At 39.1% G+C, this 66,105-nt stretch overlaps 2 protein-coding genes across 2 annotated transcripts; both read right to left on the bottom strand.

Moving 5' to 3' along the window:
- Window positions 1-25,798: 25,798 nt before the first annotated feature.
- btbd3b (BTB (POZ) domain containing 3b) lies at window positions 25,799-36,844 on the bottom strand. The gene is made up of 4 exons (XM_047352376.1): window positions 35,877-36,844; window positions 34,345-34,435; window positions 30,523-30,641; window positions 25,799-29,616 (listed from the first exon to the last, which is right to left on the bottom strand). Exons 1-4 carry the CDS (start codon window positions 36,188-36,190, stop codon window positions 28,584-28,586), a joined length of 1,557 nt encoding a protein of 518 aa, XP_047208332.1. The 5' UTR covers window positions 36,191-36,844; the 3' UTR covers window positions 25,799-28,583.
- Window positions 36,845-42,747: 5,903 nt separating this feature from the next.
- LOC124858947 (phosphoglycerate kinase 1-like) lies at window positions 42,748-50,918 on the bottom strand. The gene is made up of 3 exons (XM_047351289.1): window positions 50,376-50,918; window positions 45,464-45,587; window positions 42,748-43,118 (listed from the first exon to the last, which is right to left on the bottom strand). Exons 1-3 carry the CDS (start codon window positions 50,901-50,903, stop codon window positions 42,748-42,750), a joined length of 1,023 nt encoding a protein of 340 aa, XP_047207245.1. The 5' UTR covers window positions 50,904-50,918.
- Window positions 50,919-66,105: the final 15,187 nt, after the last annotated feature.

Genomic DNA, 66,105 nt, shown 5'->3' on the forward strand with positions numbered 1-66,105 from the left:
TGTAATTTATAAATACACAAATGACAATTAAAATTATGGCCATGTGATTATCTTTAAGCCTTTGTGTTCAATGTCTGTGATCCTCCTGTTTCACACAAGAGTGATTAAGGATTGTTTATAACAAGACCTGTCAGTGCTCATTCTGTGCACATACGTGCAGTGGATCAGCAGTGATCCACCAGCAGGAAGCCTGGCCTTGTCGTGTGGCGAAGGGCTGTGCAGGAAAGGAGCGGGTAGATTAAAGCAGCTTTGTCCATGTATAAGTGGATTATCAGCAGGTAGAGTGCTCCCCGTGTTTTTGCAGCAATTGTATTAGTGTGTTTCCTGCCTGGCCACAGAGAGGACCATCTGCCATTTAGCTCTGATGGATGATCCCAAGCAAACGTCAGCCCTCTCTACACAGCACCTGCTGAATCCTGATCAGACAGTTGGCTTGTATTAGCGCAGCCCATCACGTAGTCATGAAACCATTCATGTCTTGCAGCAGAGGTTCAACAATACGCAGAGCTGTGAAACCAAGTAACATATTTGGCTGCTTCATCATCTTCATCAAGATGGGACTGTTTCTCTGGATACAACATAATGAGAATTTAAGTTTTATTTCAGTGGAACATTGTATGACATGTAATCTTGTCTTATCCTGTTTTGAAAAATGCGAATTGTACAAGAATGCCATATTTTAAAAAATGAGGAGAAAAATAACAGCATAATTTACCTATAAAATCCTAATAAGTGCATCTTATTTAGCTAAGCATACATCTAGGTGCAAATTCACAAAGCTGTAGGAGGTGCTAAATGTGTGCAAACCTGAGTTTGCCAGTCCTAATTCTGGAACTAGATGCAAAGGCAGATCCGGTCCTGAGCAAACAGCCTCTATATGCAGGAATGTAGTTTGCCAACATTTAAATAAGGCATTAACCTTGCATTTAGGGGAAAGGGTCCCTATATTTATGTAAATAACAGCCAGACAAAAATGTCTCACAATTTCAAAGTTTAGAGCTGTTAACAGACCAAAATAACACTGTCTGCTGAAACCTTGTGGTAATTTTGACATAGGGGAAGAAAAAGAGAAAAAAGGGCTATGCTGCACTTTCTCTTTTTGTTGGAAATAATTTTTTTGATCAAATAATTTAAAATCGTTATGTCTAAATTCAGACATTACACATAGTTTCCTCTATAAAACAATATGTTACAGTATTTGTTTTTTGTCTCTTTTTTTATAAATCCTCACTTAACTCAATGAAAACACCCTTATTCAAACCAGCTTCTGCATTTAATGCAGAAAATTTGGACATGTCATAGAAGTAGGGGTGTAACTCTACACGATTAACAGAAAATGTTTGGTCAAGCCCTTTTGGTTCAGCGCATACAACGGAACAAATACACTGCTGTTTTCAACCTCAACACATACAGATTAATTCGGTGGGGAACTAAGTGAGCAGTGCAATGTTCTGTAGTGCAACCTAAAAAAGTGACAGCAAAACAAAAACAAAAATTCCAGTTTGCTGTTGTTCTTACCATCTGTTTAAAACTTTGCCTTTTTTGAAATTCTGCAAAAACAAATGTAATTTTTTTATTCCGCTTTGTTTTTATTACACAGCTTTGTTTGGTTCTTACAAATGAAGTTCTGAGTATTCGCTTTAATATGTTAAAAGCATAAATGAAAGTGAAGAAATAATACAGTCTTGCTACTGCAAATAAAACTGCAATAAAATACACTTTTCACAGTGCACAATTTAGCTTTTACTCTTTTCTTGTTAATGAGCAGACAGGAAACAGTTTTAACTGGCATCAGTTGTATGTAGCCGGTCGGGACTGTGTGTTTTAAAGCAGAAGCTCACACACTGATGGGGTAGACTTTGTCTTCTTAAATTGGAAACACTAAAAAAGGAAAAGCAGGGTGAGGAGTACAGGAAAATTAATATGCTGCCTTGTATGGAGAGACACATCCCTGTAAGGCTGAAATGTTGGATTTACAGAGTTTCAAAGACGCACCGTTATCCCTTAGATCAGACCAGCGGATCATTCAAACAGCAGAAAACTGTCTTTAATGTGACAATCAGCAAGAGTTAAATCCACATGGAAAGAAATATATGTACAAGAGAAGAGAGAATAAAACGAACTGAGGATCAAAAACAAACCTTTGGCTGTCAAGTGACCAACAACATAAGAGGAACTGAGAAATTTGCATATAACTATAAATTTCATCAACAGTAAAGCAGACTTTTATAATGTATAAAAGCCAGGTGGTTATCTCTGTATCTATCATGTTATTCACAACACTTTTAAAGTGAAAAAATTCCTTATCTTTTTTTTATTTTGATATGTCTACACTTGACAGAAGCTTTATGCTGAGCGGGTGTCAGTCACAGAACAAAGACAGTTTTGTATCAGCTTGAGGGTTATTGACCCTCTGTGCAGCAGGCACACTTTCAGCCAGATCTCAGGCCCTGATAGCCATGAAAAGGCAGCAAGAAGAAAGACCCTGTCTTCTTCTGACAACCATCTCTTGGCATTTGTCACTTTATCTCATCAGGCCTGACAAGAAATAAATTAGAAACACAGCCAACCTGGGGAAAAGCTGAGGATGCGTGCGTCCTTAGTGGGACACATGACATTAGGCTGACAGTCTCGTTTACCACAAATAAGCGTGTAATTTTATTCACATGCATTTTAGGATAAATTACAGTTTAATGCACATCTTGGGAATAATAATAAAATGCCGGAGGCTTCAAACTTGTCGTAAGTAAAATTCTGTTGTGTTGATGTGACACACATATAATTTCCAATGAAAGCTTAATGTGGCAAGACTATTAGATGTAATAAAAGTTTGATTTTGCAACACTGTTATGTCTTTTTTAGGCAGGCTTCCTGTATTTGAAAACGCTTGAATAAGTGACAGCAAACTAAGATTTTAACCGTTTTTTTGAACCTTTGCTTTGGCCTGTTCAGGGTTGTAGGAGTAATGAAGCATAAACCAGCTCTCATGGATGAAAGGCCTGGTCTTCCTGGGCCCCCCCTTTAGTTCGTTGCAGGGCACTTTCAGTCTAAAAGTAAAGGCATTTTTAACCAACTGGTCAGGTATCTTTAAGATGAGGTCTTCAACTTTTTCTGTACTGCTTTCCAGGTTTGCAGACTCACAACAAATAACTGATGTTTCTCTCTTTATTTTTTACATTGTCTGAATGTCTAAATCTATTACACTGAGTAAGTTCATGTGAAAGATTTTAACAAGAAAAATCAACCCTTTGACGATAAGGATAGGAACAGCCAGTTATTGATTTCCATGGTGGTTTCCTTAGCAGCTTATTTAGTGCATGTAAAAGGAACAAAACTGCCCCATGGATCTGTTGCTCAGACTCTATATGATGCAGTAGCTTATACAGGTCCTTCTCAAAATATTAGCATATTGTGATAAAGTTAATTATTTTTCCTAATGTCATGATGAAAATTTAACATTCATATATTTTAGATTCATTGCACACTAACTGAAATATTTCAGGTCTTTTATTGTGTTAATACGGATGATTTTGGCATACAGCTCATGAAAACCCAAAATTCTTATCTCACAAAATTAGCATATCATTAAAAGGGTCTCTAAACGAGCTATGAACCTAATCATCTGAATCAGCGAGTTAACTCTAAACACCTGCAAAAGATTCCTGAGGCCTTTAAAACTCCCAGCCTGGTTCATCACTCAAAACCCCAATCATGGGTAAGACTGCTGACCTGACTGCTGTCCAGAAGGCCACTATTGACACCCTCAAGCAAGAGGGTAAGACACAGAAATACATTTCTGAACCAATAAGCTGTTCCCAGAGTGCTGTATCAAGGCACCTCAGTGGGAAGTCTGTGGGAAGGAAAAAGTGTGGCAGAAAACGCTGCACAACGAGAAGAGGTGACCGGACCCTGAGGAAGATTGTGGAGAAGGGCCGATTCCAGACCTTGGGGGACCTGCGGAAGCAGTGGACTGAGTCTGGAGTAGAAACATCCAGAGCCACCGTGCACAGGCGTGTGCAGGAAATGGGCTACAGGTGCCGCATTCCCCAGGTCAAGCCACTTTTGAACCAGAAACAGCGGCAGAAGCGCCTGACCTGGGCTACAGAGAAGCAGCACTGGACTGTTGCTCAGTGTCCAAAGTACTTGTTTTGGATGAAAGCAAATTCTGCATGTCATTCGGAAATCAAGGTGCCGGAGTCTGGAGGAAGACTGGGGAGAAGGAAATGCCAAAATGCCAGAAGTCCAGTGTCAAGTACCCCCAGTCAGTGATGGTCTGGGGTGCCGTGTCAGCTGCTGGTGTTGGTCCACTGTGTTTTATCAAGGGCAGGGTCAATGCAGCTAGCTATCAGGAGATTTTGGAGCACTTCATGCTTCCATCTGCTGAAAAGCTTTATGGAGATGAAGATTTCATTTTTCAGCACGACCTGGCACCTGCTCACAGTGCCAAAACCACTGGTAAATGGTTTACTGACCATGGTATCACTGTGCTCAATTGGCCTGCCAACTCTCCTGACCTGAACCCCATAGAGAATCTGTGGGATATTGTGAAGAGAACGTTGAGAGACTCAAGACCCAACACTCTGGATGAGCTAAAGGCCGCTATCGAAGCATCCTGGGCCTCCATAAGACCTCAGCAGTGCCACAGGCTGATTGCCTCCATGCCACGCCGCATTGAAGCAGTCATTTCTGCCAAAGGATTCCCGACCAAGTATTGAGTGTATAACTGTACATGATTTTTTGAAGGTTGGCGTTTTTTGTGTTAAAAACACTTTTCTTTTATTGGTCGGATGAAATATGCTAATTTTGTGAGATAGGAATTTTGGGTTTTCATGAGCTGTATGCCAAAATCATCCGTATTAAGACAATAAAAGACCTGAAATATTTCAGTTAGTGTGCAATGAATCTAAAATATATGAATGTTAAATTTTCATCATGACATTATGGAAAATAATGAACTTTATCACAAAATGCTAATATTTTGAGAAGGACCTGTAGTTGTCAGGGATCTGGATGGTGTTGTTTTAATGGGGTGTTTTTCTCCTGCTGAGCTGCAGGTTTCCCTGGTGGGTGAGGCTGAGCGGTGTGCTTCTACACACCTGCTTCTCATCAAGTTCATCAGCTGGAGCTCAAGAGCAGCTGGCTGCCGATCATCTTATAATGCCTGAGTGTCAACCTACACTTTATTGCCAAAACTATTTGTCTTTCTACTTTTACATGTACATGAACTTTGATGACATCCCATTCTCAGTCTATAAGGTTAAATTTGTTGATGGACCCACCTTTGCCAACAATAGCAACTTTAACTATTCTTTAAACCTCCACAAGGTTTCGGAGTGTGTTCATAGTTAGATCAGAACCAGAACTGCAGCCTCCCCAAAGGTGTTCAAGAAGGTTGAGGTCAGGACTCTATGCAGGTCAGTCAAGTTTCTCTACACCAGACTTTCTACACCTGCAGCCATGGAAAGTGATTGTAATGCCAGAATTCATCGCTTTGGTGATGTGACCCAATATTTTTGACAATATAGTGTATGTGGTTACCTCCTGTGTTCTCCCCTGGATCCTCTTCTCAGTAAAGCTTTCCTGAACTTGCAGTTCAACCTCCTTGAGCCATAACCTCAAGGAAACTTCAGTCCACGACCAGCAACATTAAGCTCCTCTCTATCGGTATCTACAAGCCTAACATGTCGACCCTCCAACGCTCCACCATGTACTCCATACCAAAACCCAGCTCACCACTTGAACCAACGGACTTTGCTCACTTACAGACCAGTAAGAACATCTCTCTGAATCACTCACCTCCACATTCACCTGTTTATCCACTTAGCTCTTCTGCTGACCTTCTTCTCGCAGTGATCCACGAGACATCTCCATTCCCTTGTGCTTAAATAAACCATTTTATCTTTGATCGTTGTCTCCTCAGCGTTTTCTCAAAACATGACAATAGTTTTATGTTGTACCATACAGCGGAGAGAACACAAATCACATACACTAATGATTATGAATTTACATGCATTCTTCCTTTAGAAAACAAACAATAATTTGTATTTCACCATCATTTTAAAAAGATAGAAGTAAGTTTTTGTGTAATCTGTCCAGGAAGAAGTAGCTCAAATTTCACCAATTCAATGTACATATTAATCCTACATTATTTGCATTAGTATTCATGTCCCTTGAACTTTTCCACCTTTTGTCATGTTACAACCACAAACTTTAATGTATTTTATTGGTGTCAAGTGGTTTGGCTCTGGTGACCTCACCTTTTGGATGGAGTGCCATGTCTTGGTTGGTTTGCAGTTGTGTAATTTCCTTTCCTTTTCCAGATGATGGATTTAACAGTGACGCTCAAAGCTCAGAATAGCTTTACCTGCTTTAAAGTTCTCCCTGACTTATTTGCTGTGTTCCTTGGTCTTCATGATGCTGTTTGTTCACAGTAGCTATATTTAAACTGAGATAAAACTCATAAATAAATTACTTTATTTACTCATTTGGTTGCATCTGAAGTCATTTGGTTGTGCTGGACTTTATTTCAGGTTATCCTAGTTAAGGGGTTTAATACTACTGGAAGCCACAGTTGTTTGATTTTTTTAGTTGGAACAATATTTTGTATAATTTTCCGTTCACTTTACAACCATGCACTGCTTTGTGTTAGCCTATCAAATAAAATCCCAGTAAAATAAATTAAAGTTTGTGGCTGTGTTGTGAAAAAGTTAGAGTATGAATACCTTTGAAATGAACTGTAAATCCCCAGGCATCTAAAAGTGTAGCACTATGCCTGCCTCTCAATAACAACCTTAAGTCTTCACAATAACACCACGTTCAATGCTTACAGCCTCAGGCACCTTATGTTCTCTAACTCAACACAGAACAATCAGAGTGACTGCATCCATCTTAACCCACCTACAGTGGCTTTTAATGCCCTTTCCCTAAGCTCTGGTGTGCTGATGTGGCTCAAACACACACCCACTCATTTAATTCTTGATAAGTTTCCCCCTTCAGCAACGTTTAACTTTGGTGCTCCAAAATCTTGATGTTATGTTGCAACTTGCATTGTTAGCCTCAAGAGCTGGGTTGTAGTCATCACCCATTTCAATCATCTGGATTGAAAGATGTACAATAGCCTGTCTGTCAAATAAACCCCACCCTTTCCTCATCTGTCCATCCCTGTTTGACCCAGAGCTGCTTTCATCTCCTCCTCCTCCTGAATACACAGTAAATGCTGTGCTGCTGCTGGGACTCAGCGAGCAGAGGAAGGAGTCTAGCGCTCAGACATTGAGTATAAGCTATAAAATCCTTCACCATGCTTTAAATCTTTCTCTTCTAGTTTCTTTCTCTCTCTCGGCGTCCCCAAACTCATAAATGCCCAGGCTTCAGTTTTATAGAAAAATACATTTTTGTTGTTACTGCTGCGCTGTTCATTTTTTGGGATGCAGGATTACAGGTTATCCCAGTCTTCAGATATACACTAACAGACCAGCATCCCACTGACCCTCCAAAGCCTTCAATTTAGCACAGTTATTTATGGAGCAAGAACACATCCCCCCTCCTGCTCCTCTCTGCTCATGGTGCTGGACAGCCACTTCAGATTTCTTTGCCTAAGCTCTTCGCTGCTTGGCGAGCATGGCGCTTTCTCTGTGATGCACAATCCTATTACCCCTCCATGGCCCCATAGTTTGGTGATAAGAGCGGTCTGGTGGAATATATGCAAGAGCCTCCTTTAGCTGCGGTAGGTAGCTTAACCATGGGAGAAAGGCTCCACAGAGCTTTCACTACATCATTTCAGTGGGTCTTAATCTTGCTAAAGATGTTTGTTCAGGATGTGTGTTGAAGATGAAATTGCACAGATTAAAATAAACCCTAATATGTATGTCAAACATAGAGCTATATAGGAATCAATGAAATAAACATTGAGGTCACCTTTTTTGGTGTAAAATGAGGTCAGTGCATCTAGCTTGTAGAAAATGGGCACTCATCCTGAAATATAATGCTTCAGAAAGTTTGGTGAAAGCATTTTACTTCTGCTGTCAGAATGCTTTGCTTTTCTGAAAAGTTCAGGAAAATCAGTACTTAGTCATCTATGATCATCACAAGGCACTTGCAAAACTTCTTTAGGTTTGAAGTGTTTATGTGTATTTATTTATCTGCATTCCTTTACAAACTGTACGTTCATGATGCCCAATCTCGTTGTGAAATGAGTTGTTCATCTATTATCACCACTACTAGGGCATCTTTTAAAATAATCTTTATCAATAAACAGACACTGCCATATTTGTAACAAGTACAATGTCGTTTTAGACCAATTTATTTTGCCTGTGAACGTTTTCCCCAAATGTTCTGTGACATTAATTGATGTGTTTTCTTAGTCAAGTTTTCTTCTTTAATAAAACTAAAATTTGTGTCCATTAGTTAAAGATAAAATGTATATTAACCATAAGGTGCAGCTTTTCAAATAGCTCATACATTTAATATTTTTAAACAAAACATGCAAACATTAAATTTTTTTCTCTCTGTGGAAGGCGTTTTAATCCAATAAGAATTTAGGAAATATTCAAAGGAGCAACATTTAATTGGTCAAAAAAAAAACTCCTGTGTGCACTACTGTACATTTGATTGGCCCATTCAAGGTCAAAGCATTTTTTTGTAGAAAAGAGTGTGGGAATGTTGGTTTATCATGAAACTCATGGTGTTGCGTGAATTGATCAATTTACAGATTTTACCCAAAGCTTCAATTAGGGATTGCCTGATTTCAAGCTAGATATCAGCTTGGGGTTCAGATCAAGGCATGCTTAAATAATCAATACTGGACTCCTGATACCTGATTTTATTAGTTGTGATTTTATGTTAGCTGTGTTTTGCATGCCCATTTGTTTAATTGTGGCCTATTTTCCAGTACATAGCTTGCAAAACTGTATAATAAATTATGCATATTATTATTCTTTTTTTTCATTTAAGGATTTCTGATAATCCCTAACAATCAGAGCATATGTTTACCTTTTACAATGGGTTTGATAATGAAAGAGCAAAGGAACTTTTTCTAAAAGTTGTTTAGTACATGAATAACAAGATCACATCATTTGTTATTAAATAGCAACTAGTCATTTGAATGGAAATGTCCAGCTGTCACACTGCTTAGATAAGGAAGCCTACAAATCTGACTCAGTTACGCCAGTTCTGTCAGGAGGAATGAAAAGCTTGTAGGGGGAGAAACCCAAACTGTTTTCAAGTCATTTTTACAGTGTTTCAAATCAGTCAGTTTTAATTTGAGTCCTACCAACAAATAGATGAACTGTATGTAAAAACTCTCAATTTGAAGCAAGAACCAAAAAATATCCAGCATTAGCAAATAGAAATATTTTTGGTAGCCCTAACGGACCTAAAATCAGAAAAATGCCATACAGCCAGTAAAAAAGTTGTCTTTCTTTATGGTATATGTAAATATCTGGTTTCAGCTGTAACTAAAATATGTATTTAGTACTTCAGAGTATATTAAATTTGTGGATGTACAAATACACATGTGAGGTTTTTACCTTTGGTCTTGCATCTAAGATTCTTATAAGACAGCTTGGGTGTCAGGTGACAGGGTGATTCACTGAGAGAGTGCTGACAGTACTCTTAACCCACTCATCAAAGCTCCAGCTTTCCTCTGAACACCCTCCTCTGTGGCCCTTGCATGATATTCAGTCCCTTTTCAACCATGTACACGGTGCCTAATTATGCACTGGCCAGCATGAGAAATAGAAAGAACCCCCCGCTGTATGACTGCAGCTCGAACAAAGCTTGAAAAAAGGGAATGGGAAAGATGGATAATTAGGAATATGGTCCGTTTTTCTTTTCACTTTCACTCTTTTCCTTTTCACACTGCTTCATCTGCATGTTTTAGAAGGTCTGTCCAATTACCGAGGCAGTATCCGCAGCCACTTCTCCATCCACCACCGGGGGGTAAAGTATTGTGATGTGCGAGGAGAGGAGTAAATGAAGGGGATTCTCAGAACAGTGTGAGTTTAAATTAATTGCTTGAATTAGCAGCTGCACAGGATGAAGTGAAATTGAAGAAGTATCCTTTTTTATTTAGCTTTGTTCTTGCTGCTGGCCTTGTGCATCTAAACATGCAATATTGCTCCCAAACAACATTAAAATCAGGATATAGTTTGAATCCAGCCTCCATTGGGTTGCATCCAGCTGTTTTCTATCAGTGCTATGTGTCCAGCTCCATCTATCTCTGGATGAGTCAGGGACTACCACAGAGGTTATTAGTTATCAAAACCGCAGTAGTATTTAGATAGTAAAACAGAGGTTGAGTCAGTTTGAGGTATATTCTCGGTAAAAATATCTAAACCTTGTTTTTATATCCACAAAAATATCATCATATTTTACATTACTGCCTCAAACACACACATAAATGTCCTACGGTGCTTTTTTATTTCTTGATGGTGCAGAATGAAATGTGTTGGTGGGGCTGTTCTAGGGTACATAAAGTTATACTAGCTTCTTATTTTATAACAAATATTTCATTTCTTTTCAAGATTTGTTCTTAACACCATAGTATTTGTCTTTTTGTTTTTTAGCTGTAAAAATCTTTTGTTTAGACTATATTTTTTATATTTCCTGTCTTCCAGGGCAGCAGGAATAGCTCAGTTCAGCCTCTGGAAAAGATTGAGGCTTTCACATTTTCATGCACCTAAACAAACTAGTTTGTTACTGTGAAATAAGATATTTTCACCATTAAAAGTGGTGACAGAGAACAATATGCCTTGGAAATAAAACACATTCTAGTCAACATTGTAGTTAAAATGTGAAACTGAGATAAAAGTAGTTTTTTCAATGTTTTTGGATGGGATGCGAACATTAGTCTGCTCAAATATCGGACTGATTGATTGATTTATTTTATAGGTACTTGAAAGCATTATATAACAAACTATTTGGTCAATTCAAAACATTTGTGTCATCTTCAGGTAAATCAAATGTAATTTTCTTTTTTCTTTGATCGAAAAGAATTGATAAAGGATTATTTTCATGTAATTCTTTCTTTACATTGTCAATGAGAATGGCAAACGTCACTAGCAAATAAAAAGCTGTGTAATCACATTCGATTACACATACTATAATCACCAATATTGTGATTGGACCAGATTGCTTCTAGATGCAGCGGCTCTTCAGACATTAAATTAACGTTCTTCCACTTACAAAAGGTCACAAAGTTACATTCTTACATTTATCTGCTCTGCAGCTGAGAAGAATTGAAACTATAAGGTCATTTTGATGCAAATTACATTTGATAAGTCTCTTACATAGTAATGCAACTGAAAATATTGGCAGAAGGTGCAGTTGTATTGCTGTAAGAATTTTGATTATTGATTAATTAATATTTATCAAGAATTATAATTTGAAATCATAATTTGAAAAAAATTTATTTCTTAACCAAAAATCATTACTTACGAATACAAATCAGAGATGTCCTCTGGTGTTGTGGTTATGGGCTCAAAGCTCTTTAATAATTACAATTAGCTATTCAACATTAATAATTGATAAATTATTAACCAAAACACAAATTGTCACTGTTTATTTAAACGCTCCACCAAGGGTGGGGGAACTTCGATCTTGTTTTGACAGATAAATCACTCTTGCACAAAATAAATACAAACGCTTCTCTTACTTAAATATATGATGATTTATTGAAGCTGAATAGTTCTGATATACTCTTATTCTGGTCCAAAAACCTTTACCTAACTAACAAGCACTATTCTACACAAAGGGGATAAAAATGACTACCTAACAATAATAATAAAAGAAAAATATATGCGCATTTAGTGTCTATGAAGATCAAAGCAGCAGTTTTATGGACAAAATGTGTAATTTAGGTTAAATGGAAAGAGAAGTCCTCCTGGTGTGCTGATGTCTCGATTGCAGCAATCAGCTGGTAAAACGGTGGGGCCACGCCCCTTTAGCCACAACCAGTTGATCACTCCAAATCTCGAACAAAGAGTCATAAAACTCTGAGGCGGGAACTTAGTGGAAAATCTCCAGCAATAAAACTGCAACAAAGAGTGGTCAGACCACGAGGCCCAGACCACAGTTGCTTTGAATGAAAAACTTTTGAATGTCCCACTTCTAACTCGGGCTGATTTGGGATCAGCCAAGCAAAACATTAACCACACACAATTCAGCAGTGCTTGCACAGCAAATCAAAACACCACTCAGCATAAAACACTTCAATCAGTATTGCATGCAACAAGTTAATACCTTAGATTAACTACTGGTGATTCTAAATCACCTTCACTACGCCTCATCCTGCCCAGACCTCTAAATGCACCTATCTGGTTTAATATAAAAAGAACGAACTTACTTTGACGTTGATTCCTTCTCTTCTCTAGTTGAGGATGGGTGAGGTCTTAAGAAAAACGAGGGAAGGGGGATCACGCGTCTATGATCGACTCAAGAAAAAAAAAGGTAAACTTCTCATCCGTCTAGGAGGGGAAAATATGAAGAACCATTAGTCGACTGAATCAACAAGGAGAAAACTCATCTCCTTGGAAATAAAACCTCTGTGGGTTTTAATCTGCGCCGGGTGTCGGCGTATGAATCTTCTGACCTTCTTGTATCAGACAGATTTCCAGCTTTCAAACTCTTCCGGAAATGGCCTTGTGCAGCAAAAGTTCACCTGCGAGCTTTTGTCTCTCCAGATATGCGCCTCCGATGCGTCGTCTTGTGAGACAAGCGGGAAATGGCCCCGAAACTCTATTTTTTGGCGGATTTATAATCTCGGTGAGGTCAGAGCTGCGATGTCTGTTGAGCTGTGCATGTCAAAATGTGCGACCAAAATGGATGACTCCAACATTGCAAAGTCTGTGGTTTATAAGCTTAAACAACCAAGACTGACATTAGGAGCGTCCTGTTTTGGAAAACATCGTTATCAGCAGATTTTCACATGAGGTCACTGGAACCTAAAAAAAACTGAATTGGAGATTCTCTATAAAAACATGATCATTGCTGATTAATTAGATCATATGATTTTTTGTAAAAAAAAAAAAAAAAGCTTTAATGCTGAAGTTAGAAGTTGAACTAATGGTAATAATGTGTCTCTGTTAATTTAACTATGGACCATATTGTTATCTTACATTTTCTCATGAAAATATCTTTACCTTTAATTTGCCTTAGACACTTTTTTCTCTACATGTGGAATTAATGCCTATTTTTTCCAGGTGCTCTTAGTTTGGGCCTAAAATCGCAGACAGCAGTTAAACCCCCTGTAGCTAATCTCCTCCCCCTTGATGGCCAGGATCCCCACCAGCCTTGCTCTGCTGCTTACTTTCAGCAAAGATTTGGATGTATGAATTCCTTCTATAGCTGCAGTAGTTTTAAATCAGATACATTCAAGCCCTGTGTCAAGCTGTGCTTGCTATTCCTCGGCAGATGCACCATCACTTTATTTTTCTGTTGACCACATAATTTTCTCTTGTCTATCATTTATCAATGGGAATTGCTTTGAAATCCCCAAAACCACTGTGTATCCATGTACAGAAACCACTGAGACCCATACCGTGGGTTCTTATAAATAAGAATTGATAATATTATGAAGGTTTCATTTCAAGCATGCAGTGTTGCTGTCTTTTCTACTTCTCCGGCCCCGATGCACGTACACCACAGACAAATCTCCTAAATCTCATGTAAGAAATTTCATTCACGCACAGCCATAAGTCATGAAACGTCTTCAGAATATAAAATCAGCCAGTGGATATGGAAACAAAATTGCCTATGTGTGGCTATACAAAGCTGTTAAAGGCATATTGTGGTCATAGGAGGAGTTAGTGGTTATAGGGTCATGCAGGGGCCAAACTAATTCACTTTGGCCTTAAATATTGCCTTGAAATCCTCTACTTGGTTAGAATTATAATATGTACTAAACTAGCAGCATTGTGGGATAAATAATTTCCTCCAGTATATTTAATATCATTGCATTGCTAATTTATTATTAATATTTATGTTTGCAAAGTGGATGAATGAGTTTTGTGCCTTTTATCTAAACAGTATACCTGAACAGAAAGTTATTATTAGGGCAAGTGAGCAGATTAACGAAGCACCATATTAACCTTCAGGTACATCTAATTGTTGGGAAATTTAATGCAGCTCTCAGTGAGGGCAGATCAATATATCGAGCTGGCCTGGCTTACAACGTCTAATCCTGCAAATCTTCTTGAGAACCTGTGCTGCTGCATTGAATATTTCAGCAACCAAATTACTTAGAGAGCGTTGCATAAGCATAATAATTTGTTTAATGCATCTTCTTGTGTCCACATTTATTTCCATTCGTGCCTTTAATTTTTCAGGATCAATCAACCTATTTTCAGTCTAGACTATCGGGCTGCACGAATGTGATACCCATACATGTTTATATGCTGAGTGGCTGTTTTCAGAACTACTTTGATGTGTATAGACTTTTTTAATTGATTATCTGGATCTGAAAAGTAATTATACCCAGCAATAGATCAAATTTGTTAGATATTGATAACAGCTGAATCAGCCACAGAGAAATCTGATACAGCCCAAAGAAGGTGAAATTGGTGTGCAAAAATGATTACAACCATTTTTATTTTTTTTATTTTGTGAATCTTACAACCACAAACTTCAGTGTATTTATTGAGAATTTATGTGATACAACAACACAAAGTAGTGCACAATTATTACGTAGGCGGAAGGTTTTTAACCTTATCCACAAATTAAAATCTGGAAAGTGGGGCATGCATTTGCATTAAGCCTCTGAATCAATACTGCAATTCTTTTGGGGTATGTCTCTACCACCTTTGCACATCTAAAAACTTAATTATTTGTCAATTCTTTGCAAAATAGTATAAGCTCAGTCAAGTTGAATTGGAGATCCTCTATGAACATTAAAACATTTAGGTCTGGACTTTGGCTGGGCCACTCCAGCATATGAACACCTTTGTATCTAAACCCTTCCATTGCAGCTCTGTTTAGTGTAGCTATCTGGCTTAGCTCCATCCATCTTCCCATCAATTTTGATTAGCCTCCCTTTCCCTGCTATGAAAAGGCATCTCCACACCGTGATGCAGCCACCACTATTTTTCACTGTAAAGACCGCATCTTCAGCCTTAGTTTTCTGCTTCACATAGCTTTTTGGAAAATTTCAGGTTTGCTCTTATCTGACCATGTGGATGACCAGAGTCTTCCATATGTTGTTTGCTTATATATCTTGTGGCAAACTCTAAATTTAACTTCTTGTAGCTTTTCTAGAAATGGCTTTTCTTCTTGCCAGCCACATTTGTGAAGGACATGATTATTAATTTTCCTGTTGACAAATTCTCCCACCTGAACTGTGGATCTCTGTAGCTCCTCCACACTTACCGTGGATCACTTGGTTGCTTCTCTGATTAACGCTGTGATTGGGCTGTCAGTTTTAAGTGAATGCCTTGACCCAATGCTTTTTTTTCACTAATGTTCACTAACTGAGGCCTTCACAGATCAGCTGGATTTATACTGACATTAAATTACACACAGGTGGAATTTTTGTGTAATTAGGGGTAGCAGGGCTGAATGCAAATACATGACACACTTTTTTTTAGATTTTTAGTTGTAAAAAATGTAAAGCATGCATCATTTCCTTTCTCTTTCATATGTGCTACTTTGTGTTGGTCCATCCCAAAAATCCTTAGCAAATACATAAATGTTTGTGGGTGTAACATGACAAAATGGGCATAAGTTCAGGGGACATATATCCTTTTGTATTTACTTTATGAAAACCTTAGTGAAGTCTTTACATGCACGTTCTCTACCTCTCACAATGTTAATATCTAATATAAAGATAAACAAAAAACAACCTCTTTCCTTCTTTCACCTGTAACGTGTCTTTTTAGTGCAAATCTGTAAATCCATTTCTCTAAATTACATCATTTTCTCTCTACTCATCCACTTATCCCTTCAAAAACACCATTTGAATCTCTGAGCTTCTAACTCCACTCATTATTTGTAGACAGGAATGCTGCCCTGAAGCCTGTCTGTCCTTTCAATCACAGTGGCTACTGTGCCACTTGTCATCTGCAGTCAGGCCTATTATTGAAAGCCAACCCTCGGGCCAACTCTTTGTCTTTACTGGCTCCATTAAATTAGAGTGACACCTGGCATGGATCCTCAACTGTAATGGGCATTCTTTTTTATCCAATCCCTTTTATAAGCCTAATAGAGCACTGATGAAATATTACTAAACCAAAGCTTCCTCTGTGCACCGATGAACTCTGTGTGGCGCTGAAAGAAATAAGTCATCGGTGCGTGGGAGTTTATTGATACAGCAAATTAAAAAGATGTGTTCACGCAGAAAAAAAGATCATAGTCCTTACATATTGCAGTTACTAGAAAAATTACATAAGCTCTTTAATGACAATAAATTTTGTCAGTGACTCGTACATGCAGCGAAGTGGTGAGTGGTGATATTTCTAACCTTTACAAGGCAAAATGCATAATGTTTGCTTCTATTCCTGCAAACAGAGAGCTGCTTTCAGACTAATCTTTTGTCAGTGGATTATAGTTTAACTTTGACATACATTATACATTTTATGCAGCTTTGTTATGCAAAAGAAGCATGATGAAAAGTTTTTCTTCTCTGAGTAATGGGATTCCAGCTGCTCCACTTCCTGTTTGTTGCTGGAGGTGCAGATCTGCACACTGGAAGACAATCCCTTCCTCTCCGACGTCTTGAGCGCTGACATATTTCACCTCGTGTCGACGAAAGAGAGACATAAGGGACGCTGGCAGAAGATGCTGGCAGAAGAGGATTGAAAGTAGTTAGGTTTATGTGAAAATAACTATAGAAACTACAAAATATGTCTTTGTCAATGAAACGCATTGTTAAATATGCTAAAATTTATTAGTTATTCATATACTCTACTGTACTAAAGCACATTTCCTGATCCTGCATTTTTCCCTGCATTAAACTTCTCCATTGTTCCGTCTTTATTCACAAATGGTACACCAACAGCTGCACCTCCAGTCACCAGTCTGTCAAGCTTCTGAAGTTTGCGGACGACACCACCCTGATCAGACTCATCTCTGATGGTGACGAGTCCGCGTACAGATGGGAGGTGGACAATCTGTTGGACTGGTGCAGCCAGAACAACCTTGACCTCAACGCTCTAAAGACAGTGGAGATGGTTGTGGACTTCAGGCAGAACCCAGCCCCACCTGCCCCCATCACCCTCTGTGACTCCACAATTGACACTGTGGAATCTTTCCGCTTCCTGGGAACCATCATCTCCCAGGATCTCAAGTGGGAGCCAAACATCAGCTCCCTCATCAAGAAAGCCCAGCAGAGGATGTTCTTCCTGCGGCAACTGAAGAAATTCAACCTGCCAAAGACTATGATGGTGCACTTCTACACAGCCATCATTGAGTCCATCCTCACCTCCTCCATCACCATCTGGTACGCTGCTGCTACAGCCAAGGATAAGGGCAGGCTGCAGCGTGTCATTCGGTCTGCTGAGAAGGTGATTGGCTGCAGTCTACTGTCGCTCCAGGAACTGTACACCTCCAGGACCCTGAAGCGGGCAGGGAAGATTCTGGCTGATCCCTCCCACCCCGGTCACAGACTCTTTGAGACTCTCCCCTCTGGCAGGAGGCTGCGGTCCATCCGGACCAAAACCTCACGCCACAAGAACAGTTTTTTCCCGTCTGCCACCAGCCTTGTTAACAAAGCCTGGAAACCACCCTGACACTCTCCCTTTCACCCACACCCCCCCCTTTTTTGCTGACAGGACACCTGTAACCTGTAACTCTATGCGTTACATTAACGCTCAGCTTGGACTCCTGCTTTACTTACACTGCCATACTTGCACAATGATCACCTGCACTGTTGTATTGCTCTTGCATCTTATACTGCTCTATACTTACTCTCACTCACTTAAAACTGTGCACATATATTTATATTATACTGTAGATATGTTTATACTGTTTAATTTGTACTGTATTGCACCGACTACGCCAAAGCAAATTCCTTGTATGTCCAAAAACGTACTTGGCAATAAAGCTTTTCTGATTCTGATTCTGATTCTGATTCTGATTCTGATTCTGCAAAACTGCAAGCCATTCTTTTTAAGCAGATGATGCCTGGAAAATGCTCTGTTCTTGCTCTGCTTGCTTTAGTACTGCCTTAGGTGACAACATAATAATTGATAGTCCAAGATGTTATGTTAGAATGAGATGCATTACTCATTGGGTTAAAATGATGTCTCTCTTCTGACTTTTGTTGCCTTAGGGAGGATGACATCTTCTGTTACATGAATGACAATATCTACATAGCATCATTCATCCTCCTTTGCTGCTCTCAAGTCAACTAAATACAACTCACAAGGAATAAATTCACTTTTTTTTTTACATAAAAAGGCGAACAGTAAATGTGACAATATTGGCAAAAGAAATCAAAGCATTCTATGCCAACTCTTAAGTAAAGTGGTATTTCTGTAATGCTGTTAGTATGCAAATAACTCCTTAAATACCAGGAGATTTTAAATGAAAACCTGGTCTACTAGTAAAGTGAAAATATTTTTTTACTGGGTCTTTCAGCAGGATATTGATGTAATATCAATGTAATATTCAATGAAAACATGTAGAGTGACTCACTGAAAAAATTAACTTGGATTAAAATCTGAATTTTTTTATAAATAAAATATAAATTTATTTTAAGGGTTTTTACACATCTTTACTAAATTTGTATGTGTGTGTAATTGAATGCTTACTTAATGAATTGCCTTTCATCCAATATTCATCAGATAAATTTGACCGAATCAGAGATACAGAGAAAATGTCCCCTTATTGGTAGATATTGGTAGAGACTGACACCTTTATCTAGAAAACATTTTCTGAAAAAACACACAAAGCATATGTTCCACTTTTATAAATATATAAAATATATAAAGCTAGTCCCAGATCTGCGTGGTACCATTACTGCCTGCCAGAATAGACACATAAACTCAGTTAAAAAGACAATGGATCTGTTTGGACTGACTGCTTTATGTGAAAGTCCGATGCTCTCTTTATCTCTCTTTGAACCATAGTTACACATTTTATAGGTCTGACACTGTTAGGGGTTGAATTTATTAAAGCTGTCCAATGGACTTTTCCTGCTCAACACAGACTGCATATAGTGAAGTCTGTACTGAAGAATAAAAACACTCATAATAAACAGGGAAACCTTTACAAATGGATACATTTATTCATATCATTTCCTAGGATTATTTCCAGCAGCTCAGAATAAAGACAAAATATTTTCTATCTCAAAGGGAAGAGGAAATAAGCTTAAATTGAGGCCATTATTGAGGGCAGGTGGGGAATAGTTTAGGGATTGACTAAAGAAAGCTTAGGCATAGAAGATTCTTAGTGTTATGATTTGGGGTTGTTTGGTTTTTGGCTTTGGGTTTTTTCTTTATATGTTTTTCACAGTTAAGGTTTTGAATTGTTCTTCTGTTTATTATTATTATTATTATTATTATTATTATTATTAGATTTTGAATCATGCTTCTGTTTATCATTTTCCAAATCATGCTTTAGTTTTTGTTTTGTTCATGTCTTATCAAGTTAGGTTTTTTGTATCTGGTTATGCTTTAATTTCATAGTGCACTAGTTTGTATTCAAGGGTCTCTGTTTTGCTCCAGCCACGTTTTGTTTTCTCCTGTCAATTAACTTTATTCAGTTCACCTGCTCCAAACTAATCTGGCTCCTTTCTTCACCTGGTTCACGTTCCATATATACACCTCCGTTCTGTTTATTCCTGGCGGGAAACATTTTCAGGTCTTGTTTTTCGGGTCATGCCATGTCTGTCTTGCCAGCCCATTTATAGTTTTGTTCCTGCCTCTTCTGAGAGTGAGCTTTTGTTTTTTAGTCATTAAATCCTTATCACTTACCATCATGCTGCCTGCTAGTCTGCATTTTGGGTTCCTTCGCTGCACACAGCCTAACACTTAGTTGGGTCATAAGCACACTGTTGGCACAAATGATGCAAGACCATTGAATCATCTGTACTTTCAGTTACAGTAGATACATGGCTTTTTATTTTGTATCAATGGAGTAAAATCATTGAATGTTTTGGCCTTAGTTTTTATGATTCAATACTTAAGAATTCAGTTTGGTTATATAATGCCAATTAAAATACAATTCTGCTTAAGACCCACCATAAGACAGGTTCAATTCATATGCAGCTTAACTGAATCCAACTTGGCCCAGATTTCTGTATATCTAGTTTAAATAAATTTTTTCCAGTACCGCTTGGAGTTTAGGGGAAAGGAACGAGATACAGAAAATTAAAAATACACAGGAGCACAGGGTACTTTCTATAGAAAAGAAAAACCAAACGTTTACAAAGTTGATTGCAGCATAACTCTGTCTATAACTCTGTATGAAGGAGACACAACTGAAATCAGAACCACTCAGCCAGGTGTACCTTTATTGAACAGAAAATCAAAGAGTGTACTTAATTGCTGCAGTAATTTTTTCAGTAGCTTTGTCTAGGAACGTAAAACACAGCCAAAGACACACGCTCTGGGCTAGTACATTCTGTGAGAAAGACAGACAAAGGGTTTATACTGTGTTAATGGCACTAATAGCTCTTTTGGCAGTCTATTTGAGTAAAGAGACACAGCTGAAAACATAACCGATGGGTAAGAAGTACTTTGTAACTTTGTAACAGATAATCAATTCAGGAACATAGTTTATGGCAGCAGTAGCTCGGTCAATAGTTTCGTCCAGAAGAGAAACATAGCAAAACACACAAGCAGTGGGTCAAGGGTAGTTTCAATGAGAATGAAAAACAAATAGAATACACACAGTTTATGGCAACAATTCCTCTGACAATGGCTACCTGCAGAAAAGAGACAGTTTAAAACTGAAGCACTGAGCCAGGAACTATTTCTGTCAAAGGCTATGGAGACGAAAAGCGAAAGAAACAAAGATTACAAAAAGTTCATGGCAACAACCTGTAATGGTAGCAGTAGCTCTGACATTAGCTTGATGCAGGAAAGATACAGAGTTTAACACAGGTGCACTAACCCAGGATTACTTTCTGTGGGAAAGAAAAACCCAAAGTGAATGGCAACAATTGCTCTTTCAGTAGCTTGTTCAGCAAGCAGGCACAGCTAAACACGCATGCGTTGGGTGTGGAGTCTTTTTTGTGGAAAAAAACAAACAAATTGAAGACAGTCAATGGCAGCAATATCTTTGACAAAGGAACAAGACAGAGCCAAAAACATGGCCACTGAGTCAGTAGTACCTTCCATGGAAGACAAGGGATAAGAAAACAGAGCACCATGTTAATGGCAGCTGTAGCTCATTAGCTTTGAAAGTTTTTTCTCACAGTTGAGACATTTGCAATTAGCTATTTGACTTAATTGGAAGAAAAGAGTCTCGGCTGACATCAAACCTATTGCTAGACTGACAATTAAACTTGCAATTAACTACTGAACTATGGGCCGATTGCTTGAATGTGGTGATGGTTTAAATGGAGGTACTTTACTCCAAAACCTTCTTTGTTTGAGTGCTGAATTTTTGCTTCAGTCACAATGGATTGTGTGGCAGTAGCTCCAGTGGTTAGCTTTAGGCCACAGTTGCCTAGGTAATGCTGTTTTGAACAGTGTTAATTGCACAGAGAGACACAGAGAGTGTTTTTTTCCCTGTGGTAAGCAGGACATTTAAAAGGGCAGAAGAACAGGAGATAACGCTCTACTTCTTAAATTAGGCCACAAAAGCAGGCTGTCTGAGCGCAGTCGCATTTTAAGGAAGTCTGGGTATTATCACTTGACTACATCTGTTTTTGTTCTCCCTACTATAATTTCTACAGAAATTGGCAGTGTTGGAAAGTGTTAAGTCACATGAAGGTTAAACTGAGGGAAAATAGGGAAAATTCAGTCTTTTACTTGTGTATTTATAAGCAGGAAATGCTGTGCTGGCTCCCAAAGTAGCTGATAAATTTTTATTTGGTTGACAAAAGAAATACCTTTTTGGCAGAATAAAGCATCTATTGATTACCAGCCGTGCAGCTGCAACATGATAAGATCTAGCAGATAATGACTGAATTTGAAACCTATTATTTTTCACAATAACTACTCAACACATTTTTTATGCATATGTATACAAATGCAAACTTAATCTAATCGTTAAAAATCTGTCAATCTGCATTTTCTTTGTGCCAACAGGAAATAATTAAACCGAAAAGGAGAATATCCTGAATGGATGCACATAAAGTGAGAATCCTACGGGTTTGCTCCATCTCCATCCCTGTATTACACCCTACTGCATGTTAAAACACATTATCGCCCCTCAACCACCCCAAAGCTGCACAAGGAGAGATGGAGCGAGAGCATGTGTACAAATGAATCAGTGCTGTTTGTTGTAGTGTTTCAGTCTTGAGCTGTTTCAAGCGGCTTATTTGAGAGAGCCGTGGATCATGTTTAGAAAGCTTGCTCTCATTATATCAGACCCTGGGGAAAGAAGGGGGCCTCTTTCTCCATACTATCAAAGCCACAGAGCTGCTTTAGAGGACATGCTTCAGTATGAATAGAGGCTCTGGAGTACATAGAAAAAGTAGCATGCTCAGCCCTCATCAACCCATGCTGTGGGAAGCTGCCAGCATTCAAGGTTTGATCAGGCCGAACAGTAATGGCTGTAGGTGACAGGTATAACATCTATTGTTGTAGGACTAAATAGCTAATTAGCATAATGCAGGGACAACATATTTAGCTTCCTTTTCATATGAAACTACTATTGTTTTTTTACTTTCCTGCCTGACTGCAGGATTTTAGATCCCATTTCATTTGATAAATCTCTAATATAATTAATTTCAATTGTGTTGTCTGTATTTTCCCCAGCTTTGAATAAATTGCAGATCTGTTTACCAGTGTTTTTTTTTTTCTCTTCAGTAATCAGAATTTACCTGATACCCACAGCACTTACTTTAGGAGGCCTGTGTCTTTCTTTGCCCATTGAAATTATTTAATGGTTTCTCATATATAGTTGCAACCAGATATTCACATCCACTGACATTTCTTCTCCCTGTCTGACATTAAATTAGACTTATCATTTCCTATTTTAGGTCAGTTTGCTTCACCAATGTAATTTCTATTTGCTGCTGGTGGTGTAATGGTGTAGGGGTATATTTTCTTGGCCCACTTTGGGACACATAGGGGTTAGGGTTAGGTACTGTGTACTGACTGAATGCTCTTTAGGAATACTATAAGGCCCAAAGTGTTACAATCTACCTGAGTCTTGTTGCTGACCATGTCCATCCCTTCATGACCACAGTGTACTCATCTGATGGTTCAAATAATCTGAAACTAGTTTATACAACATGAGGTCAACTTAATGGACCAGGTTTGGTATGTGGTGGAACCATAATGAAAAACAAATGATAGTGCTACCATGTGCTATATATAATAGCTATATATAATAGAAGTAGGATGTGGAGCAACTCCGAAAACCTTCCTCTTTAGTCCACGTAGAAAGGAACATTTGAAGTGTTTCTGGTCATCATAACTAATAGAGAATTAAGGCTGTTTAGAAGTCAACAAAATTCCTCTACACATAAACTACTATAACATTTTTGCTTTTTAGAAACACATTAATCCAGATTAGATGCTCCAAGAGGCTAAAGCTAATGACTAATCCAAGAGGGGGCAGGATCAAAACCGACTGCTCCTGTCTTGAAACATCTCCAATCTTAAAACATCCCAGCCGTTTGTGCAAATGCTGTTTTAAGAGTCATTATACTATGATCATCTTCACATTAGATAGTTTTTTTTTTTTTTTACAAAGAATACAATTATTATTTACACAAGAAATGTGTGTTGGTGGCATTGTGTCCCATTGATCTTTTAGTATGAAACGCACTGAAAACGAAATCATAAATGCTTTACATGTTCCATTACCAGTAGGTGTTTCACACAGGAAAACCATTGTTGGTGCACCACCTCTTGCCTACTTTTTCTGTGTAAATAATCACCGGCTTCTGTGGAAATAACCACCCAACGCAAAACTGACGACAATCCTTAATGGTTCAAAAAATAGCTTCACAGAAAAAGGATTGATTTTTTTCAGACTAAAGTTGTTTTAGGACTGTAGAAATCTTAACTTGTGTTGGCCCTCTCAAACTAGCCATTAGCTTTAGCCCATGGGACTAACTAATCTGATATATACTTACAGAAGATACCAAAGCGGCCATCTAGTGCAGATAAATTAATTCAATTCAGTTTTCAATTCAGTTTATGTAGGCCCAATTCACAACACATATTGTGAAAACATTAGTTACAGCTTAGAATTTTTCAACAGAAAATTACTTGAAACATATTGAACCATCCCTTTAAATGCTCAGATTGTGCACTTAAATGGACCCTGTACTTCTAACATTGTTTTGTAGACACAAGCTGAACATGAGGCCTAAGGGTCACAGCTTCCTTAAGGTGGGAAGAAGGTTTAATTAAAAATCCTATACAGAAATATTTTTCTTTGATGAATTCTTTACACCCATAGCTCAGTTTCGCTTCTCTCTCTAGCTATTATTAATTCATTTACATTTTGCTGCAAAGGAAATTATTAGAATGTTGAGCAGCAGATTGCCTGCAGCAAACAAGACAAGGAGTGAAGCCCTTGCAGAATAAAAGCTGGTGACGTTTATGGTTTCTTTCTTCATGCACAGCCTTTAACATCACCATTGTATTGAAGCCTTGTATAGGTTCTTGTTGATCATCAGGAGCAGAGTCCCTTCTGCCACACCTCCTCCAGCCACCCTGTCTACTGAACTGACTGTGACAAATGCCAGAGAATTATTAAATTATAGGGTTGAATAAAACAATGTTCAATGTGAACAAAAGGAGGAAATTTCTCACCAGAGGCCCAGGGCTTTGTTTATGCATCAAAAGGTTTGGTCTCTGCATGGGGTTGTTCTTTTCAGCATTAAATATAAACTGTACTTGGATCGAGGTATATATATATTTTTTTCTTTACTGCGGAACTGCTGAAAACTTGTTGACTTAGAAAGAACCTCTGGCCACTTTATTAGGTACACGTTCATATGTATTTTGTATTTATTACTTTGTAGATTTTATTCTCAAGCCTTTTTTTTATAGCAATTGATAATCTGGATTAAGGCATTGAAGCTGCATTCAGGAATAACCCCATAAAACTGGTCAAAGTGACCTTTTCCCTTGTCCAACACATTGTCAACTTAGCAAAGACTATATAATCATTGGTAGCTAACAGCTCATGCAGAATCTCCTCAATTAGGGTTCTTACATAGTCTTGATTAAAATGCTAAAACCAAATTAAGGACAGAAATTTGACTCGTGTTTTCTAAATACCACATAGAAGAGAAAAATGTGCTACAGGTTCTTTGTTAGGTAGACGTTTTTAAATGTATTTATCCCCATTTAATAATCATGTTCCCTAATCTTTTTCTCATTATTATTGAACTTGAACCTCCTTTCTATTGATGTTTTTATTCCCCAAAAATTGTGGTGGTTCTGAATTTTGATGCATTTAGTGAATTGGAAAACTTTCAGTATGTCACCTGCTGATCAAGGAAAAATTTACTACTTTCAATCCATTTTTAATTGCGTGAGATCAGTTTTTTTCTCTTATCTGTTTTCACTTTGAAACATTAGGTGTCCTTTTTAAACCATTTTTCTTGTCTGAAGTAAAAACAAATCCCTTCAAGTTCTGTGTCTTCTCTTCCACCTTTACAGAGCAAAGCAATAAGAGGTATATATATTTGACATGCAGTTGTATACAACCTTCTAGAGACAAAATACACAATCAGTATATACAACTTTTGTTTATTTGCATCATACACAACCATACACATTCGTCGGTCTTCCAGCACTGTAGCACATAAAACACAGGACTTGTGCACCAGTTTACCCATCCATCACCACCAGCAAACAAGCCTGAGGACATTTATCCCACATCAGAAAGATTATTCAGTAGCATAGTAAATCCCCCCCAAAATTACCTCTGTTAAAAATGAGCAAATAAAGCAAAACAAACTTATTCACAAGCCAACATCAGTGCAACTGTGTAGTAAAATGCTCTGCAAATACTGAAATTATTTGTTCACATTAGGAGGGAGGATTTTTACCAAAGTCCAGCAGATAAGAAGCAGTTTTCTAATGCTTAACCAGTCACTGATCATTTTACTGTAAACAAAAGCTAGGTGCCACAGTAATTAGCAATACATACATATAAGATGTAACAGATCCTGTCTGTTGTGAGAGCTACAGCAAGGATCGGTATAGAAAAATGACTGAACAAACTTTTAACAGGAAGTGGTGAATGGTAAGGATCTATGTTCTACAGTTTGGCTATAAACATATCCTCATTACTCAGGTTCCTCTTTTACAAGCAAAAATAATGTAAAGCAAAACATAAGCTGTTTAGACACCTTGCTTCCCTGGATTAAGGCAAATAATGCAGCTACATAGCGTCACTGAATGATGGCAATAAAGGTTACACTGTTCAAAGTTTGTCAGAAGAAGAAAAGAAACAAAACTAAAAGTAATTTTAATCAGACATGTTGTTGATCATCATCTTATATAGGAATCAAGTCTTATAGACAACAGATGAAAACTACCTGAATGAGGGCTGTAACGTTGCTCAGGCATCAATAAGACATTGTGTTGGTTTTATCATTTCCATTCACCTTTTCCTGTTTCTGTTGTGTAAATGTGAAACAAAGCAGCATTGGAAATGAGGCTATTGTTTTGCAAGGGAGGATGATGGTTTACTGTGGGTGTAAATGCAGATAAATGTGTTACAGAGTTACTGAAAGGAGGTATTGGAGTAATTTTATTTAATGCTTCGAGAACAATATTCAAAGGGCGTCATTTTAAACCACCTAAATGCAAATAACCAATACTTTTTACTCATACTCATGTTTTTGATCTTTATCATGGGTTGGTTTTAAATGTTGTGCAGCGTTTTTCACGTCCATGATGAAGGTCCAGAGACACAGTTCTGTCATGAAATGATCCTCATACAATCTAGAATATAAAGTATTGCTTATATGTATGTGCACTCTGTGCAAGTATAGAAATAATAAACATACTGTAGCATTGTTTAATAATATAAGATAACTTTACAGCCAACATAGGCCACAACTGAGGCATTGTATACATTTTTCAAAATTTACATATGTTCAAATGTACATGCACTTCTAGTGCAAGGTATTTTTTGTTTGTTTGTTCTAGAGCAGGACATCAGGGTAGTTTATCTATTTATTTGGATAACTCATCAACTTAATGTTTTAAATGTTCCTACACCCAGGTTCAGGTTATTTTGCCCCTTCGCCATTCCATATGTTAATGTTTTCCTGGTATGAAGTAGAACCATCAACCACAGGGTGTTTCATACTGACCATGCGTCAATTTCTACCTACCAGGGGAATATTTTTGACCAGCTTCAGCAACCAATGATTCAAAGTAATTCTTATATATCCCACAGTCCCACTAGACACATAACACCTTTTTCTTACTGTCCAACATGAATCATATTAGTAATCCTATTTGCTAAATTACTAAATGAGTATGATATAGATCACTTTTTTGAGATAATTTTTTCTTCAGTTTTTAAAAATTACATATTTGTCCCTGAGAGCATTTACAAACTACAAACTAGCATATTGTTGTTACTTTTGGAGAAATGACTTCTTCCTCACCGAGTGCCTTTTCAGCCCACGTGAGTACAGTACTCGTTTTACTGTGGATAATGATGCTGTCTTATCAGCTTCAGCCAGCATCTTCGCAAAATCTTTTTCTTTTGTGCACATTTTGGATGAAAGCATGTTCATCTCTGGGACATAGGACCTGTCTCCTTCCTTCCTCGACAGAATGATGGCCGGACAATTCTCTTCCTGATTTGAATTGACCTGAACTAACCTATCAGAGGCTTACAAAAACCATGACATAATAATCTGGGTTTTCCCAAATTGTTTAAAGACATGGTAACCTTACCATATGGAAACTTCATACTATCAAGATGGTAATAAAACATTTTCTCTCATAATTGTGTCATTTAACCAGAAATAATTTTAGTCTTTCTTACTGACCTAAATGGGGAGACTTGATTTCATGTCAGACAGTGAGGAAAGATATTGTTTATCTTTATAAAGTGTATGTAAATAGCTAGTTTCTGCTGTAGAGTATGAAAAGAAATACTTTGATGGACAAAGTACAAAATGTACCCTTTTAATATTTCAGAAAATATTTTGCAATAAAATTAAATTATAAATTAGATTTAAGAAATTCTATCATTATTAGTCCTGAAAATATGTAACCACAAAAATAAAACATTTCATTGGTGCACATTGCTTTAGTACAGCCCACAAAGTGCAAGTATGAAGGGATGAAATGACACAACTATGAAATGGTGAAGGGGCAAATCGATCCAGAGCTGGACCATTCACTCAAGTCAAAACAAGTAAAGAAAACATCTCATAGGTCTAACATCAAGCTGCGACAAAAATTAATAACACCTTCCTCTATGTACAAAGTGATAAATGTCTGCTTCAGTAAGTGCACTAAAAATGAGAGGAGTAGTTACACGTGTTGTCAAGCATAGAAGATAAGTTCAGGGATCTGTCCTCCTTGCACCCCTGTGCCGTTGGTGCTGTCTGAGGAGCACTGGAACTGGAATGTCACTTTACCACACTGTACCTCTGTCATCCCTTCCTGTCCGAAGTAGCTCAACTCATTTCCATCCAGAACAACACTGGCAGTGTAGAAGGTATCAGGCTCAATTTGGACTGGATACTCGAACCATACTGGAAAGGTGTTGCTGGATCCGTCTGAGAAGTATTTGCTGAGGTTTTGCCCCAGCAGCACACCTTGACGCTTCAGCTCTATCTTGGCGCTGTACTCTGCGGAGCCACAGCTAGATCCGTACAAACCAAACCCAGCGATAAAAACCCTTTTATCCACGGCAAACTGTATACTGTCACAGCGACCCCGGTAGCGCCACTGATTGCTTCGGTAGGCACAGGATTGGAATCTGTGGCAGCGTTGCGGCGCAAGGCCCTTCCTAGGCTGACTCGCAAACTTCAGCTCAGGCTTGTTAGCTGCCGTGTACCACAAGAAGATGTCATTGGTCTCATTAAGCGTCAACACGCCAGACTGGGCTGCTCCGTTGGCAAAATCATCCAGAGCCATTGTAGGGATACGTAAGAGGTACATGGCCTTGCCCAGGACCTTACGCTTGTTGTCAGTAGAAGATGTGAGCTCCTGTCTCTGGCACTCGGCCTCAGCCCAGTTAAGTGCGGCCTCAAATACCACTATCTCTTTAGCATTGAGTGTCTCTCGTTGTAGGATACTCTCCAGGGTCTGGGAGTCAATGTCACAGAATCCCTCTGAACGTAATGCCAGCTCAGCCTGGGCATCAATCACCTCCCAGCAGCGCTGTGTCAACTCCGGCTCCTCGAACAGGCAGCTCTGGGAGAGCAACACACAGGCATTCTTGGCACTCAGGCTCGTCTCGAGGAAGTTGACGCAGGCACGTGCCAGGTGAGGGACGATGTACTTTTTGGCAGCATAGAGAGTGGCCAGCACAGTGTCTGCAGTCAAATCAATTTCATCACAGTATATATACCTGTTGAAGTAGAAATATGAAATTTTTAACTTTGACACACCAATGAACTATAAATTATTGTAAAAACAGGTGAGACAGGACAATAAAAAAAGGATTGAAAGTAAGTAGGTAATATCGAGTGATGTTGAGGTATTGACAGAGAGTATCCAATTCTACAGTCATTTGAAAACCTGCGTTTTCTAAAATATGACAGACATTTTAAGCAATGCAAATAATAAAATAACTAAAGAAAAGACTGTTGAATTTTTTCTTAAAGATATAATTACCAAAATGCAGTTTCTGTTGAAGAATAAAATAGGTGACCATCACATTGGTTCTCTTTTAAAATTGCTGAAATTCCATATAAATGCATAGCATCAGGTGCACATCATTACTCAGCATTTCGAAGGAGGTTTACCGTGTTTAAACATCGAACATATGGCTTTTTGCGCTCCTGACTGTTAAAGTGAACACCATAGTGATAATAGAGCTGTCTGAGATCTTCAGAAAGAAGATTGTAGCAGCTCTTTACTCTGGTAAAGCGTTTAAAGAGGTCTCAAAAGAATCTGAAAACAGCAGATCCACCATACAGACAATAGTCTCCTAGTGGAGAACATTAAAACTACTGCAAACAAGCCTGGCCATGGGGTTGTTGAAAAAGACAGCATAAGCCTAATGTTTCATGAGACCAGCTAGCCTGATTAGGAAAAAAAAAAAAACTGATACCAAATATAAAACATGGAGGTGGGAGTGTCATGGTTTGGGGATGCTGTGCTGCAGCAGGACCTGACCCGTTCACCATCACAGAATCCACAATTAATTCTACAGTGTATTAGGTGGTTCTTAAAAAATGTGAGGCCTTCTGTAAAAATGTGAAGCTGGTCAGTGATGTGGGGGTAAAAACAGCAACGGTCTGAACCTCCTTACTTTAGCATTGCCAGAAATGCTGCTGGTTCCACATCTGGTATATGGATTTCATCCTTGTTCTCTGCAAGTTCGCCATAAAACATGGCATGAAATACTGAACTGCCCACAGCTAATACATACTGTGGAAAGAAGAGAAAACACAGTGACACAGGAGAATAGGAAACATCATGTTAAATATTTTCTTTTAGTGGAAATGGACACAAAATGCAGAATCTCTGTATTTTTGTAGGTACAGGAATGAAGGTTTGGTATTTGGAAAATGATGCATGCTTCGGTCTTTTTCTCTATGATACTTTTTCCTGTTAGCCATCTAAATTTTGTATTTATAGTTATAGCTATAGTTTAGTGTCTGACCAAACAGACCACACAGTCAAAAAGCTTAATGTGAAACCCTTGAAATATAGATAGATAGATAGATAGATAGATAGATAGATAGATAGATAGATAGATAGATAGATAGATAGATAGATAGATAGATAGATAGATAGATAGATAGATAGATAGATAGATAGATAGATAGATAGATAGATAGATAGATAGATAGATAGATAGATAGATAGATAGATAGATAGATAGATAGATAGATAGATAGATAGATAGATAGATAGATAGATAGATAGATAGATAGATAGATAGATAGATAGATAGATAGATAGATAGATAGATAGATAGATAGATAGATAGATAGATTTGTGCAGAGAAATGAAATCAGGTGCTTAGAGGTGGTTTGTAATTAGAAGGACTGCCTGATGCCTGTGATGGCAGATAAAAGCGTTCGCAATAATTACAGAGAAAGGGTCTTGATCATTTTGTACAGGTCATTTTGTAAAAACACTCAAATAAACAAATTATCTTTTAAATTTTTTGTGAGTACCCTGATGAATCAGGACTTGTCACTAGAATATGACTGAGAAACCTAATATTTTGTTTAGAATAAACAAATTGGTTATACATTTGGTCTTAGTTGTTTGTATATACACTTGGAAAAAAATCCAAATATCTCAGTTTGCACTGAATAAAGCTTAATTCAGGGAAATATTTTATCCGTTTATTTTCTCGGCAGAACTTAGCCAGCTTCCTTCTTCCCTGCGGACACGGAGGCAGATTTCTAGATACTGAACAGAGTGCACTAAAGGTTCAGTTTGCTGGAACTAATGATTTATACGAATTCCTGATGAAATTAGATGCAACACAATCACCCTTTTCATTAATAGCCACGCTTCCATTAAACACTGTAGGGCCACAAATTATGTTCATAAAGTCAGATTTTAGATGTTCGTGTGGAAATGTTTGTCTAAGTATGTGTAGGTGAACATGTGGGTGGCATACATTTCCTTCAAATAAATATCTCCTAATTGCAGCCAGTCAGGGGGAAATGCTTGAAAAGATGTCAGTATTGTTGTAGATGCTGTTAAATGCTGGAATACAATTTTCTAAAACATATTTGTTCACCTTCATCATGAAGACACACATGCTCTTGTATATGGCTTTGAGGGCCAATATAATACAACTTATTAAATTAGTCTCAAGACATGTTTTAATATAATTCACAGAAATATGCAAATACAATGATTCTAGCTGTTTGCTTGACTTGATAAGGAACTAACTGTAAAGATAATGCTTGTGTAATTTCCTGCCAACCAGACACAATAAAGATTGCTGAGCTGAGCATGTTTAAATCCTATTGGTACAGTATAATGTTTCAGCATAAAGGGCCATCAAATCATCCTTCCATAACTGCTCTCTTAATGCACATATAGCACTGCAGCACAGAATCATATGTAATTCATTTGGTCCCATATAATAGACCTAACCGAAGAAAATAAAGCTATGGAAAGCTAATATGGGTTATACAGGCAAATTTAATGAGGTAAAATAACATCAGATTAATATTTAGTAATTGTGCTTAAAGAAAGCAAACATGAAAGTGCATTCACAGGAAGCGTAAGGTCTAAGCAAAAGTAGAGCTTAATTATTTATCTGAACATCTTGAAAAAGCAATGAGTTTAGTAGGCGGTGGAAACAAAGAAGTGGGGATGAGCACCATCAGATTACAACGTAAATAAAAACTAACGACAAACCTAAGCTTTAACACTGAAATACTAGAAAACAATTAATTTGCTGTGACAATGCAGTTTGAATGTTATGGGGAACAGATGAAATTAGCTGAAAATCCTTTAGCCAACCAGAACTTTTACAGGCTTTAATTGTCAAAATTAGCACAGGCATTAAAACTATTAGAATTTCCATTAAATCTGCTGAAGTAGTTAGAATCTAAGTGGTAGTTCAAACCTGTTCTGATCTTCATTATGGTCTAAGGAGAGCCGAGTGGGATTTTCCTGTTTCTGAGACAGGCATTCCTAATTGCACTCTGATTTAGCCATTAATATGAAAGAGGATATATTTTTTGAGGTTTTGATCTAAAATTGTTTATTTATTGTTTGGTAGCGCAACAATTGTGTTTGCAATTGTTAAAATTGTCTTGTGACCTCGTTAGAGTTTAAATGTTTTTATGTGGAAATGTTTTCTGAATGAAAGTCAGGGCCTGTAGTTAGCATTGAAAAAACACAAGGCATTGATTCCAAAGCTTGCTAGCTTTATTTTTTCTGGGAAAAATATTTTGCTTTTAAAAAAACATAATACATGTTGAAACAAATTAAAAATCAGAAGTCATAGAGTTATCAGCAGAATAAGCTGAATGCTATAAAGGTTCAATGACTGAAGTAACTTAAAGAAAGCTAAAGGAGTCACATGTGAATGCATTATAGCATGCGCACAATATGTAAGTGCAGCCGTTTTACCCAGAGCATTTTCACATCTATAGTTTGTTTACTTCGGTCCAAATCAGTTGTTGAGTTTGTTGTGGTTTAGGGGAAGCTCCAAACGAACCAAAATCTGTCACTACAAGCCAGGCAAGAACATTTAGTCTACGCCAGATATGTCCAATGCAGGAGAACCAAATGTAAATACAGGAAGCAGATGAATAAATTAGAATTTCATTATCTGAATGTGTTTCTAGTTACTAATCCAGGCAAAATTATCTGAAAAGTATACCAAATAATTTTTAGTATATGCTTTAAAAAATGTTTTATGCTTTACAAAAAAGATTTGCTGCTGTTGTTTGTTAGTTTGTGTACTTTATTGCCTCCCAGGATGCAACACACGCCTGGGTACGGGTAGGCGTTTGGCTCAATCTTGCAGCGAACACCTGGTAGCTGTGTCGGATGGAGTTTAGATCTAATTCACAGCACAAACGAACCACTATAGAGTTTGTTTGGAACCGTACTAAGACCGTTAGGAAGATATGGTCTCGGTACCGGGCCATAGTGTGGTTGCTGGGTTCACACCTACACAAATGAGCTGCACCAAGAGGGGAAATGAACCAGAGTTGTTTCTAAATGACGAAACACCTCAGGGTGTCACCTAAAGGTGTGACAACACCCTAAGATTTGTAATTGCCAATCTTTCCCATCTTTCCTTTGTTGGATTAAAAGTTAGAGCAGTTTCAGACAAGCATAGTTCGGGTTCAGACAAAGGCTTTTCTGTGAGAGATGACTGCTTTGGAGGAGGACACCCCTTCCTCCTTTTGCTCACTCCCTTTCAGCCTCATTTGCATAAATAATTGAAGGCTGTCTCGAAAAAGACACATGGAGCGAAAGTGAGAACAGAGCACAAAAGATTTCACTTTCACGGAGGCGCAGAATGGAGGAAGATTATTTTCATGTTTCTAAAATATGAGCTTCTATGAAACCCAGCCCGCCTGATTCATTGTTTGTTGATTTCCCTTTTTGTTACCAACATTTTCCCTGCATAAATTCTTACTCTGTGACCCGGCAGCCGCTGGGTCCTTCCAGGCTGACCCACGACAAAATGAACATCTGCCATCAGCTCATTGTTGAACATCACTGAATTTCTGGAGGGTAAGAGAAACAGGAGAACAAAATCAGTACATCTGTATATCTGTTTCGACTGTAAAGTAACATTCATACTCAGCAGTATCCTTCATCTTGCTTCATATTAACTAAAACAGTCTCATACAGCAACTATTAGTTCTCATCTCACTTCTTTTGTATTCTTTCTTCATAAATACAGGGGAACAAGACAATAAACTTAATGGAAAATCCCTACTGTGAAAGAATGGGACCAACAATAAAGCTGTGCTCATACATTATTGAGGATATGTCACAGGGGAGGGTAAAGAGCTCCGTGATGTTCTGGAGAGACAACAAAGCCAGGTCAGAAAAAAGCGAACGTTTTGCTCTGAACAGCTGGGGCCTTTTACAGATAGGCCAAAGTAAATATTTGGCTTTTAGCACAGATCAGCCTCTGCCTGTTGTGCATATCAAACACACTTGCTGCCTGTCTGCTCTCCGCTGTGTCAGAGCAGTGAAGTCTGCATGAGTGGGAGAGGCGGTAAACAGAGGTTTCCCCAACAGAATGAGGACATTGCTGAGAGAACATCCAGAGTAAGTCATGGGCCGGTTACTGCTGTCAAGAGTTGTTAAGGTATTCAACATTTACTGTCTCAAAACCGGCAGCATTTATGGTTTAAAGCCGTTTTAACGAGATGCCAAAGAAAATGGCATCTCGAGGGACTGGAATTTTCTTTGGCTTTGCGGAGTGGTAGAGAGCTGCCCCTCCCCAACTGATTGCTGGGCACTGCTGACCAGATGTGGAAAAGAAGTCTCCTACACTAAAAGCTCACAAAAACAACTAATTTGTCTGTTCAAAAATATTTCCAGTTGTGAAAACATAAACAGTTTGTGCACTAAAGTATCGCCACCAATCACTCTTGTGAAAGTTATGCTGTGTTAAATCTACAGTCTGCAAATCAAAAGCAGCAGACTGAATGTTAGGTAAGCAGATAGTCCACCGGCCTTACCAGCTAATATCAGCATGTTACACCCCCAATGTTACTCAGTATAGAGCAGAATGGGAAAACAGTGACATACAGAACAGGAATGTTTAGTTGAAAACTAATATATTTTGCTGAATTTATTCCAACTTTTTGTTTATGTCTATAAAATAACATGTATGGTATGAATAAAAATGTTCTACCTGTAATAATATATTATTTTACCACTGTTAGAAATATTTGCTAATTTTCTGGTTCATAAAAGCAATTAGATCATGTTATATATTTTGTTTATATTTTTACCCTGATACTGTGATATTTTTACTCAAGACCATCATACCCTGACAGTCACATAAACCTAACCACAATTTATTTTTTTGAATTATTTAAAAGTTAGAATGGCTAAACAATTGGACTACATAAGGTGATTTCCAAACACTTTCAGTCATGAGTATTATTTATGTTGCAGTGCAAAGCTTTCTTGTTTGGCATACTGTACCTTTCTCTTATAGTTGAGTAGAGTCCCTGCCAGTTGCAGTTCTGTATCGTGTTGTTGTTGTTCAGGTTCTGCTGCTGGTACTCCTGCACCATGGTGGGGGTGGATGCCGGCTTCTTGGTGGGAAAAATTTCCGAGGACATCTTCTTCTTCTTCTTGCTCCTCAGGGTAATTATCTCATAACAGACTGGGGGCAGTTTGGAGCTGCCGCTGGCATTCCCTTTCTTGGAGCTTTTGCTTGACTTGCTTTTTACTGAGTCAGGAAGCATTAAGAAGAAAGTCAGACATTTCATGTTCCTTCCCTTGGCATCGACCATGAGTGTGTTCAACTGCTGAGCAGTGGGAGAGCATGCAGAGAAGACATCTAGCAAGAGCAGCCAGGTGTGATGGAGGGCTGAGGGGGGTTAGGACAGGAGAGATTTGAGCAGCGCTGAGCAGTTCAGCAGTAAGTGTCCTGTGTGAGGTTCGTTCCACCAGCTTGTGGAACTACTAGGAGATATCTCTTCTCTGTTTTCTCAATTCCCTGAAGAAGGAGCTTCAAGACAACAACCTGATGGCTTTTCCCTGATGTGAAGTTTGATCTGGTGATGGAGAGGCTCTCAAGGTTCCCATCTTAGCTTGTCCAGAGTGATAAGATCAGCTCTTCAAATCCACTTCTTCTCTCCTCCTTCTATCCTCGCCTTTCTAACTCGCTGGCTCACTGAGGGTTGTCCTGACAGCTCCAGATTTAGTATCGCTGCAGTTGTCCTTAGGCAGCACCTTTTACTCAGGTCCTGTCATTTTGCCCTCTTTCTCCCTCTGTGCTTTTCATCCCCTTTCTGCCTTTCTTCATCTGTGACTGTTTTTCTCTGCCAGGCAGGATCTTTTTATCCCTCTCTTCCTCGGAGCAGACTCATCTGCAGGATGCAGGAGCTGTGGATGCTGCACTGCTCTGCTCAGCCACTCATTCTGCTGACTACAGAGGTTGAATGGGAGAGTGCAGAAGAGATTGAGAGCCCCCGCATCCCCACCCCCCTCTCAGCACAGTTTAGAGCTCTCTCAGGAGCTCAGCCAATGGCAGCAGACAGCATTTATGATTGGCTAATTTAGCCTACAATGCTGCACATGCTTGAATATGTAATTGGCTACGTCTCAATTAAAGTGGCAGTCATGCCTCATAAGAAAAGTAAATTAATCCACAGTTTTGCTCCATGTTTTTCATTTACTTGAAGCCAGAACATGATTTTTCAACTCCCATAAATACAATTTCAACTCCATATTATTATTCAAAGTTGTGTAAACCAATTACTTTTTTGGGTAGAATTTCATGAATTTATTCATTAGAAAAAAATTATTCAAATTGTATTAGTTTATGTAACAGTACTCATTTTATTCAAAGTGTGTTTCTTTGGAAAAACAAAAGAGGTCTTCAAATATGTTATATGGATTTTTTTTTCTCATCACATATGGAGCTAAGAATAGAATGTACTCTCTACACAATGTACTCTAAATGCATATGGATTATTTGTCCTTCTTGTTTAACTTGGCATGTATACAGTAGGTTTAACTTTTCCTTTGAGCCTTTAATTGTTTATTTACACCCCCGCCACGCTATTGAGTATCTGTCTGGCATTTTAGCCACACAAAGATACAAGACTTTAAGTAAACAATGCTCCCTCTCCTAACAGCAGAGGGTGTGTTTTTTATATAGTATTGTGCAAAGGTTTTAGGCAGGTGTGAAATGCTGGAAACAAAGAATGCTTTAAAAAATGATGTTAATTATTCATTTTCATCAATCAACAAAATGCAGTGAATAAATAAAAGAGAAATGTAAATCAAATCAATATTTGTTGTGACCACTCTTTGCCTTCAAAACAGCATCAATTCTTCTAGGTACATTTGCACACAGTTTTTGAAGGAACTCAGCTGGTAGGTTGTTCCAAACATCTTGGAGAACTAACCACAGATCTTCTGTGGATGTAGGCTTTCTCACATCCTTCTGTCTCTTCTTGTAATCCCGAACACACTCCATGATGTTGAGCTCAGGGCTCTGTGGCGGGCATACCATTACTTCCAGTAATTCTTGTTCTTCTTTACGCTGAAGATAGTTCTTAATGACTTTGGCTGTATGTTTGGGTTTTCTAACCTAGCATTTTGTAAATTGATAAAAATAAATAATCCTTTATATTTCTGAAAGCATTCTTTGTTTACAGTGTTTTTTCACAGCTGCCTAAAACTTTTGCACAGCACTGTATGTCATTTAAAATTTTTCCAATCATGTTTTTTTTTTCAAAAACCAAATAGAAAATTTAATTTTTCATGCCATTGTTCCTGCCCGAATTAAGCCTAAACTAAGATATTAAAAGCCAGGTTTGTTAGCCCATTGGATCAATACTTTTTAACTATTTTTAGCCTTTACATCCCTCCCTATTCAGCTGGAAGGCAGTGACATCTTTTCTTTATGTCTTTTTAACTAAACTTTAACTTTTTTGTATTCCTTAACAGTAGAAACATTATGAGGGAACATTGAAGCAACATCTTAAGACCTCAGCCAGGAAGTTAAACCTCAGGAACAAATGGGTCCTTTAAATGAACCCTCAGGATAACACCAGATTAGTTGCAAATTACCAAATTAGCTTAAAGCTTGTCAACCAGCAATTGTTTTCAGCACAAAAACAAATATAAATTAACAGTAACAAATCAAATGATGAGTTTGAACAAAGATAAGTATGTCAAAAACACATTTTCCTTGGCATTTTGAGCCAGATGGTGAAGACACTTCTGTAAAAAACATATTTACAGCATAAGATATTTAGTTTGCTTGCTTGTTTCCTTTTGTTGTACTGCCAAGTTTTATGTGAACATTAAAGAAAAGTGTGAATATAAATGAAGTAATCAGTGTCTATCACGCCTTCAGCTCTGTCTGCTCCCCTTCAATGGATTTGTTCATTTTTCTTTCAAACCAAAACACTAACTATGTAGCTAGTGTCAAAATGTCTTCATTGGTTTAAAAATACGCAGATTTCGAAAAAGAGGTGAGATTTTATAGAGGTGAGATAAGGATGTTAAGGACATCAAAGTCCATGTTCTGGAGCCCTGGTCTCAGTCCCTAACCCATGGAATATGTGTGGGCAGAGTTAAAAATGTGTGCAAACAAGTTGACTTACAAACTTGACTCTGTTTATCCCAGGAATGGGCCAGAGTTCCAGCAAATTATTGTTAGAGGCATGTGGAAGGTAACACATAAGCTTTGATCCATATTATACAGTTTAAAAGGCAACCTTTGAGTTTAAAGAAAGTTAACAAAAAGTCTGCAAATAATTATTACTCTCATTTTTCTGAAATTAGTAAATAGAAAAAAGGGTTATCCTTACTTACCTAAATCAGGAAAGTTCTAGTCCGATTTAATGTCACAATGAGAAAAAAAAAAAAAAGATTTTTTTCATACGCTGTATGTACATATGTGGTTTCAACCGTATTCCACAAACATGTGTGACAACTATGAAGTTTATGTAAATGCTACCAAACAATCACATTGTATAACCCAATGACAATGACACTTAATGTCCATTTACATCATGCAGAATCATGGTCTGCACCAATGAAGATTCACTCAATCTAGCAGGCTGAATGCTTAGAGCTGAAAAATCAGGTAAGCTGAACATAGTTTTTGGTTATTCACATATGACATATGTCTATGTATGGAGCATTAAACGATCAACATTTTCCAGGCTATCGTTATATATAAAAATGGAAAAAAAGAAGATGGTAACATCAAGAAAACGATCGGTTACTCTGTCCGTACCCAATACTAAATCATACTTTTACACCCTACTCCAAATAGACATGCAATACGAAAAGCATCATAAATGATACACTGGCTTCATAGAAATAATAGGAATCGATGTTTCATAAAGTGTACAACCCACATAGCATATGTTTACAGATATGCCAACATCCATGACAAGATGAAAAACAGTGTGACAGCAGCTTTAGGCTGGTTTTACGTAGGATTAAAATCAAATCTCTTGTTCAGTTTTATATTTTATATTTTGCTGGTTTATTTAGCAATGCTGTGCTAGTGTGGCCCTAGTTATTGTTTTAATATTCCTAATAAAAATATTATCTAAAATGGCAGTTATTTCTGTTAGAAATTATGTACATATAGCATTTCAACCTGAAAAGACTCACAAATGAGAGAAACACAGAGATGGCTATTAGAGAAGTTTATTAGCTTATGTTTGTTTTCTTTTGGCGCTCGGACCCTGGTGGAAGACATGGATGCTGATAATGACATGAGCTTGAAGGAACATCTGAGAGTTAGAATTAGACACGTGTTCCCCCCAGGATCCTGATACTGAAGGTGGAGTGGAACCCTCAGGAGATAAGGGAGTTGGAAGGAGCTTGAAGACTGATGGTGGAGATGGGGTGGAGGAGGGTCGAAGCTCAGCTGAAGAGCAGGAGATTCTGCGTATGAAGGTCTTTTAAGCAAAGCCTTGAGAATGATTGGCTGAAGAGGAATGCAGACCAGAAGCTGATTGGTTGGAGCGGAGTACGTAGTAGAGTTAGACGGAGCCGGAAGTAGAGGTAAGTCTTCTAAGTTGAATTTTTGTCTAAACTCCATTATAATTTCATATTAGTAAGAATAAAACTGACCAGCAGAGCAGAAGCTGAACCTATTTGCTATTTTTTGTTAGTTTATCTAATTATTTAACCAACAAGTTGGAACATACATTGTGTATAGAGGATAACATTTTCAGCCCAAGATAGTCAGGGATTCATAACATATGGTAAAGACAAAAGTAACGTACACACACACTGTCATTTTTATCCAAGCACAGTGCAAGATACAAAATAGGGGTGCGTCATAAATGTCACACAAATTTCTAGTTTGTGACCGTACTTAATGTTTCTCAAAAGTGCCTCATTTCAATCTACTAAAACACATATTTAGGTTTGTCAACGTGCATGGCAAGAAACGAAACAATCTTATAGTCGTTTTAGGTTGATTTGACTTTTAGAAAATGGTTTTTCAACTTATATTTTAGCAGCTAGTGTTTCCCCAGTTTTTGTTTTACCTGCCATTATGATTATATTATTTAAAAACAGTTCTTTCTATTAAGGAATGTGTACTGAGAATTAAAGTAACAAACAACATGAGGTGGACCTGCTTTTCATTTAAATGAGGTAGTAATAATTTGACTAGTAGAGTTCATAGACAGTGTTTTAATGGCAAAAAGAAACTCACTGTGTTCTTTAGTGGCATTTAAACACTGTTCATTCTAATACACACACACACACACACACACACACACTATACATTAGCACAGACTTCATATATGTAACAGGTCGTGATGTTTCACAAAATGTTTAGAATCAGAATCATCTTTATTGGCCAAGTTTGTGTGTACAAGCAATAAATTTCACTTTAATTTCCAGCACTTGTGTTTTACCAACGTTAACTATAAACATGTAAACTTTAGAGGAAATAAAAATAAGGATAAAGGTGCAGTATGTAGCCACTGAAACGCCTTTTTAGATATACAAACAGGTAAAAATCAAATTTGGTTGTTCAGTTTGATATTTTAGCAATTTATTTTGCAGCATTGTCCTATTTATTTTTATTTCTATTAGAATTTGTTTACATATAGCATTATATATTCAAAACTGTGAAAAATAAAACTGACAAACAGAGCAGGATAAGGTAAATGAATTTACTGGGGAGGCTCTTCCTTGAACCAGTCTTAATATTGATTTTTGCATAAACCCTAATTAACTGTCTGAGCGTTTTGCTGCACTGAGGAGCATTAGCCCGCTGAGCCCCCTGATACAGTGTTCACTGTCGAACAGAGAAACTTGCTATGGCAACATGGAGCCAACATTACGGGGCTCCATACTCTGAAATTGCAAGCCACTAGAGATGTTACCCTGGTAACCAAATCCACAAGTAACACCAGAAAAAAAACAAAAACGTATTATGCAGACATAAAAACAATGATGTTGGAAAAATTGAGAAGGTGCTGTGATTTTTCTTATTAAAACAGATGTATTGTCAGAGCTGTCTATTATCTGCAGAACTAAACATTTAGATGTTTTGTCTGAAACTGCTGAAATGCACGATACATTTCTGTAATTTATCTGACATTGTAGTCCATCAGCTACTGACAGTATTTGATTTATGCCACCAAATATTAGCCTTAAATGGCTTAATTGCATTTTCCCTCCATTCATCAGCAGAAAATGTAACCCTGTTATTCACACATTCAGATGCAGGAATGATGGGGGAAGTAATGATGGTGTTGTCACAGCGTCAACATTGATTTGATCTCACATGTTGTCATCACCTAGGCGCATATATTCACTGAGAGGGGAAACATTAGCATAGCTGTAGTAACACTGCAATTAACACTACGTTTAACAAAGGCCAGCAGTTGCTGTAATCATCAAATTTAACAAAATCTTACACATGCAGGGGAAAAATGTTTATAATTAAACACTGCTGGTTCATGGTTTAATCATCGCAGATTTAAAGCTAGAAAATAAAGATATTAAATGATTGTATATACTGATGCAAGTACAGGTCCCTTAAACGCCTTGGCTCTGTACAGTTTTTCTCCTGCTGTGGGGTAGAAACATCAAAAGATGAAGTTAAAAAGCAGCAGAAGTCTGGCTGTGCCTTTGTTGATTGCTTCTTGAGGATTCAGTGAAACACCTTTATCTTCAAAGTTGTCATACCAGAACACCTCCGTCCTATAAGAACTAACTGCAGATGGTGTGCTGTGCAAACAAGCCAGAAAACCAGACTGTTAAAATATGCTCAGTGTAAAAAAAATCTCTATTAGTGCAAATTATTTTGGTTTTTAAATAGAATTTCTGCAAAGCTCTGCTGAAGTCATTAGTTATGTTGTGGAGGTGGCTGCTTGCCACTTTGGGTTTGAGCACAGAGATGCCGCCCTGTACGGCGACAGAACTCTTCTGCGGAGAGAGACCTGCTGAGAGGCTTGGCCGAGCATAGCGGAGGAGAGGGGAGGCTGCGAAATAAACTGTAACGCAGGGTTGGCACATGAAGGCAGGGATGGGATCCAGCAGCTTGTCGACCACTGTTCCTACTCAACACCCCTCCCTCCTGCCTCCCCCTCTCTGCTGCCACCATTAAAGCAGGCGAGGGCACCTGACAGGTGGACGGGGCGGAAGTGATGGCCTCCACCCAGATATGGGGCTTAGAAGTCCTGAAAAAGCTTTTTTTCAGTGGTGTCTTGGAGAGAGCTGGCAGGCGGGCACAAGAACAGTGTGAGCGTTTGGTGTGGTCATGCAATACCCAAGTTAAAGTGTGTTTGTGAGGCTGAAATGTTTTAGTTTATCCATCACGTTTCCTGTTTTTTTTGTTACAGTTTGCTCACCTTGGCCGTAGGTTATCGACGTGCTTATGGTTTTTTTTGCACCATTTTTTCACTAATTTCAGGATGTATGTGCTCTCTTTCATAATTTAGACTTGAAAACTGCCTCAGAGTTCATCTGTTTAGCTGTCTTTCTCTCCTAGATGAAGCCACTAAAGGAGCTACAAACATTAATGTTTCACTTTTCTTTCCCATAGAAAATACTGCTGGATCAGTGCTTCTGTGTTCTTTTTGTGTCTCTGCTCAGTTCTCTCAAACTCCCAGTCGATCGTGGCAGATGGGCCTGGTTCGGCTGGAGGTTTCTTCCTGTTAAAAGGGAGTTTCCCTTTCCACTGTTGCTTCATGCATGCTCAGTATGAGGGATTGCTGCAAAGTCAATGCAAGTGACTGTCCACTGTTGCTACATGCTCATCCAGGAGGAGTGAATGCTGCAAGTCACTGACTTGAAGCAATCTGCTAGGCTTCCTTAGATAGAAAAACGTTTTAACCAATTTAAATAATAAGCTGAAACTGACTGCACTATTTGATAGTTAGGATTAATTGGAATTTGTTAACTTGACTTGAAATCTGTATGATTCGATTGAATGGACTTTGTAAAGTGCCTTGAAACTACATGTGTTTTGAATTGGCTCTATATAAATAAAACTGAATTGAATTGAATATATCAATTCATATGTGAGCGTATGATAATTAATTCATGTTCCTTGTTCACTACCAATCTGAATTGAGCTAACTTTCCAAGTTAACGGGTCGTCGCAGAGACAGATATTTTGTTTTGCTTCCGCCTGAACTGTGTCTGGGTGCGGACACACACATGAAATCACAGCAGTCACTAAGTTCTTACATTTGGGGAAAATGTTCCAAGTGTTTACAGAAACTATGGGTTCCCTTTAAAGTTTCTCTGTTCTATGTTTTTATTTGCTCCCTATTAGAGTTTAATATCACCAGGAATAACTGAGCTCATTTCAGGTTCATCATGTGGAAAACAGCCTTTTTAACTTCAAAGTACTTCAGAAATTCAACAGCTCTCATGCATGCATTCATGCACAACCCTGTTTCGTTGTCCGATGAGCTAACACCTCCCTCCTACTTCCCTATTTCTAAGGGGATTTCTCAATCCAGCTCTCCATCCAACGGATCCGGACTTCCCTAAACCTGGAAAGTCTTACTAAGCAGATTTACTGGAAAATCTGTTTAAGCTGGTGTCGGGAAATGACACGCCTAACCTCTAACAGCCTGCATCCAAAAGTCTCGCCCTTCTTCAACTGGTGGTCTGGACGACCAAGTAGCCCACAGCAGTCATCTGCTCCTTGACAGTCACTTCTGTTAACGGCTGTTCATTCCCTATTTTACAACTTACAATTGGTATAGGGGTTAGGTTGATTTTAGTGGCTCGGCACGAGCCCCAAAGGCATTGTTTTAACAAGTTTGGCTTAAGGCAACCTATAAAAACCTCCTAAAATCATTTGGAACCAGGCAACAAGACTTTTTACCACCAACGAAAAACCCAAAAATAAGGTGACTCAAATAATTGACTCTCCACAATAAATCTAGAGGTTTATATGCTTTCTTTAATTAGTAATGCTTTTGCAGGGGTCAGTAACAGCTTAAAAATCAGCAAAACGTAATAATTTGAATAATAGAAAAAAATCAATCAACTTAACCTATCTTTCCCTAATGCTGAAACTGGTAAGGCTGAAGAGGCTTTGGAGACGGAGGCTCACCATGGATCCGAATGGGATGATTTCTTTAGTAGGCAAGAGTGATTTTCTTCTTGGGTGAAAGGCAAATCTTCAGTTTTCTTCCTTTAAGTGGACAGGCACTGATGCTCGGGGTTTCGATGGTCAAGTTGAAAAAAAAAAAAGTAAAAACAGAAACTTTGTTGGCATATGTTTCAAAAGTCAGTAGCTTCCAGAGGCTGAATAGTTGAAGGAAACCGTTGAGGTGTAATTGAGGTTGGTTCAGGACTTCCAGAAGCCTGAAACTTAGAGCAATCAGTTGTTCACTGACCAAGTTCACTTCAGTTGTCTTGGTAAAAATGCAACAGATGAAATTCAGATTCTCAATTTTGAGTTGCAGCTCTTCTCAGGGCACACGGGTTGATCCTCTTTATGATGCAGAATTGTCAGCGGGGCTGCGTCTCTGGTCTTCTGATTCATCTGAAGCTTCTTTCTCCATCCGATCTTGTTCGCTGGTCTTCTGCGAGGAAACAACCTGTTTCGTTCTTTGGCACAGTTTTTATAGTGGAGATAGCCTCACTGCTCATCCCCTGTTGCCGGGCAAGCTTTCCCATCGAGTTATGCGGTCGCCGTGACTTTTCGGTGCTGTCTCCCAGCCTCTGTAGACAGAGTCATAAACAGCTGGCTCCCTGTGTTATGACCTTCGTGACTCCTGCTCCCATCCTGGCGCTATGACTTTTGCCTGTTTTTTGAACTTCAGACTGATGAAAAACAGTGTGCACCTCACTTCTCGCTCCCATGCTTGTTATGACTTCAGCTTGCTCGTTGACCTTCCATCTGTTGGGACCCACAGCCATGGATTTCAACATTAAACTCTGGTACAAACTTTTCTGGAACTTTCAAAATAAATTGCATTAACCTACACAGCCAAGCGAACTGTAGCAGCGGACTTCCCATGATGCCACTGGCTGCATAAAAGCACCCCCTTCCAATGGTCCAATCTCTTCCACGCCAGTGATCATCGGGATAGGGGAGGCCCAGCGCGCTAATGTCTCTTTGCTGGCAAACAGACATAAACTCTTCAACTGGATCCAAGGGTGTCATAAGATCATGCGATCATATGCACAAGATAAGTAGAAATGAATCCAGTGATTTTCATTCATGAACGGGGTAATCAAGGTACAAGCATTGCTTGACTGTTCTCTCTGAGATCTACAGAAGCGAACTGTTTCCAGAGAGTTCCCAGCACGACGCCGAGTGCAACAGTTTCCCAAGGAAGGACAACGGAGGCCACATCACCGTGGTAATGTGCAGTTTGGTGGGCCCGACAGAGGGGCCGCACCTTCAAACCCCTTCACAGCTAAGGAGGTTAGCTATAGCTAACCATTGTTCACTGTGGATGCTTTCTTCAAACTTCACCGTCCCGGACAGCTTTTCCTCAGCATGGTCAGAGGTTAGGTTTGGGCAGAACAATAATAGAAACGTTTAGATTGAAATGATCTAAATGTTTTTCATAAGTATGGTTTTGTTTGTGTTGAACTTAGCTATCTGGGTGCTAGCAGAATATCTGCAGCACACGTGTTCAGGTTGTGTTCTTTGTTTGTGTGTTTTTAAAGTTAAGACAAACTTTATTTAAAGGGTGATTTTAAACAGAAGGTTGATCATAACGTGCCGTCCGCGCTTATGCATTTTAACCCTTTTATTAACCCTGGTATTTTAAAGGTATGAGTTTGATTCTGGTGCTTAGCTATCAACTTCTTTTGTTAGCTCAACTGCTAACCGGTGATGACACTACTAAAGAGTATTTAACAGAAAGGTTGTTAGTTTCAAGCTAGTGAATAATAGTCCCTAAACATAATTTTACTAAATTTGATAACTAAGTAAACACCATTAAGCCCCATTTCTCCAGAAAGATTTTGCTCTTTTCCAAAATACTCCCTTAATAATATTTCTTTAAATATTATTTTAATAAATAAAGGCAGCTAATTAGACAACGTTGAGAAATGGTCATCCAGAAGGTTGGTTTTATTCAGCAGATCATTATTTAAAACATTATTTTATTAAAATAGTATTTTATCTGATCTTGCATTGTGAATGGTTGTCTAACGATTGCTGAATATTGCCTAAGTTAGTTCCAAGACTAACTTAACTTCATTTCCAGATTCTTCAAGATAATCCTTGGTCCTCAAACATAAATAACATTGAAGGAGTAATGTTGCATCACTCCTTCAGTCATGGTTCTCAATCATCTTTAATCAACTTGTTTATATTGTACATAGCCCATTAGTCTTTCCTATTCTTTAATTGTGCTTGGTAGTTTAGTTGGATTGTTTTAGCATAATAAAGAGTTTGTTGATTGAAATATGTTTGACTTTGAGTTGACTTATTTTTGTTAATAAATTCTTATATTTTAAGAAATTGTGTGAATTCATTCCATGTATGTGCAGAGTTTTTGTTGTTCAATGTCAGAGCTCGTCTCACACCTTTCTATTTTGTCCTAATATCATCGCCTTACTGGGCTGGTATTCACAGGGCAACCCTTAACAGGCTGCAACTGCACATTATTGATGCACCAAGTGATTAGCTTAAAACCAGCTGTCACTGGTCACAATAGGACTCGAAACATCAGAGTTCTAACATCAGGTGTCACTGATTATATTTAAGAGAACATTATAACTCGTGACATTACAGGAGTTCACAATTTCAGACTTTCGTCAAATTAATAACTCCAATATCTCCGTGCTAGTAACAATCAACTCTGCTACATAGGCAAAATTTTAGACGTTCTGACTCAGTCTGATTTCTTTTGTGTAAGCAATAACTTGAGACTTGGTTTAACTTCAGTTAACCTCACTGTCCAGACAGTTGCTGCACATCTGTTTCTGTGTTTTGTGTAAGACCACAATCTGAAACTGAATTAACTTTGCAGTTAATTTTAGTATCTGACCTAATTTTGACGCATGTATCCATTCAAGAACTTTAGAGTTTGTTTTATGTTATGAAAGAACAGGATTTTTGCCAGATTGAATCCCAAATTTAGTCTAATCCACCCTGCCATAAAGGGGCATGAATCAAAATCAAAATTGCAATTATTACCCTTAGAAGGTGTAGCAATTTTCTTTTTCCTTTGCATTTTAAACAAAATCCCCTTAAAGGTTAAGAGTAGTGTCTAATCACTAGTTCCTCCCAAGAAAGGTGAAAAATTAACACTAAAATCACAAAATATCCTTAGAGAAAGGAGTAGCATTGCAACACTTACAGCATAGTGTTGTCATAAGTCACAAGTTGAATTATCAACTTCTGTGCCCATTTTACACTCATACAAATGTTTCCAATATATGTAAAGTCAAATATATATACATATAGCTGGACATACATTTGTTAGATGTTGTTGCTCTTAGCAATATTCTGATAACTTTGTTGTTGTTTTGTGTCTGCCAGAATGATGGAATCACACTCCATTATGATTTCAGCAAACGTGGAGATGCAGAAAGTTGTTGTTGTCTCATCCGTTTGTTTCCAGATGAGCGGGATGCTTTAAATCAGTTTGACCTCGCCACATGTGATGAGAGGATTCAGGAGTTGGTAAACTTCATTAAGTATCCGACTAGAGAAGCTCTGATTTCAGATGTTCTTTGTCAGCTTACCTTGTAGTATCAGCAGAAATCACAACTGGAAGCTAAAAGATATCTTCAGTTACAGACTGACCACCAGATGGCCCTTGAAAGAGAGAATGCTGCAAAGTTTGAGCTCTCAAAAGCTGAGGAGAGGATGGAGAAAGCTGAAGCAAAGTTAGTGGACCTGAAGGCAGATGAGCTCAAGAAAGGTTCATCCCAAAGGGGGGAACAGGCCCCCACCTTTCAGGTACCTGATTTGCATTTTCACTCACAGCAGCCACAGCAGGGGGCAGACTCAGACAGCAGGCTTTCAGCACCTAGGTCAGAGTCTCCGCGTCCTAAATTTAGTCAAAGTGTTCAATTTACTTCCACAGACCTCAACAAACATGTTGGAAGTCAGATGGTCTCCAGTGGTGTTCTGCCAAATCCCATTGCAGTGAACAACCACCAAGATGACCAAGTGCCGGACTCAGCGTGCACAAGTGGTCCAATTCGGTGGGAGGAGCACCCTTCTGGCCTGATCGGCACCCTTCTCCCTTCTGACTCTGTGTCGACCCCTAGGGGCCAGGAGAGACGCACATGGTTCTTAGGTGACTCAATCCAACCTGACCCACCACCACTTGCACAAGTCTATCCATTAGAAAGGTCTCATTTAAATCATGTGAAAACTTGTTTTCTTCCACCATTTCATGAACCTAACCAGCATGACTTCTCAGATGGACGTGGTCCACCTTGGGAGCATGGGATCCATTTCAAACAGCTTGAATCCCTTACTAAAGACATAGAGGTTTTTGATCCAGGTAGCCAGGAGTCAAATATTGAGGCTTACCTGCTTGAAGTTGAACATTGTCTTCTTGACTTGCATTTTCCTTCTGATCGTGAGAAGCTGAGACTTATGTGGAAAACAACAGCTAAGAGTGTTCATGTGTTCATAAAAAACTTTTCCTCCAGAAATTAGTGACAGTTATCCAGCTCTCTGTCAGGCTCTTAGAGTAGAGTACTATGTTTACAGAGACGCTGCCACTATTAATGCTTTGACAGTATTGCAAAAACAGGATGAACCTCCCAGAGAATATTTCCACCGTTTAAAGATGTTATGGGATGTTATGCTCCATGTCTTGAAGAAGACCACACTTTTAAGTCTTTGTTTCTTGACAACCTCCACGTTAGCGTGCAGTATGAAGTGACCATGCATTGCAGAACAGAGAATCTCTCCATGCAGGAGACTCGTAGATATGCTCAATTTGTGTGGGAAACACGTGTCCGTTCAGATAGAGCAGGAAAAGGCAAAGTTAGTGTTAAACATTCAAACTGAGAACAGGGCTAAGAAGAAGTGCAAAGTAACTTCCCAAGTGATGCAACAGAACCAGGGTGGTGGTAACTGGCGTCAACCAAAAGACAAGCAGCCAGTTAAAAGACAAACACCTTTTCACAGTGCAACATCGAACTGTAAGGTTGGCGGTAAAGAGTGGAGCCCCTCCAAAGATGTCATCACAATGGAGGAGTTTGAGATGATCTGCAGGTGTGTTATAACTGAGGTAATGGGGTTCCTAAATGACATGGCAAGCCATTGCAGTCCAGAATCAACCATGTAAAATCTATTAAACAAGGTATGGAGATGGTAAATAATTTCCAACACCCTATATTCTGTTTGAAAAATTATTAAGGTTTTAAAAGCAGTATTATTATGGTATCAAAATTATTACATGACTTTTGTTTTTTTATTTTTTATTTAAAACGTTTTATTAGTGTTAGTCTCTGCCCAAGCCTGCCTCACTCCTGTCCAAACACTAACCTCTGAACCAAAATGAACTGTTGATCTCTGCCTACCAACAGGAATCCAGTGACTCTTTTCACATTGCTAACTTTGTCTTCTGTGTCCCACTTGGCGCAGCAAGTAGCAGTGTCGCCCCCACTGATGATTGTGATGCAGCTTGATTTGGTCTCCTCCACCACTTTGTCCATCAGGTTCTTCATTCCTTTGGCAAAGTTATCCCACTCGAACACGCCGACGGGACCGTTCCACACGATCTGCTTGGCCCGACCCACTGCTTCAGCGTACAGCTTGGAGCTCTCTGCTCCGCAGTCCAAACCCATCCAGCCGGCGGGAATTCCAGCAGCAACGGTTGCAGTGCCAGTGGCGGCTTTCTCATCAAATTTGTCTGCGGTCACAAAATCAACGGGCAATGTAATCTTGACTCCGTTCTTCTCAGCTTTGGCCGTCAGGTCTTTGACGATACCAGCGCCCTCCTCATCGAATAGAGAGGTACCAATCTCCATGTTGTTGAGGACTTTGAGGAATGTGAAGGCCATGCCGCCGCCGATGATCATCTCATCGACCTTATCCAGCACATCCATGCCCAGGTTCTGTGAAGCTGGCTCTCCTCTGCCCCTCCCGTCCTGATGTTATGACTCTGCCGCCTCTGGCTCCCAGTCCATGGTGCCCTCCTTATCTGCTCAGCCTCAAGCTTTCTCATACAGTATTTCTCTTCTTCTTGCTCTCACACCAGTTACAGCTAAAAAAACAAAACCATCACTTCAGTTTTATTCATACATCATAATTGATTAACATTACCCCTCTTCATTACATTTAATAACTGTAGAAAAATAGAAAATCATCATACACTTTTCTTTGATTATACTTGTAGTTTTCTACTTCTGAAAAAGATAAGACAGTCACAGTTAATGTGTGACTCCATACAGGCCTCTTCAGTCCTCGCTTCCAGAGTGCGAAGATATACTCATTTTACTGTTTCTTGACATCTTATCCATGTAATGTGATCATTATTTATTTGATAATCTAAAGATTAGGCTCTCATTTCATCATATGTGATTGTTGTAAAACTTAATCATAGTGATACACTTCTTCAAAAGAAATAAGAATTAAAACATACACCACATGAGCCCCCCAGAATTCATAGGTTTAAAATGTGAACATTTACTGCTGTATATGTGATTGATCTAATTATGAGGTTTTAATTAATTTCTGCATGGATACATGGAAGGATCTCACCTCATTTTGAGAACGGTTTATTTATTCTTTCAATGCAAGTCATTATAAAGCTATTCCAACATCTAGAATTGGATTCAAAGGAGGTAAACCTGACACTCCAAAACCAAAACAGTCTTAGTGTTCTCCACACTGGGGTTTTTTGGATGAGACTTCTCAGCATGAGATTGATTAAGCATTAATTAGGACAAAGGCCACTGTGGGCAGTTTCTTCAGAGGTGCTGAAGAGGACATGGACCTGCCTAGGAAATTCTGTTGTACATGCCCAAGAAAAGTATGTGAAGGCCATCATTTCAGCCTATGCATTTCTGCACAATTTTGTGTTTAAATAATTAATTTGGGTCTGGTGGCTGTCAGACAGAAACACAATCTTATACAGCACGTCTAACATGTCACTGTTCAACACTTGTTTAGGCAAGTCTGCTTTGAAAATAATAAGACTAATAACACTTTATTTTTGTGAGAAACTATGATTCAGCTTTTGTGTCTGCCTTGTATGTTCCCTTTTGTCATCTTTTTTTCATCCATGATATAAATTTTGTGGTTTGGGGGCATCAAAACTATGAATAAGTAGGAGTGTCTTTTACAAATAACGATTGTTTCAACCCAACAGATTTATTGACATCCAGTTGTTTATTCCTGGGATTCGGCAATAATGTTATAATCTTTTTCCCCAAATCTATGCAAGTTTTTGGCAAATCGGGCTCACTGGCCTTTGTAGCACTCACATTAGATTTAGCCACTGTATTGCATAACCACCTTGTTAGTTGTAAATGGAGGTTATAGTAAATGGCAGGATAAACATTTCATTACAAAATGCAATGATCATCTATTATCAACTTGAACCTTTAAGAATGTCTTGTCCAACAAATATCCTAACACACTTTAACTGGCCAGAAATGGCAGCAACACAGCAGATGAGATGATAGCCTCCCCTTTGGCTAACAATCAATATGTCTCACTCAGAAGATCTATGGGGATAATTTTACTTGCTGGGAAAGCACAGAAATACCAAAGAGTGTAGGAGGTTGGCGAGAGCCAGAAGCTTCTCTGGATCACATACACAGCAACCATTTTAAATAGGCACTTTGTATCATTCTACAGAAGCCAATTTATATGCATCTTTCCTGTGGCTGTGCATGTGTTTTCCAGTGTGTGTGCTGCAGGAGAGTGTGTGGATGCAGTAATGACAGTGTAGAGATGACCCTGTAACCCTGGCCCACAACCTGCTCACATGCTGACTCCCACACATCCTCTTCCATTGCTCACTTTTCATCCTCTCTATGTTGTCATATTAAATGATTTGGCATAATTTTTCACGTCTGCCTGAGTGTTAATTTGGTGTTTTCTAAATACATATCTATTTGAGGTTTTTCAGAATGACCCTGCAAGTAGCTGTCTTAATAGCTGTGTTAATGCTGACCAAAAATGATTGTTATATAGTGTACATGCTAAATGGCCAAATATCAGTGTTTAAAACTAAATTATTTATCCGTTTTATTCTTATAATTAGCTAATTTCTAACTTTCTTTTTGAGCCACAAGGCATACCAGCAAGGCATACCAGCATGTCAAATTCTGAGTTAAGTCGTGTGAATTGTGCTCTAAAAACAGTTCCTTGTCTGTAATTATAGAAGTATTATGCCTTTTTCACAAGTGAACACAATGCCCTTAGGTTTGAATTAACTATACATGCTTTGGTTAGAGCAACAACATAATACAGTATAACAGATCCCCTTTCCGTCCTTCCTTTGCATACATTACCAGAGCTGCTTTAATATTAAAGAGCACTCAACACAAAACCATCCCTCATGAATAAAACAGGGATTGATTATGTGGAGGCAAATGAGATGCTTAGCTGCTTCCATTTAATACATATTATATATAGCCACTCCATAGTTCACAAATTTAAAAGATTCTGATGACAGTTGTTGGGAGAAATTGGAGGGTTGGGGCCTGCCTCTGCACATCAGGGTGTCCATTGAGAAGCAGACCAGGCTTGCCATAGCAAACTTTAAAATTACTGGGTGGGCTGTGGGTTTGTTAAGCTATTTCATAAAGTAGCATTTATACTTCTAAGCTGACTTTGTTCCGTCTTTTGTTTCTGCTGCTTCAAGCCATGTCAGATTGGTTTAGTTTTTGTTTACATCTGGTTCCTTGCTTTGCAGTACCCTGGGTTGTCCCATAAATAAATCCTTCTTGTCATCTATCTACCTGTCTTCAGCCTACTCTCTGTATTTGGGTCCTCACCTTCTACAACTCCTGACACTAATGTCCCAGAGGTGACAGCTCATGTGAGATGGGTAAAAAAGTTCAGTTTTCAGGACTGTAATGAGCTTCTAGTGAACGATTATAGAAGCCTGAATTTAACCCAGTGAGGATGAATAAATCCTAAAAGTTGTTTGGGGACAGTTTCAAAAGGACATGTGCACACTAGTCATTAGGGCTAAGCTATGCATACCTTAAAAAAAACTCTTCCTGAACTGCCATCAGTAATACACAAAGTATTTCAGTGTTAATTGATGTTGCATGTACTAAACAATAAATGCAGTTATGGTTTTTCTTATGAAAGCATTATAATCAACATTGATTACCCTGACACTAATCCAGTTTGGAAACAGCTTGCATATTCTACATTGAGGTTGTTCTGAGAAAGTATAGGACAGACGCTTTGTCTTCTGTTAACACGAGAGAGACAGAGAGAAAGAAAGAGAGAGAGAGAGAGAAAGACAGAGAATTTGAGATGGAAGTCAGAGACTGGGTGCTGAGGAAGCAACTATGCAGTGAGCAAAGTCTGTAAACTCAAGGTTAAGATTTATATTAAAACATCCACCTTGCCACAGATCCAATTGCAGTCTGCTGTTATTTCACATTCAGACTGGCAATTTATTTTTCAGGTTGAAATCAAGGTCCTGCCAAGGTTGGAAAAAGGGTCAGTTTCAGCATCATTTTAATACAACTGCAAGAATATCAAGAAGAGTTTTGGCACTCATGCTGAGGGAGATCAGCTGCCTCAGGTAGAGGTTTTCTGAGACCATATTTTCAAGTGTTTTCATGCCTTACAAGTTTACTCTTATCCTGGTCTCTTATGAAGCACCTTAAGAACACTGAAAAACAATTTAAAAAAATCTATTGACATAACCTATACAATGGAATGAAGTACGTTTTAAAAACATCATGTTTTTCTTAGTAAATATATATTCCAATAGTAAACAGTGAGAAGTCAGGGGATTAAATACTGAGGTAGAGAAGGAAGAAGGGCTAATCAGAGGAAATGTGAAGCAGCAGAGGTAGAAAGAAAGCAGGGAAGTTGAGAGAGGGAGACTAACATAAGTTGAGCAGAACCTAATGAAGTAATCAAACCCTGGGAAAAAGTCAAACAGAGAAATAACAGAAACGATCCCAAAGCACAAAGAAGAGAACATGAGAATAAGCTAGAATACACAGGAAACAGAACACAAGAAATAGGCAAGAAACTGAAGTTTAAGGAATGAACTGATATGGCAGCACCTTAAAAAACATAAACAAAAGGGCAGTGGTGAAAACACAAACACAAATGAAAATCAAACCCTAACACCCATCAATCATGACCATGTTTACATGTGAGTTACTGTCACGGTGGTTTGTGTGCAGGCTGCTTGCAGGCTGTGTTTTTGTGTGCTGTGTTCTTTTTGTGCAGGGTGTGACTGGCAGGTGCTGCTGCACTGGTGTTGCTCATCTGAGAGCAATCAGCTGGGCTACTTATGGAGTGAAAACCCAGAGGGAGGCATCAGCTCGTTTTCTCACGTGGAAACAGCTAGACCTTTGCTTCTCTGCAGTCTTGCTTCCAAGCAGTTTCTCTGATCTCCTTGTTTTTCTCCCCCTGCCTTGTAGATCACCCTTCGCTGAAGGAAATCGTGGAACCTTTCTAGTCTCCGTTTTGACTTGTGTCATGTTCAGAGGAGTTTGGGAACTCCAGCCTCGACACCTCAGCCCTGAGCCTCCTTTGTGCTTCCAACTCCAAGCCCAGCTTCTAAGGAGCCACCTGAGAACCACGCATTACCATGCCTGTCCACCCTCCAACGTTAAAACTCTCCAACATCAACATTGTGATGAGGCAGCTAAAAAAGTATGGACACTTAAACAGGGTCCTAGATCTGTGGCCGTTATGGCAGTTGAGTTCCGAACTTTAGCTGCAAAATCTGGCTGGAACCCTTCGGCCTTGAAGTGCGCTTTCTTAAATTCGCTAAATGAAGATTTAAAAGATAAACTCACAGTGATGAAACTGACTTTTTAGAGAGTCTCATTAGCCTTGCTATTCGCATTGATAACCGTATCCGTGAGAGAACTAGAGTCATGGATTTTTCTTCCTTTAAAGATCCTGAGAATCAAGCGCCCACCAAATCTGAGAATTTTGAGTCATCCGCTGAACCCAAGCAAATAGAGAGAACTCGCCTCACTCCTGACGAAAGAGAGAAAAGATTTAGAGTGGGACAGTGCCTGTATTGTGGTTCCACAGGCCATTTTCGTCTAAAATGCCTGGTTTGCCCAAAAGAGTCAGCCCGCCATTGATCAAGGGAGTGCTGGCGGATGCAATTCAACAACCTAACTACCCCCATTTCTTGCTTCAAACCACTCTATGTAGCAAAAACGAACAAATTCCTTTGATGTCTTTCATTGATTCAGGTTCAGAACAGAATCTAATTAGTTCCGATCTGGTAAAGAAATTTAACCTTCCTGTCTGTAATCTTGAACCTCTTATAAATGTCATTGCTCTAGATGGCAAATCTTTAAATTGTGTCTGACAGAAGTTACATCGGGTAACCAACGCGAAACCATTTCTTTCTTGCTATTCCGCACTAAAGAAACCCCGAAACCCCGGTTGTTTTAGGTCACTCTTGGCTTAAGAATCATAACCCACATATAAACTGGAAAGAATCTCCCATAGAATCCTGGAGCATCAAGTGTCATGCTACTTGTCATTGTTCTGCAGTCACTACTTCCTCTCCTCTGGCCAATGTCCTTACACCCCCAGATTTAACAAACGTTCCAGCAGAGTATCATGACCTAGAGAAAGTATTTAGCAAAGATCTAGCTCTTTCTCTACCCCCCCCCCATCGCCCATATGACTGTGCGATAGATCTAGTTCCTGGTCCTTCACTACCAGCAGGTCGGCTTTTTCGCCTGTGAGGTTCAGAGCAGGAGTCCATGGAGAAATACATAAACGACTCACTTAAAGCTCGCATAAATCGGGCATCTTCTTCCCCTATGGGAGCAGGATTTTTCTTTGTGTCTAAAAACGACTGATCTCCAAGACCTTGTATCAATTAAAGAGGCCTTAATGACATCACGATCAAGAATAAGTATTCCCTTCCTTTGCTCACTCCAGGGTTCGAGGGTGTCCAGGATGCCACCATATTCACAAAACTGGACCTACGGAATGCATACCACCTCGTTTGACTAAGGGAAGGAGATGATTGGAAAACAGCTTTCAAGACACCTATTGGTTATTTTGAGTATCTGGTTATGCCTTTTGGTTTGACTAATGTCCCAGCTGTTTTTCAGGTCCTGGTGAATGACGTCTTCAGGGATTTCATCAATGTTTTTGTTTTTGTCTACGTGGATGACATCCTTATTTTTTCTAAGGACTCTACTGAACATCCCAGACTGTTCGAGCTCTTTTACAAAGACACTTAGAGAATCGCTTATTTGTCAAAGCTGAGAAATGTAAATTCATGTTCCCTCTGTGACTTTCTTAGGCTTCATTTTTGAGGATGGACTGGTGAAGCCAGACCCAAGTAAGACCTCTGCTGTTGTGGACTGGACTATTCCCACGGATCGTAAACAGCTGCAACGGTTCCTGGGATTTTCCAATTTTTACCGTTGTTTAGATCGTGACTACAGTCTCCTTGCTTCTCCCCTCACAGCTCTCACCTCCAGTAAACAACCTTTCGTCTGGTCTCCTGAAACCGACAAGCCGTTCAATGACATAAAGCAAAATTTTTCCACTATTGTGTTAAAACATCCAGATCCCAAGGAGTCCCAGTTTATTGTGGAGGTGGACGCCTCGGACACTGGGGTGGAAGCAGTACTTTTGCAGCGATCACCCACGGATGGTAAGCCCCACCCCTGTGCATTCTTCTCTAAATGTTTTTCTGCCGCAGAGAGGAACTACAACGTAGGAGATCATGAACTTTTGGCCATGAAGATGGCCTTAGAAGAATGGAGGTACTGGTTAGAGGGGACCTCTCAACCCATTGTAATGTTGTGATTACGAATCTGAGAATATTATTTAATATTAATATTTTATCAAATAATATTTTGGTCTGTTAAGGGTTGTCCTGTGAATACCAGCCCAGTAAGGCGATGGTATTAGGACAAAATAGAAAGGTGTGAGACGAGCTCTGGCATTATTGAACAGCATAAACACTGCACATATATGGAATGAATTCACACAATTTCTTAAAATACAAGAATTTATTAACAAAAATAAGTCAACTCAAAGTCAAACATATTTCAATCAACAAACTCTTTACTATGCTAAAACAATCCAACTAAACTACCAAGAAGAATTAAAGAATGGGGAAGATTAATGGGCTATGTACAATATAAACAAGTTGATTAAAGATGATTGGAAATTATGACCAAAAGAGTGATGCAACATTACCATGCAATGTTTATGTTTGAGAACCAAGGATTATCTTGAAGAATCTGGAAATGAAGTTAAGTTAGTCTTGGAACCAATTTAGGAAATAATCAGCAACATTTAGACAACCCTTCACAATGCAAGATCAGATAAAATATTATTTCATTAAAATAATATTTTAAAGAATGATCTGCTGAATAAAACCAACCTTCTGGATGACTAATTCTCAACAGTGTCTAATTAGCTGCCTTCATTTATTCAAATAATATTTGAAGAAATATTATTAAGGGGATATTTTGGAAATGAGCCAAAATTTTTCTGGAGAAATGGGCTTAATGGCGTTTACTTAGTTATCAAATCTAGTAAATGATGTTCGGGGACTATTATTCACTAGCTTGAAAACTGACAACCTTTCTGTTAAATACTCCTTAGTAGCAAGCACGTGTTCTTACCGGTTAGCAGTTGAGCTAACAAAGAAGCGGATAGCTTAGCACCAGAAACACACACATACCTTTAAAATACCTTGGTTAATATAAGGGTTAAAATGCATAAGCGCGGACGGCGCGTTATGATCAATGTTCTGTTTAAAAATCACCCTTTAAATAAAGTTTGTCCTAACTTTAAAAAAACATACAAAGAACACAAACCAGGCACGTGTGCTGCAGATAGCCTGCTAGTACTAAGATAGCTGAGTTTCACAAAAACAAAACTTCATAGAATGAAAACGTTCAGATTATTTCATCCTAACTGTTAATCTGCCCAAACCTAACCTCTGACCATGGTGAGGAAATGTTGTCCAAGGGGTGATGAAGTTTGAAGAAGGTATCCACAGTGAACAAAGGGTTAGCTTCCCGCTAACCTCCTCAGCTTCTCACGATCAGAAGGTGTGTTCGTTCTGTGAACAAAAGGGTTAGCTCCGGAGCTTTAGCTGGGCGGCCTGTCCTGTCCGCTGCGGTCTCTGCTGTCTTCCTTCCAGACTGGTAGATCGCGTCTTTGCAGGGGCTTCTCTCGAACACTGTTTGCGTCTGCGGGGGCTCGGAGAGACAGTCAAGCAATGCTTGTACCTTAATTACCCCCGTTCATGAATGAAAATACCGGATACACAGACAATATTTCATCCGTACTTATCTTTGCATATGATCGATGATCGTATGGCTTCCTTGGATCCAGTTGAAGAGTTTATGTCTTTTTGCCAGCAAAAGACATGAGCGCGCTTTGTTCCCCTCCTATCCCGATGGTCACCGGTGTGGAAGAGGGCGGATGTAGCAACAGCTGTGTTTTTATTCGGGTAGTGGCGTCACAGGAAGTCCGCAATTATCCCGTTTCCTGGCTGTGCCGGAAGAAGGTTAATGCACTTTATTTTGAAAGTTCCAGAAATGTCCGTACCGAAGTTTAATGTTGAAGTCCATGGCTGTGGGTCCCAACAGTAATATGGACCGATCACGAGAATCTAGAATACATCAAAAAGCCTAAGCGACTTAACCCACAACAGTCTTGTTGGTCCTTGTTTTTCTCCAAGTTTAACTTCACTATTACTTACTGCCCAGGTTCCAAGAATGTCAAGCCTGATGCCTTGTCCAGACAATTTCCTCCAACCGAAGATGACTCAGGACCTGACCCAATCATCGGCCCGTCCTGTGTTGTGGGGGTTGTAACATGGGACTTGGAGGATCAGGTTAGAAATGCCCAACAAGGTGAGCATGATCCAGGTGGGGGTCCCCGGGGTCGTCTTTGTGTCCCCAATGTTGTCAGATCTCAGGTCATCAAGTGGGGTCATTCTTCAAGGTTTGCTTTAGACTTTGTCACTGGCCACACTCCTTCTAGAAACAAGACTGTTATCATGTCTATCATAGATCGTTTTTCCAAGGCCTGTCACCTTCTAGCATTAACCAGACTACCCTCAGCAGCTGAGACCCCTAGGTTATTGATTAACCAAATCTTCCGTCTTCATGTGTTACCTATTGAGATAATCTCGGACAGAGGTCCCCAGTTTATTTCGCAAGTTTCTGTTCAGCCTTGGGAGCTAAGTCCCGGCTTTCCTCTGGTTTTCCTCCCCAAACTAATGGACAGTCTGAGAGGTTAAATTAGGAGCTTGAGAACACCCTCAGTTGCCTTTGCAACCTCAACTCCACTTCCTGGAGTAAGCATCTGCCCTGGGTTGAGTATGCTCATAACAGTCATGTCTCTGCAGCCATTGGTTTATCGCCCTTTGAGGCCTCCTGTGGTTACCAACTGACTCTCTTGCCTGCTACTTTCCCTGACCTGATTCTCCCCTCTGTCAGAACTCATTTGCAATAACTGCAGGAGACTTTTGAACCAGACTAAGTCTGCTCTTCATCGCACCTCTGCACAAAACAAATGCTATACGGAGAGAAAGAGGACACCCGCTCCGGTCTTTGCCCCAAGTCAAGAGGTGTGGCTGTCCTCCCAAAATTTTCCCTTAAAGGCCTACTCCAAAAAACTTGCACCTCTTTTTTGGGCCCCTTTAAGATTGAGTCTGTCATTAGTCCTTCCACCATCCGCCTCAAACTACCGGCTCATTATCGAGTACATCCCACTTTTCATGTCTCCCAGATCAAGCCTGTTGTCTCCAGTCCATCCCGGTCTTGCCAAGAACACCACCCCTGTAAGTCAGCATCTGAAGAACACATTTTCTCCGTTTCCACCCAGAGTGTTTACCAGCTTCTGTCTTTCTCCTTCAGAGAGACCCTGCGTTCGTCCGCCAGCTTCAGTCCTGGTGCAGTCCAACCTTTATCTGTGTTTCTAAATAAAATGTTAAAACACTGTCTTTGTCCTCGTGGTTGTGTAGTCTAAGAAAATCCCATTATGACAGTCACTTGGTTGTGATCATGCTGTTTGTATCATCTTGTAAATGGTCTATATATTTATTTAGAAAAATGACATGCAATACTTATTTCCCCCACTGTAGTTAAAACTATAAACTCTTTTAAATGGGATTCAGCTAGTTTATATTTTAGAAAAAAAAAATTCCCTTTCTGACAAGGTGCAGCCATAATTGGCCACAGTCTGTCTTTGTTGTCCATATTTTGTCCCAGAACAAGCATCCAAGACTTCTTGTTTCAGCCCTGAGTTTGGAAGACATCTTGTCCTCAATCTCATTTTCATAAATTCACCCTACCCCATTACTTAGATGTTAAATTCAGAGTGCTTGAATCAGTAACAGTTTGATTCATGCTGACTTCTCTTCCAACCAACATCGCATCAGCAGATGATTTCACTGATTTGCATAATGGAAGTCAGGCAGGAGGTGCTTGTCATGTAAAATCAGCTATTTAGAGATCAGGTGCTGAAACCTGCATGTTTTGTCAGGCTTATGGGGGATGGACAGATGCTTATGTGTGCAGTAGTGCACCAGACTCTGCTATGCCTGAAATATAGAACGCTGGGTGTTGACAAAGTGTCTGTGGGAGTCCCGCTGGTGCTGGAAAGGCTGACCATATGGTTCATCCTGCGATGTGATTTGACGCGTCTGCAGCCCATGCAGATGAAGAAATTGATTTATTTACACAAGACAAGCAGCCATTATAATGCACAGCTTACTGTGAGTGCTAATGCATATCTGAAAACCATAATTCCACAAGACTTGTGTGGCTGTGGATTGTGATAAATATGCAGATAAATATCTAAGACTCCATATGTGTTCAAGCTGCACCCGAGGAGACCCAGAGGAGCAGAGTGCTGAGCAGGCACATGCAGGCGTGGAGAAAAGAAAGAGACAGATGGAATAAGGAGCATGGAGATAGTTTGTAATAACGTCCCTATTGTTTAGAAAAGAGGCAACGTCTTCCTACTGTCTTAATAAACCAGACAGTGAGACAACAGCTGTCATATGCAAAGTACAACACCATTTAACCGTCCCATCTGCATATAGAGTTGAAATCAGATATCTACATACACTATAAAACGACACTTAACAGGTTTTTCTCATTGTCTAAATCTGAATAAATGTTTCTGGTTTTACAACAGTTAGGATTACCACAATTGTTTTTATTTGGTAAATGCCAAAAATAAACTAAAAAAAATTTCTCTTCAAATTCAGAGGTTTCCATATACTTTCTTAGCATTTGGAAGAACTGCCTTCAAAATGAAGGATTTGGTGTTCAACATTTTGGGTATTAATCCACAAGCTTCTCACAATAGTTTGCTGGAGTTTTGGCCCACTCCTTACAGAACTGGTGTAATGAGTCAGGTTTGTGCTCACACACAGTTTCTGTTCTTCCTTCATGTTTCTTATGGGGCTGAGATCATGGCTTTGTGATGGCTACTCAAAACATTGACTTTATTGTCCCTAAACCACTTTGTAACTAATTTGGTAGTATGATCTGGATTTGGAAACATATATGTGCCTACCCTTTAGCTTTCTGGCTGATGTCTTGAGATGTGTCATCAGTATTTTGATTGTACTTTTTTCTATCATCTATTTTGTGAAATGCACTAATCCCTCCTACAGCAAAACAGTCATACCATGATGCAGCCACCCCCGTGCCTCAGAGTTGGGATGGCTTTCTAGGCTTGCTAGCTTCCACCTATTTCATCCAAATGTAACTATGGTTAATATGACCAAAGGCTTGCATTTTAGTTTTATCATACCACAAGGACATGTCTCCTTAGGATCTGTTAAGACACTCACTGAGTGCATCTGCAAACTGTAATCAGAGTCCTTTTATGTTGGTTTTGGGCTTTTCAGCTCATGTCTGTACAGGACTAATTTCTCTTTAGATAATGACACACTCTTACCAGCTTCAAGTAGCATCTTCATAAGGCCTTTTCCTTTAGTCCTGAGGTTGATTTGAACTTTCACCCCAAATGTTCATCCTGGACGGTTAGATGGCTGGACATTCCCATTCTGTTTATAATTCAGTTTCAATTCAGTTCAATTCAGTTTATTTATATAGCACCACAACACATATTGTCTCAAGGCACTTCACAACAGTCAGGTACATACATTCCAATTAATCCTAATCATTGAACAGTCCAGTCAGATTCAGTTATTTATTCAAATTGGATAAAATTTTTCTGTATAAGGAAACCCAGCAGATTGCATCCAGTCAGTGACTTGCAGCATTCCCTCCTCCCAGATGAGCATGTAGAGACAGTGGACAGTCACTGGCGTTGAATTTGCAGCAATCCCTCATACTGAGCATGCATGTAGCGACAGTGGAGAGGAAAAACTCCCTTTTAACTGGAAGAAACCTCCAGCAGAACCAGGCTCACTGTGAGCAGCCATCTGCCACGACCGACTGGGTGTTTGACAGAACAGAGCAGAGACACAAAGAGAACAAAGAAGCACTGATCCAGGAATCCTTTCTAAGGGAAGGAAAAATAAATGTTAATGAGTGTAGCTCCTTTAGTCGTTTCACCTAGAAAGAAAGAACAGATAAACTCTGAGCCAGTTTTCAAGGTTAGAGTCTGAAAGAGAACACATAAAGTTAGTCACAGTAAAAGCTCAGTCAATTGGCATGTCTAGGAGAGAGAAAGGGTTAAACACTGAAAGACAGGGCCATGTGGATCATCCGTAGAGGGTGAGCATTAAGTTGTTGCCAGCAGAAGCTTGGACGATGCCCCTCTCCAGAAAGGTGTCACAGGAGACACAGAGTCAGGCCAGGTGTAGCTTCTAGGAAGAGAAAAGAGAGAGAACAAAGTTAAAAGCTGAAATAACAGCAAATAATGCAAAATTGGAGAGTAGTGTGAGAATGTAGCGAAGAGGGTGAAAGTGGTCATTATGTCCTCCAGCAGCCTAAGCCTATAGCAGCATAACTACAGAGATAGCTCAGAATAACTTAAGCCACTCTAACTATAAGCTTTATCAAAAAGGAAAGTTTTAACCCTAGCCTTAAAAGTAGACAGTTTGTCCATCTAGAGCCCACTGATGGCCGTTGTTATACTAAAAACCACAACGATTGGGATACCTCTCTCTGTCAGATTGACCATAACCATTGGAAAAGAGAGGGGTCATAAGGGTAGCAGAAATGGAGGGTGTGTTTGCACCTCAACCATAACTGAGCCAGTTTAGGCTAAACCTGACTCCCCCTTACTCCATCCAACAGGGAGCAAAGAAGATAGATAAATAAGGAAGATAGCTCAGGATAATCTAAGCCACTCTAACTATAAGCTTTATCAAAAAGGAAAGTTTTAAGCCTAGCCTTAAAAGTAGACAGGGTGTCTGCCTCACGGACTAAAACTGGGAGCTGGTTCCGCAGGAGAGGAGCCTGATAACTAAAGGATCTGCCTCCCATTCTACTTCTAGAGACTCTAGGAACCACCAGTAAACCTGCAGTCTGAGAACGAAGTGCTCTGTTAGGAACGTATGGAACAATCAGATCTCTGATGTATGATGGAACTAAATCATTAAGGGCTTTGTATGTGAGGAGGAGAATTTTAAATTCTATTCTGGATTTAACAGGGAGCCAATGAAGGGAAGCTAAAGAAGGGGAAATATGATCTCTCTTTTTAATTTTCATCAGAACTCTTGCTGCAGCATTTTGAATCAGCTGAAGCCTTTTAAGTGCATTTTGTAAACATCCTGATAGTAACACATTACAATAGTCCAGCCTTGAAGTAACAAATGCATGGACTAGTTTTTCAGCGTCACACCTGGATAGAAAATTTCTAATTTTGGCAATGTTCCGGAGATGAAAGAAGGAAATCCTAGAAACCTGTTTAATATGGGATTTAAATGACAAGTCCTGGTCAAAAATAACACCAAGGTTTTTTACTTTATTATCGGAGGTCAATTTAATGCCATCCAGGTTAAGTGATTGACTAAGCAGTTTTTTTTTTTAATGACTGGTCCAAAGACGACAAATTCTGTCTTGTCTGAATTTAGAAGCAGAAAATGTAAAGTCATCCAAGTTTTTATATCTTCAAGACATGCTTGTAGTCTATCTAACTGGTTGGGCTCATCAGGATTTATGGATAAGTAAAGCTGAGTGTCATCAGCGTAACAGTGAAAATTTATTCTATGCTGCCTCATAATTTTACCTATTGGAAGCATATATAGAGTAAAGAGAATTGGCCCAAGTACTGAACCCTGTGGTACTCCACAATTAACCCTGGAGTTTAAAGATGCATAAATGTCCCTCCATATAACTCAAATCTTGTGATTTAGCTTATCAGAAGCTTACAAAAGCATGACATCATTATCTGGTTTTTTCCATATTGTTTGAAGGCATAATAATCTCAAGCTATTTAAACCTCTGTCTTTGTGAGATCTCTGCTGGCTGGTTCTGGCACTTCATTGTTCTCAGCTGCAACTCATCCAGCTAATGAGCTCATGGCTTTTTAAGACAGCTGCTGACACAGTCTGTTGCTGGAACATAGTCTCTGTTATGTGGACTTCTGTCAGCCTGCCTGATCGCTTGTTGTCCTGCCTTCCTGTCGATCTGCCCATCTGTCTGCCTGCCTGTCGCCATATGGAACTCTTCTTCAGGAAATCTGCACTGTAAATATTTCCACCGCCAGAACACTCTCTCTCTGCTCGGATCCTTGGGGCTTCCTCATCCTCTGGCTTCTAACAACTCTAATCAAGGTCTACCTAAGTTGGAACAATAAAACCTCATTTCAATCTAATTCTGTACATCGAATCTGTGTCATCTTCTGATTTGGTTAAATTTCGACAACCTGAGTAAATTAATGATAGTATGTTCCAGCCAGCAGACATGTCGAAAAACAAATCAGATGAAGATGAACAGACCTCCTGGAGGGAACGCCTCCAATCCACTGAGACCATGCTTCAACAGTTGCTACAACAACAAAGGACGACAGATGCCCATCTCACGGAACTTGGTGGTATGGTACATGCCTTAAGTGAAATATTAACCAAACTCTCACCCGCTCCTTCCAATCCTCCAGTTCGTTCTGAGAATCCTCAGCCACCCACAACCCACTCATCCGGAATCCGAGAAC

This window comes from Girardinichthys multiradiatus, chromosome 22 (genome assembly GCF_021462225.1).
Source record: "Girardinichthys multiradiatus isolate DD_20200921_A chromosome 22, DD_fGirMul_XY1, whole genome shotgun sequence".
Lineage (NCBI taxonomy): Eukaryota > Metazoa > Chordata > Actinopteri > Cyprinodontiformes > Goodeidae > Girardinichthys > Girardinichthys multiradiatus.

Bases quoted from the DNA above. Each gene is read 5' to 3' on its own strand.
- LOC124858947 (XM_047351289.1), bottom strand. From the start codon at position 50,903: ATGGATGTGCTGGATAAGGTCGATGAGATGATCATCGGCGGCGGCATG. The intron at 45,588-50,375 runs GTAGGCAGAGAT...CTCTGTCTACAG, and splicing joins GAGTCACTGGATTCCTGTTG to AGGCTGGGAGACAGCACCGA. The intron at 43,119-45,463 runs GTTGTTTCCTCG...CCCGCCTGCCAG, and splicing joins TGTGCCAAAGAACGAAACAG to CTCTCTCCAAGACACCACTG.
- btbd3b (XM_047352376.1), bottom strand. From the start codon at position 36,190: ATGGTCGATGCCAAGGGAAGGAACATGAAATGTCTGACTTTCTTCTTA. The intron at 34,436-35,876 runs GTACAGTATGCC...CTTACCCTCCAG, and splicing joins TACTCAACTATAAGAGAAAG to AAATTCAGTGATGTTCAACA. The intron at 29,617-30,522 runs GTAAGGAGGTTC...CTACTTCAACAG, and splicing joins GCATTTCTGGCAATGCTAAA to GTATATATACTGTGATGAAA.